At 37.3% G+C, this 72089-nt stretch overlaps 1 protein-coding gene across 1 annotated transcript; it reads left to right on the top strand.

Annotated features, from left to right (window-relative positions):
• Positions 1-50746: 50746 nt before the first annotated feature.
• Positions 50747-54332, top strand: LOC143888959 (uncharacterized). Its single transcript, XM_077393337.1, has 5 exons — positions 50747-50824; positions 51151-51417; positions 51883-52408; positions 52613-52690; positions 54292-54332. Exons 1-5 carry the CDS (start codon positions 50747-50749, stop codon positions 54330-54332), a joined length of 990 nt encoding a protein of 329 aa, XP_077249452.1.
• Positions 54333-72089: the final 17757 nt, after the last annotated feature.

Genomic DNA, 72089 nt, shown 5'->3' with positions numbered 1-72089 from the left:
TTTGGGAAGAAGTTTAGAGCACACGTGGCAAATTGGGATTGGCTTAGTGATAGCACTAGTTCATCATCAAGTAAGAGCTCCAAGAAAGAAAAATCAAACTTCTGTATCTCGGCCCATGTTGAACCTACCGTATGTCTATTGGCCAACATCGAAGAAGATAAAAATGAGGTATGCTCCCATTTATCTTCTAGTTCAAGTTCTAATGATAATGAAATGACTTATAATGAAGTTTGTGAAACCTTGGATTTGCAAATGTCAAAAAATAAAGCTTTAAAGAAAAATCTTTCTTATATTCAAAAAGAACTTGAATCTTTAAATCAAAACTTTTCTTCTAAGTTTCAAGCCCAAGCCAAAATGGAAGGAGATTTAAAGTTTGAAAATGAGACCCTTAAAGGTCGCTTGAGTAAACTTGAGACTCATGTTTTGAGCTTTCAAAACATGGCAAGTTCATCCAAGTCTTTTGAAGATGAAAGATTTGAGTTTTCAAACTATTTAAATCATCTTCAAAATGAAAATGAGAGTCTAAGGATGTGTCTATATGGTTTTATGAATGGAGACAAAATTATAGACATAATCCTTAGAAAGGCTAGTGTAAGATCTAGAAGTGTATATCTTAATGTAACTAGCCTAGCTAATCCCTCAATTCGATGCCATTATTGCGGTTTTCATGGGCATTATCAATTCCAATGTGCATCAAAATTGAGTAGGGATAGCATTGGGACCAAAATTTCTTGGGTTCCCAAAGTCCCAACTTAATTTCATTTTGAAATTGGTTTAGTATTAGGGGCTTTTGCTAAATCTTGAATATCCATTGCATTTAATGATATAAAGCCCAAGGTTCAAATGTATTCTTGGTTATTTGCTTATCTTGGCAGGTTTTGTTTTATAAAAAAAAAAAAATCCCTTTTGTTTTGAGTGTTTGTCTTTAATAGGAAGAGTTATTTTCATAAAAGGGGAGAGATTTAAACTTAGTTTGTATATTTTTTTCCAATCCCTCATTTATTATATTTGTCAATTAAATAGGGGGAGTTATATGTGTGCATGTTTTCCTTGATTTATGGGGAGTTTCCATATTGCATATCTTTTCCCTTGTTATTGTCTCTTGCCCCATCTTTTTGTTGATGCCATAGGGGGAGAGAAATGTATGTGCTTATTAACAAATCTCTTATGATTGTCACCATAAAAAAGGGGTTGAAAGTAAACATAATGGTTCCATCGTTGGCATTACCTTCTTGTTTTGATGATTCCATACACAAGTGATTTTATATCACTAATGTGCTTTTGATTGTCTAAGTTGTAGATCTCATTACTGTGCAATAAAGGAAGCTTGGATCAAGGCATTGAAGCTAAATTGGAATGCATTTGGAGTGCCAAAGCTAGGATGATCCAAGAAGCTTGGTGGACTTGAAGCCTTGAAGACCAAGAGAAGATTGTAGTGCTTTTCAAGTCAATAGAGTTTGTACTCCTCTTCTTGTTTTTAGAGATGTCAAAGGCACTAAATATAGGATAAAATGTATTTGAAATTGTATTTGAAAATGTTGGATTAAATCCCAAAGTCCATGGCCCAAAAGTCCCAAAAGTTTTTAAAGTAAAATAAGAATTTCATATAGGGCCGGTCGACCGGGCGACCGCGAGATGGAACCTGGAATTCCAGGCATCTCGAAACTTATCGGGCCGGTCCACCGAGGTATTCCTGGCCGACCGCGGATGTGTTACTGTTTCATACAGAAACAATCCAGCATGGTTGGGGCGGACGACCGCGTAAAGGTTTTGAGCTGAATTTTTTGAGCGAACAGGTAGTCCTCACCGGACGACCGCCACTGGGTCGGTCGACAGCGATAATAGAGAATTTGAAAATAAAAAAAGTCGTCAGATAAGGGCGAGCGACCGTTGTGGCCCGGTCAACCGCCGCGGCCTGGCAAAAGAGCCGTTGGGGCTTTTTCTCGTTGAATTTTTCAACTCCGTTTTTTTTCAGTTTTACCCCAAAACGGTCATATTTTCAAATGGGCTATATATACACTATCTAAACCTTTCTAAACCATCTTTGAACATTATTTTGAACATTTTAAAGAACAAACCAAAGTGTTCTTAGTGCCTCTCCCATCTCTAACCAAGGAAGTAGATTAGGCTTAAATTTGTACATCTACATCCATCCTTTGTAACCCTTGTAAAGGGATTTTTAGTTTTCTTTCTTTGAAAAACACTGTATTTTTGGCGAGTGCGAAGAGATGCGTAGCCATCTCAAGAGCGAGTGTTGGAGACGCAGAGCTTTCTTCGGTTCGTGCTGAGTCTTGCGAGGCGGAGTTTTGAGTGTGGCAAAAAGGGACACATCCGTCCCAATTGCCCATTATTCAAGAAGGATTTAGATAAAAGGAAAGGAAAAGTTGACAAGAAGAAGAAGAGTGTCAGCGCCAATTGGGATGGCTTAAGCGACACATCACAGAGCAACTCAAGTGGAGATGAAAAATCAAACTTTGTATGTTACATGGCAAGCGGTCCATCTCAACTCAATGTAAGCCAAATTCTATACTCTTTTCTTCCAAATAGTGATAGTGATAGTAATAGTGGTACTGAAAATGATAATGAAAATGAACAACCTACCATAAATGAACTAATTGACACATGTCAAGAAGTCAAGAAAGCATTGCTTCTTGAAGTTTCCAAAAATCAAAAATTGAAGAAATCTCTTGAAATGATATCTAAGGATTTTGGAAACTTGAAGAATGAGCTTGATGGGAAAATCTTCTACAAATGATAAACTTTTCATGGAAAACACCTTGCTCAAAGGAAAATATGAAAATCTAAAGTGTAAGTTTGATCATTTAAAAGAAGAAAATGAAAAATTATATGTTGACAGAAAAATTGTATGTTGAGAACAAAAGACTTACTAGTGAAAATGATAAACTTGTTCTTAGACATGCATGTGGAAAGGACAAACTTGATGAGATTTTGGCAAACAAGGTTTCTATTGGGAAACAAGGTCTTGGTTATCAAGATTCTCAAAAGAAGGTTGCACATAAAACCAAGTTTGTTAAGTCCAAAACCCCTTACAATAATTTTAACACTTGTTCTCCTACATGTTATTATTGTGGAAAACTTGGACATTATAATTATCAATGTAGATTGAGAAAATCATCTAACCTTGTTTGGGTAAGAAATGATAAGTCTTTTGATACTAACAATGGATGACTCAACATAGCTTGGATACCTAAGGGCAAGACTTAAATCCTTTTTGTAGGGGTGCTTGAGCTCAAGAGCCACAACATATAGATGGTATTTGGACAGTGGATACTCAAGGCACATGACGGGAGACCTCACCAAATTCTCAAGCATTGTCATGGGAGACCAAGGACATGTTACTTTTGGAGACAATGGCAAAGGAAAAATCATTGGGGAAGGTACTATTAAATTTAAAGGCCTTAGTATAAAAAATGTTTTTCTTGTTGAAGGCCTATATCAAAACTTGCTAAGTATTAGCCAACTATGTGATGTTGATTGTGAAGTTTTATTTAAAAACAACAAATGCATAGTTAAGAAAGAAAATGAAAGTATAATCAAATTTGTAGCGGCTAGAGACAGAAGTCTATATTCTTTGGTCCTAGAAGAGCTAGATGACCAAGACGTGAAATGTCTTTCCTCCGTGGAAGACAATTCATGGATTTGGCACAAAAGACTAGGCCATGCGAATATGAATTTAATGTCGAGGATTGCTTCAAAGGAGATTGTGAAAGGTTTACGCAAGTTGAAATTTGAAAATGATCTTGTATGTAGAGGTTGTCAACTTGGTAAACAGCATAAAGATTCTTTTAAACCCAAGCATGTCATATCTACTGCTAGACCATTACAATTATTGCATATGGATTTGTTTGGTCCCATGAAAACATGTAGTCTTAATGGTAGAAGATATGCGTTTGTAATTGTTGATGATTTTTCTCGATTTACTTGGGTTTGTTTTCTTGCATCCAAAGACGAAACCTTTGAAAAATTTTGTACTTTATGCAATAGATTACAAGTGGAAAAAGGTTACAAGATTTCAAAAGTTAGGAGTGATCATGGAACTGAATTTGAAAACATCCACTTTAGTTCATACTGCAAAGAGTATGGAATTGATCACAACTTCTCAACACCTACGGGAGTCCTTCGCTGCCCTTGGAAAATGCTTACTACGCTGGATTCTATAAAACTTCCCTCTCCTTTTTCACAGCGTGGAAAATCTCCCATGTCTGGAGGGAGGCAAATAGAGCAGCTGATTTTTTGTCCAAAGTGGATTGTACGTGCAAAGGAACAAATATAGATACCAATCTTATCCCCTCTGCTCTTGCTGATATTCTCACTGATGACTTCTCCGGGAGGGTATACACTCGGTTGTAACATGGGCGCAGATCCTGCTCATTTTCCCAGTTCTTGGGCTCCTTCCCATAGTCCCAATGTCGATTATTTTGAGTCTTCCTGCTGGATCCCTAGTTGGTCGGGAAGGTCCTTTCCCATATCTCAAGGGATCGAATGGATCCAATCCTCAATTCAAATTCTATGGATGTTGGACTGCAGAGAGGATGTTCCCTTCAGAAACTTGGTCACTCCTCCGAATGGCATTTGTTTTTTCTATTATTTTTCTTGGCTGTTGATGTGCTGGGAGCTTGTTCCCTTCTTGTTGGCTTTTGAGCCTCCTTAGTTTGTATTTCTTATTTCCTTTTAATGAATCTGGTAGGGGTCCTGCCTAACCCCAGCTTGCCAACCAAAAAAAAAAAAAAAAACAAAACTTCTCAACACCTAGAACCCCACAACAAAATGGTGTGGAAAGAAAAAATAAGGTTCTTCAAGAAATGACTAGGTCTATGCTTCATGACAAAAATGTGCGTAGAATCTTTTAGGCGGAAGCTGTTAACACGGCTTGCTATGTCATTAATAGAGTCATGATTAGGCCTCACACTCATAAAACACCTTATGAGCTTTGGAATGATAGAAATCCCAATATTAAATATTTTAAGGTGTTTGGATGTAAGTGTTATGTCTTGAATATAAAAGATAACCTTCACAAATTTGATGCTAAATCTGATGAAGGTATTTTCCTTGAATACTCTACTAGAAGTAAATCATATAGAGTATTCAATAGAAGAACACTATGTGTTGGAGAAGTCATTTATGTGAAATTTGATGAACTTAGTGAAGAAATGAAAAGATCACATGATGATGAAGATTATGAAGTTATCCCCTGTAGACACCCCCATTTTGCTACGCTTTAAAAAGCGAAAGATTCGGTAGTATCATCAAGTCTTGAGTCCGTATTCAGCATTAGATTAGGCATCTATGCATTTTAGGGTAGATTTCACCTCATTATGGGAGTTTTGAAGTTGATTCGTGATCCTGAAGGTCTCTAGGGGGTTCCTTTGGCCTCTGGAAGATGAAAGTTTAAGTTTCCAAGCAAATGAAAAAACCTGCTATTTTTAGAATTTTTAGGGTTTCCCTCATTTTTGCCTATTTTGCACTGCAGGGATATTTTGGTCATTCCCGATGTGTCTCGTTTGACCCCCAAGTTATATTTGAGAAATCTTGAGTGATTTTAGAAAATTTAAAAAAGCTGCTATTTTTAGAAACTCATGAGGCTTCCACATTTTCATTATCTTATGGATATTTCAATCATTTTTCATATGTTCAAAACCATCTCGAGGGTACGGCTGATGGATTAGGAGTAATTTCGTAAGATTTGGGAAACCTGCTAAATTTAGATCTCTCAAGATTTTCTCTTAGTCTTGCACTTCGGGGGTATTTTAGACATTTCCAAATATATCATATTTAGTCCCTAAGTTGTGTCTATGAAATCTTGAGTCCGTTCATAAATTTTTGAAAATCTGCTATTTTTAGAATTTCTCAAGGTTTTCCCTAGTCTCGCCAAATTCTAGCACATCGGGTAATTTGGTATTTTCCTGTGTAATTCTTTTGATCCCCGAAATATGTCTGAGAGATTATGAATGATTTCCTGAATTTTGGAAAAACTGCTAAATTTAGAATTTCTCAGGAGTTTTGCTTAATTTGGAAATTCTAAGTGTTGAGGGCATTTTGGGTATTTTCAAGGGATACCAAATGATCCTGTTTAATATTGCTCACCGAAAGGACCAAATTTTAAAAGTTTCTACTTTTGAAGTTTGACCACAAAGACTTTCCATTTTTAATTTTTACCTTTAGGGGTGAACCAATCTGAGAGTATTTTGGTCGCATTTGGATGTCTAACAGTCAAATAGGGGCATTTTGGTCCGAAAAGTTATTTTCCAAAAAAGATGGTCCGGTCATGTGTGAGGGATGCACCATAAATGTCAAATGGGTTGGGTCCATATATAGAATGTTGAATTTAGAAAGATTTTATTGATTTTTTACGGAAAAACCCGAAACCCGTGTGAAATGGCCCATGGGGCTAAAGCCCGCAAAGATGGAGCTCATGTGGGTTCACCCATATGGGTCAACCACCATGGTGGGCGGCCCGCATGGATGACCCACATGAGTTGAGCACCCAACCTTGATGATGTCACAATGGTGACATCATATTTGTTAAAAGAAAAATAAAAAGAATAAAAAATGAAAAGAAGGAAAGAAGGAAAAGAGGAATGATTGCTTAAAAAAGTTTTCTTCCAAAGAAGTAATGTGGAATGAGAATAGCATGTCTTGATTAACAAGAAATTAAGATTTGAATCAAATCCAATTTGGAAATAAGAAAGAAAGAAAGAAAGCAAGAGGGAAAAATTGGAAACAAGCCAAAAAGGGAGCTCTCACATTGGAAATTACTATTTCTCTTTTAACCCTAGTTTTTTTGTATAAAAATCAAAGCAAACAATGCTAGAAAGGATTGGAAAAATCCAAATTCGTCCTTTTTCTCTCTCCTCCCAAGAAAAAAAAAGAAATTTTTTTTTGTCTTTTTAAGTGTGATCTCTCTCTCAAGTGTTCTTCACAAAAGGAATTCTTGAATTCCTTCTTCTTCTCCAAGGCATCACACAATCAAGAATTATTGGAGTGTTCTTTCTACCTTTTTTTAGCGTATAAAAGGGTTGGACAAAACGTATATCTTGGATCACCAACCCTAGAGACAAGGATCGCGATCAACGGTAAGGATTCCTCATCTTTGTGAAGTAGAAAAAGCATGCTAGGGTTTTAATTTTGATGGATCAAATTAACAAGTTTTTCTTTGAAATTCCAGTATGTTATAATATAGATTATGAGTTTTCAAAATCCAAAATTTGATCCAAAAATTAATTTTCCTAAATTTAAAAATGATTTTCTTTTGTTTTTATTCAATATGGATTTAAATTAGATTATCAAAGCAAGTGTTTGAAAACATGGTTCTTTTTAAAAAATGATATTTTCTAAGTTTTATATAAAATACAAAACTACTGGAAACTTAATTTCCAACCGTGGTTCAGCCTTTTTATTTTTCATTCTATTTTTCAAAGAATAACCCCGAAAAGGGTTATTTCTTGATGAATGGAGCCAAAACTATATCAAATCATGTCCAAATTTAGTGAAAGTTTGTTTCCAGTAGTTTTACAAGTTTTTTAGATCACCCAAAAATTTTCATATTTTTTGAAGTTTTTTTAATTGGATTATTAATTATTTTAAATTTTGGCTATTTTTAATAAATACCAAATCATTTTAAAAATTGATGAAACTTTCCAGAATTAAAGCCTGATAATAAATGGAAGTTTCCATTGAAAAATATTTTAAAAAAAATATGGTTTTTACTGTTTTCTAATCGCTTCCCCGTTTTACGTGCCATAATTGTTTTCTTATTAAATTAATATATTTTTAAAACTTTTCTTTACAAACCAGTAACTTTAGTTACTGGAATGTTAGATAAATATTTTTAATTAATTTTGCAAAGATTTGATAAGGTTTTACAATTTATTTTAATAAACGGGTTTTAACGCTTAGGAAACAAATTGATCTCTTATATTTAAAAACCAATTTTATGGAGGAGATTTACGTTTTAAGTTTTGAAATTTTGATAATAAATTCTATAATCTATTATATATCTATTAGAATTTTTCATTTGATTTTAGGATACCATTAGGTTTGCTTTTTCAGTAATTCTTTGGTTTCATCTTATTTTTGTGTGAATTTAAATGGGCATCAAATCATCATAAAAATCCATGAAAGTCATACAGTAGTCTAATTTCATGATTATATTTATACTGTAAGAGTTTAAGTTGATTTGAAATTGATATACTATAGGTTACTGTGTTAATCTATAATCTGATTTGAATTTTGAAAAATCGGACATTGATATCTAATCTTAATGAAAATTCATGCAAATTTTTTAGTAAGTTTTAATCATTTATATATTTATTCTGTAAAAGTTTGGAGTAATTTAAAAGTGATATGATATAGGTTGCTGTGTTAATCTATAATCTGATTTGGATTTTGAAAAATCGAGATTTGATATCAAATCTTAATGATAATTCATGATATTTTTCCAGTAAGCTACAATCATCCATATCTTGTTACTGAAAAGTTTCAACTGATTTAGAGTTTGATTGCTTAGGGTTACTGTGTATTCCTAGCAATCTGGTCTTAATGATATTAAATCACAATTTAATAGCAAATCAATACAAAAGTCAGTAAAAATCTCCAAAAAATCTTAAGTTTTCATCATAAATGCAATCCCTAACTTTTTTGAAACAGAAACCTTAGGGTTCATAGATTGCCTTTGTAAATTGGCTATTTTGTGACAATTTAACTGCCGAGATCACAACCGTAATCGTATACTAATTGCGATTAATCCTGCATAATTGGAGTGCGTAAATTATAGTATGATATTGGCTCCGAGGTCCACTGTCCACGGAAATCCTGAGAAATATACCAGGCCATAAGATACTATAATTTACGTGCTAAATTATACAAGTGTTGAGAGCACGATTCCCTTCCATGGTTGCGATCCGAGGCCGACACTTGCGAACCATAGAGCCTTCGGTATTCCTTAGATGTTTAGGAATAAAAAATCCTCAAAAATTGAAAATCATTAAGTTCAACAAATCGAATTAACTCGATCCGTGTCTTAGGAGCCGTTGGATTACGGTCTACTATCGTATGAACCTTTAAGGCCCCTTAGGAACACTTACGTCACGTTGTGTCCTAAGTTTTAGGGAGTCCTAAAGTTAGGAGTCCAGCCTCATCACGGGCGTTTGCTATGGATAGCAATCGTGCCATAGATCTAGTTACACTAGTCACCTCACTTTTCTTCTAGGACAAACCTAGTTGCCTAGGATGTAGGTTAACCTACATTAGTCTAAGGGACGTCTTGCACTTAGATAGGACCATATATCATCTTAGATGAAGTCCTAGGATAATAAAATCTTCAACTTGAATTAAATAATTTCTCTTAAAACTGTTGAAACAGTCAATCTAGTCTAGATCGGTGTCCTAGATGAGTTAGGCATAAGTAGCTTAGTTCAGGTGCACCGAACTACGATCGACTCTGATCTCAGTGAGGCTTGGGTACGTAGGCAGCTTGGATGCTTGATGGCATACCAATCACGAGTCGGTTCCACACATAAATGGTGGGGTTTTATACATTAATCCTTAAATTAAAAGTAATTAAATCACTTAGGACTTTCCATGAAATTAGAATTTTAAGAGAACTTTCACTTAGATTGAATTCAAACAAATTAAGAAAATCAAGATACACATTTAGGAATTACACTGAAATTAGATCTTATGATGCATGTCATGTAGTTCGCACATTAATATAGAGTTAAATGAGCCATTTAAAAGAAATTCAAAAGAGTTAACTCTTAAAATTGAAGACCGATTATCGGGCAGGAATAGTGCATGTGGTGGTAACTCCCCATACCTTCCATTCTCGTAACCAGGTAACGAGTCTAGATTTCTGGTCAATTATGGGTCCTAGATCCCTCATCTAGGTGGCGACTCTGTCACTCTCTTCTGCGTTGAATTCGGATTGCCTTAGTGATCCCAAGTTCACGGAAAAGATGAATTAAATCACACCTTGCTAGGCTCGACGGCTTACCCCTGCCCTTATGGGTACTGGGTTGCACATTTGATTGCACCCTATGGCTTGGTTGCTGCCTGCTTGGTTGGGTAAGTAAAATCAATAATAAAAAGCAAACGCCATTCGTGTGGGTACGAGAGACCAAGAGAGAGCGTGGCGGCTCACGCCTCATCCCTCTTGCGGGATCGGGTCCCACAGTTTGGCGACTCTGCTGGGGACCACCTAACTTCATTAAAATTTTAAAAGATAATTCATTTGAATTTATTTTAATTGGCTCATGAAAACTCTATGGTTACTAGGTAGTTTGTTTACTTTATTTTTCATCACATTATATTCCAACTTAACCTAACAAAACCTGAAGGCATCATAGATTGCGCAAACATATTGCACACACTTACATCACTTGCATCTAAACTCTTGCATCTCACATGCACACACATCCTATTTTAGGAACACGGAGTGTTATCTAGCATGGTTGACTGGGATTTCATCACCTGGTGCCTCTGTGCTAGAGAAGCATTCCACTCTTAGCCTAGTACCTTTATGGTACGTAAACGGATCTCTTGTTCACGTACTGATACACCGGACACTGGTACAGTATATTGAGCACGGATTCGCACTAAGGGAACTCTTGGCCTTACCCCTAGATTAACCCACACATGCATGTAGTATAGGAACACACGTGTATCACGTGTGTGAGCCTAGTTTAGGATATCCTACCCATTTGTGTCTAGATTAGGCCGTAGTCAATCTTCCAATGGCTACGATCGGTCCTTAGGTACACAAACAAAGTCATGAGTCGAGATTCTCTCTCCACTCCGCTAGATTAGGATTAGGGTTTGATGCCTTCAGGTAACACTGTTAAAATGTACGAAGATTAAAAAACTTTTCCTTTGGGATTAGGATATAAATCCCATCTTTCCTAAGATCTCTTAGGATTAGCCATTCCTGATCTACTCGTTGAAAGCAATCCTATGCAATCTCATCTTTTGATCATGTGTCTATCATTCGCCTCTTGTGGGATTTGATTATGTCTTCATTCCCTTTCTCAATTGGCAGGAATTGTGTCTCAATCATTTGATTGTGCAATCTTGATGATCTGATCGTACTTGTACCCTCAGTCTCTTCTTACTCCAAGGGTAACATTTTCAAGAATATTTTGCTAAGTCCTTCAGAGTTCACTCTCATGATCCTTGAACTAGGGGCATTTTCTTATACGATTTTGTCATCATTGTCATGTCTTGGTCCTTTAGGATTCATTCTATTGTCCCAATTACTTGCTTAAATGTGTAATCTTTTTTTCAGTCATTGAGAATGAACACTCCTTGAATGTCAAGCTCAAATACCGTTCTTATTGTTTCCATGTCAGGACTGTTCAGAACTAAAAATCCAAGAAAGCTTCTTGGGTTTGAATCTATTCGCGGTCAGTGAGGAAGCTAATTCCCCATTTTCTTTGGAAGCGTCTCTAATCCTCTCCTTCCATACTCATGGCAGACTCTATGAAAAATTCACAGCTCTCTTACATCATGGAAGCCTTAACCCAACTCGTCCAACAGACGAAGGAATTGAAGGAAGAAAATCGATTCATCAAAGCTCAACTTACTGAGAAATTTGGTCCAACCACTATTGTTTCTAAGGGCAAAGATCCGAGCCTCTCCATGGTTATGGGTTCGAAAGAACTAATTGTGAATCTCTCTAGACAAATGGTTGCGCTAACAGAAGAAGTTCATCAGATGAAGCAACAAATGCAAACCTGGTATTGTCAGTCCCAAAGTTCTGAACATTTCACTGACAAAAATACCAAAGTCCAGGATGTTGTTACGAGGAACTCTGTCTCTCAGCACCAGCAGGATTCTGTTGGGCCCTTAATTCTTGAATATGACCAAGAACCACCATCTGAGATTCCTAAAAAAGAATTCACTGACTTGCCGATTTCACGACCTGATGCTTTGAAATGGTTGCTCAAGGAAAGAATGATAACACTATTGGGACCAGAGCCTATTCCTAATCCTCTTCCCAGTCCCAGGACCTTCCAAATGAAAGAATTTTGTGATTACCATTTACGTCCTGGTCATGCTACTGATAAATGCCTCAGCTTGAAATATGATATTCAAGACCTTATAGACATGGAGCTCCTCGACCCTCAAAATCTTTTGTCAAGCGGCGAAACTCCATCCTTTCCTGATGACTGCAAACCGTGGTTTGAGCAAATGAAGAGAAAGTCTCACGATAATCACGACCAGCAATGTACAATGATGGGTCGAAATATATTGAGCCCGGTCTCCATAGGTCAGGAAATCAAAGTGGCCACAACACATGGGGCTTATAACAGAGGCAATTTTACTTCAAAAAAAAATCAAGGAGCTACAAAATCCTATGGTATTCAAATACAATCAGTTAACGGCTACACCTAAGCAAGCGCTTAAGAAGGAATTTACCCCTCTCTCATTTCCACCATCAGTCATTTTGCAGCAAGGGTTAGCTTCAGGTCACATTACCCTACCCGGCATTAGGGCTCCTCCTAATCCTTTACCAGCAAATTGGAGAATGGACCAGTATTGTGAATACCATAGAGGCCCTGGCCACCTTACTGACAATTGCATTGCCTTAAAATTTAGGATCCAAAAGTTGATTGATGAAAGAAATTAGCCTACCCGAATCATGCAGTACTGCCGTCAGCCGATCGCAATGCTTAGATAACTGAGGGTTCAAAGAAGCACAGGTCTGGTTACAATGAAAAGAATCAGAAGTTGAAAGTACCATTCATGAGCCAGCCTTCGCTGAGCCTCCAAAGCTAAACAGTTGCAGCAGTTAAAGTTTTAGTCATTTACTATTTTATGTTGAGTCAGTCATCATGGTCAGTACAATTGTTGAGTCCGGCCTTACAGTTCAAGGTCAATGTCTAGTCCAGGCAAGTTATCTTTTGCTTTTCTTTTTACTTAGAGTTGTGAATCCTGAGCATGTTCAGGATAGGTCGTCAGATGTAATAGCTTTCTTTTTAAATAAAATTTCAGTCCCAATAGTTCATTTGTGTCTGTTTCTTAAGTATGCTTCTGATCTTAAAGTAAGACTCCCTCCTCAAATGATGACAAAATTGATGAAACTCCACTTGAGTCACAACAATTACTTGAACAAGAGGAGGAGCGCCAATCCCAGCCTTTCAAAGATGAAATTGAAGTGGTAAACACTGGCACTGAATCTTTGATTCAGTGAATGCCGATTGAAAAGACATTACCCTCTGAAAGAATGTGAGGAATTGATAAACCTATTTCGAGAATAAAGAGATGGTCCAGTAAGCGCTACCATTAATGCCAGGAGAAAGACCCAGATAGAAGGTTCAAGAAAGAATAAAGTTAATATCATATGCTATACAACGGGCATAGAGTGGAAACAACTTTCATATTTCCAATCAATGACCTTGGTTCTCAAATTCATAACATGAAGCCAACAAATTCAAGATAAGAAGTTCAAGAGCAAGCATTGAGAAGTGATCATCAAATATCAAAAGCTACAAATCCATAGATGGAGGATGTCAAAGAACAAGTTTCGCTCTATGAAAGTCGAAAGCACATATTAGAATCTTGAAAGAAGAAGATCCATTATCTCTTACCTGGAAATGCCGTCAAACTCCGAAAAAAAAATAATGATAAAGAGAACTCATCAACCTAGATCAATTCCAAACCTGGACATTGGAAGGCCTCCTTTGGCCGAACAAATCCCAGAATCATAACCCAATGTCAAAAAAAAAATACCGGTTTACAAACCGTTTGAGCCTGAATGAAATTTTCTTGAAAACCCATCAAACTAGGGGCATCCGCCCCGAACTACGCGAGACCTGATCCCTACACTGGGGTACGTAGGCAGCTCGGTTAAACCGAGTTCGGTCGATTCAAAAAAAGAAAAGAAATTCAATCGTTCCAGAAAAAAAAGAGGGACAAGTTCCAAAAGAAGAGAAGTCAATCATTCCAGAAAGAAAGAAAAAAAGAAAAATCAATTAACCTTCAAACAATTTATCTTCAAACTAGGGGCATTCGCCCTGAACTACGCACGACCTGATTCCTGCCCTGGGATACGTAGGCAACCTGTTCACAGGTTCGGTCGAAATCTTTGTTAAACCTTAAGCCATTATTTGAAAAGCCCTATCCTACCTATAAAAGTCCTTCTGGTGTTCAAAATTAATGATCTAGGTCCCGAAACACAAAAAAGTGAAAAAGAAAAAAAAGAAAAAAAGAACGGAGTTTGAAGATCTGCTAGACTGAAAACCTGAAAGGGCGGTCTAGGCAAAATTTAAGATCATTCCCCTGCTAAGTTGAAAAACCCAAAAGGGCGGCTTAGGCAAAAGCTAAGGGGATAGCCTGCTGGATCGAAAACCTAGAAAGGTGGTTCAAGCAAAAGTTAAGGCTAACATGGTCCGCCAAGTTAAAAACTCAGAAGAGGTGACTGTAGACACCCCATTTTGACCCTGCCCTAAACCATTCAATTTTGTACGGAAACTCAACCAAATCAATGAGCGAGCTAGGGTCCCAAACTTCACCCTAAGCTAGCTTAGGGTCCCAGCTAGGTCCCTACAAAATTTCGTCGAAATCCGAGCACGTTTGCCTAGCAAACGAGCCGAGAGAGGGCCATAGTGTAAACCAGAGAAGGGGGGTGCATTTATCCTGAGCGGTGTCTATCCGAATCTGAAAAAGACAAGCGAAACCGCACGATATCATTTTTCGCGCGCTCATCAAAAAATCGCGCGCCCATCATTTTGAAGTGCCGATATCAATTTCACAAAATTTCTATAAATATCGGGTTTTTCTCATTTCTTAAAAAAAAAAAAGATTTTCAGAGAGAGAGAGAAAGCGAGAAAGCTTGAGAGAGAAAACATATCTCGTTTTTCCTTAAACCTATTTTTTTCCGATCGTCTTCTCCGGCCGTTCTTCTGTGAAATTCCGGCCGGATTTCTGCCATTTTACCATCGATCTTGACATTACTACAACACCTTCGGCGAATCACTGCAATTTCTGGCAATATTTGTCTGATTCCGGTCATTTTCTACTTCTAATTCTCAGATCTGCAAAAGAAAAAAAGCCCTAAGTAACGATAATTTTTCATTGAGGTATTTTTTTCATTTATTTATTTTTTATTGTTTCTTTTTGAAGAAAAATCTAATTATCTTTAATTTTGCTACATATATAAATAGCTTGATGTTTGAGTGAGTTATTCCATTCTGTGATTTTGTAATTTTTGAGCTAATCTCTTATTTTAATTTTTATCTTTTGCATTATATACTCAGATTTGTGAATTCATGCATAATATACTTTAAATCTCTTTTATTTTCTTAGCTTTTACACTATTAGATTCATCTCTTTTGTAGACCTAAGCTAAAATTCCTTCTTCTCATTCTTTACATCAAGCAGATTTTACTATTTTCTGAAAATTGCATTATCAGATCTGTTGTCTTTTCATTGTATAAACTCTAACTTGAGCTTTTTTAAAACCATATCTTTCAGATCCTTCCTTTAAAAGTCAGGATCTTTGTATTTTTACCTCCAATTTCAGTATATCTGTGATCGCTCCTCAAAATTTCCTAACATTAGCTAGCAAATCCTGCAAGAATTCATTGATATGTAAAAGAAGAAGTAAAAATGCTCTAAAAAAAGAAAGAAAGGAAAGGCAAAAAAGGATGAGGAGCAGATCAAGGAACTCAATTTCTTTAAGAAAACTCTAATCAGAGACATTTTGGCATAAATCTATATTTTCTAGCATTTTTTTTATTTTATTTTTATCTGATGCCTAATTTGTTTGTGGGAAGTTTCTTCTCGATTTATCACTGATTGATAAGAATTCTGGTTCAGTTAATGTCAGTAGCGCTTGTTTTATTTGTATTGAGTAAAAATTATTTAGGTTTTGCTATTATATGAGTTTAAAATATTTAATCTTTGATGTTTAGCGAAGATGATTTATTTTATAATGATGAGAAAAGGTTTTCAAAGTTCTTGTAATGCCAACGATTTCTCAGGAGATATAATGATTGTGTCAAAAGGACATTTATTCTAATACTTTTTCAATTTATGTACAAGTGTTGCAGCTATCTAGAGAATTTGGGTAGGAGGAAAGATATGTGATGAAAACCTTGATATAATATTTAGTATATACATGATTAGGTAAGATAAAAAAAAATCGGCTTTGTATTGGGTAAGAATGGCTAAAAGACAGTAAGGACAGTAGGTGAAAATGTATGAAAATCTCATAGTTATGGACTATCTTTCATAATTGAGTTTGGAAGGCTTTAATCCTTAAGATTCTGAATCTGGAAGTATTATGATACCTTTGCCATTTTTTTATATTCACATTCTAAGATTTATGTCTGCAGAAATTTAAAGTGTTAGTGTTAATGTGAGGTTAGCGAAGATGACATTTTAGAACAGTTATCTGTTTCATTTTTATAAAAAACTAGGGGAATTGCACATGGGGCAATGTTTGTTGTAGTACCAATCCAAGTACTTTAGGTTTGCTTTATGTCATTTTAATATGCCATTATAAATGGGATGGAAGTCTGAATGTGCAGAGATTTTGCGAGCCAGATTTCTATGACTTTGGCATTTGGTTGGAATTGTGTAGTTGTAGTTGACACTCCTGTAGGGTGTCTTATCAGCTGTAATTTGTAAAGACATGTAACAAGTTTTCGCACTACAACTAGAATTTGTATTTGCTTAAAAGCTCATAGCTGCTGTCCTATCAGTTTCCTTCACCTTATAAATATGATTTGTATTTGCTTAAAAGCTCATAGTTGCTATCCTATTAGTTTCCTGCACCTTATAAATATGATTGGTAATGATCTAAAGGCTCATAGCTGCTGTCTTGAAGTTTTCTACCCCCCCGACAGCTATGATTTGTGTTGGTCTGAAAGTACACATTTGCTTTCCTATAGCTCCTTGTATTTTATAGTTATGAATTGTATTAGTTTAAAAAGCACATAACTGCAGTCCTTTATTGTATATATCAGCTGCCCATTGGTTCTGTCCACAAGCACATAACTGCTGTCCTTTATTGTATATTTCTGCTGCCCATTGGTTCTGTCCACAAGCACATAACTGCTGTCCTTTATTGTATATATCTGCTGCCCATTGGTTCTGTCTACAAACACATAATTGCTGTCCTTTATTGTATATATCTGCTGCCCATTGGTTCTGTCCACAAGCACATAACTGTTGTCCATCATTGCAAGACTACTGTCCATCGCTTCAAAACTGCTGTCCATTCATTGCAAAACTGCTGTCCTACAATTTCTTGCATCTTATAGCTATGATCTATGTTTGATCTAAAAACATATAGCTATTACTTGTATACATGTATACAGTCTTCAGTTCTGATTTTTGTTTGGTCTAAAATGTATGGCTTTTGTCCAACGGATTTCTTCATTCATTAGTTGTGCTTTTTTTGTTCAACTGAGAGTATAGCTAATATCCTATAAGTGTTTAAAAAGTGGGGCTTTGTCCAAATTTCTGGATCAAAATTTCGAAGAAGGTATTGTCATATGTTTAGGTTATGAATATCCAATGATATGAACTTCTTGTCTGTGAAACATCAAACAAGGTGGACTTTAATTTGCTGGATCATCAGGGGTGGGAATCGGTTCCTTGGAGTATCAATTAATGTGATTTTGTGTTATTAATATATATATATATATATATATATCAAATTGAAGAAATATTACTGTGCGTTGATACTTTAATTGGAAGTTGACCTTTGTATGTAATCATTTCCTTTGGTTCTTTTGAGATAAGTATGGGTGCAGTCATACTTTGTTATCTACATGATTTCGGTTCATTTTCTGCGTAAAATCCAATTTAAGTAGAGAGTTGGAGTTTCATTTCATGCAGCTGGTAAGCAGAATAGAGTATTACCCTTCTTCATTTCATCCTAAGCCCATCCTTAAAAGAGACTCACCATGTTATAGTAATACTCTCTTTTGTTCTTCCTCCCTCCTCTTTGGGTAGAGAGTTGTTTAGATCCTTGAACATTAGTAGTCCTATCATCACCAGGGCGATGAAGGCGCTAGCCTAAGTCCATTCATTAGGGAACTTGCTCAGTCCAAGTAGCGTTCCCCTCTTTTGTTTAAAAGACTTGCCTAGTCTTTTAGATGTGCATTCCTTAAACTTTAGATCCCTTTCATTGCAAGGGCGATGAAAGAGACATCTAGAGCCCTCTGTTAGGAGACAAGCTGTGTCTCAGAAAAATCAAACCTCTTTTAGGAGACAAGCTGTGTCTCAGAAAAATCACACCCTTTTAGGGGACAAGCTATGTCCCAGCATTAATGTCAAACCTGTTTAGAGACAAGCTTTGTCTCATTAGAACCCCCCTTTTAAGAGAAAGGCTATGTCTCGCAAAAGCATAATCAAATCCTTTGGAGACAAGCTGTGTCTCAGAAAAATCAAACCCCTTTTGGAAACAGGCTTTGTCTCATCAGCCTTACTTATCCTCTCTTTTAGGAGACTTGTCTAGTCTCATTAGCACCCCTTCCTATCTCCTTTTCTTTTAGGAGACTAGCCTAGTCTCATTGGCACTCCCCTCTTAGGGTTGTGCTCTAGGAGTCAGTCTTTTCGTATATGAGTCAGTCTTTAGCTAGAGAGTTTGTCTTAGTTAGAGAATCCTTCAGTTTTAGGATTCAATCCTATCATCATAGAGGTTAGGGTTTTGTCCAACCTCTTACCAAATCATGTGATTTTATCCGCTCTTGCAAGGTATAGGATACTGTCCAACCCTTGCAGAGTTGTTATTCTGTTCATTCCCCCCGCAAAGCATAGGATGCTGTCCAACCTTTGCGGGATATCAGGAGTCTGTCCTCCTCTTATGATGATAGGATTCAGTCCTCTCGTGTCAAAAACATCAAAAACATCTGAAAAACCAAAAATCTTAAAAATCTTGAGTCATTAAGAGTAGTTAGGAAATCTGTTCCGAACTACGTTGGCTTGATCCCTTTCAACAGGGTACGTAGTGCAGCTTGGGATCCACCAGCCAAACCTTTAAAAATAAATTTTTCAAACCTTCCAAAAATACAAAAACTTCTTCAAAACCTTTTTCAAAGAGATCTTCCTCTAGAGTTAGGAGTATGTCCTAGATATTTGGGGTGTTTTAGAGTTAGGGGGCTGTCTTGATTTGTATTGATATGGTGTGTCCTTTCGTGTGAGTGTCCCTACAGTTAGGAGGCCTCGAGTCGATCGGTTAGACACCTAGTCGAGTCGATCGGTTAGAGGCTAGACTAGGAAGCATATAGCCAGCCCATGGTTTTCTTTAGAATGCACAACCTAGGTACACATAGGATGTAGGGCCCACCTGCATTAGCTTAAGGCTAACCAACTTGCATTAGTTAGGGCATATAGAGTCCTAAAAATTACAACTCACATGAATTTAAGCAATTGTACAAAAAAGCTTTAAAAATCAGTCGAGTCTAGTAGAATCGAGTCTAGGATAGCAGTTCTAGATGGTTAGGCATAGTAGTTTAGAATAGGGCATCGAACTACGTTGACTCCGATTCTTCCTGAGGTCGGGATACGTAGAGCAGCTGGGATGGACGGCCATCTTGGTCCGAGTCAGGTCGCATTAGAGTTAGGACTCATTTTGTCCAGTCATGTATAGAATTGAATTGTGTTGTGTGTTTTGCTGTGTTTTCTTAGTTTCATGTACAGATCCTATACTTTTAGCTGTAGCATGCATGTGTTTGCACATCAGAACTCAGACACCAACTAGGTATGACACTCATAACCTAGCTATTCTTAGGCGACACTTCTTTCATTTATTTTGTGTGTGCTTATTATTCATCTCCGAGACATGTATGATTAGAGAGACGTCTTCTCGGAGATATTAATTCCCATTTCATATGACTTTCGCCCAAAACTCTTCAAAATTATTAAGTAAATGGCATAAGAGACCAGGTGTTTGCACTTGGGCGGATGAGGTGCTCTTTAGACCTTCCGAATTTGTAACCAGGCACGAACCTTCTTTTATATCTCTGGTTATCCGTTGCAATAGAGCATAGTATGGGATCCTTGGCCCACTTCCTTGGATGGCGACTCTTCTTTATTTAAGGTACGCCTCGAATCTGGGCTAGTCCCCGAATTGAGAGGTATCTCACCCTTTTATCGCCACTCATGCTGTGAGGGGCACCATTCTTTCGAGAGTTCCTTGGTAGAGCTCTCCATTCACGTGGATGATCCATAAAGATTGTTAGTGTGGGGGGCTCGTCCCCCGCCTCTCTCTCGGATCGGGGTCCACAGTGACTTGGTCACGGTAAAAGAATCATTATAAGAAGGCTACAGCCGGTATCAAGACTGAGGATCAACAGAAGTTCAGGCAAATTCAAGTGCCATCCTCAAAACTGGGGGCATTGAAACTAAGCAATCTTAGGAGTCGTAATTAAATCCTTGAGGCATTACTGTTTTAAGGAAAAAGTTCAGTGTTTACCAATTGAGAAACTATTCCTCGAAAGGATAGACTTACCAAACTAAATATTAACTAAGTCTGAAGCATCACTCTATCTGTCGGTATAGTCAGTCAATCTTTGTTATTCTAAGTTCACTCCTTCAGAGCTCCTCAATCCTTTGAGTAGTGCCTTTTATCTAAGTTTTCCCTTTAGAAAGAGTCAATCGTCGTCCTTGTGTCCAAATGATGCAACTGTCTCGGTGAAAGAGGCTCAGTGTCGTCAGCTCCTTGCGATTATACCTGCACCAAGTTAATCCTGAAGGAAAGATCTCGAGCATCTAGTCAAAGAGCTTCGTTTTAAAGAATATCAGCTCAGAAGTATTCAGAAGTAGAAACATCGGGAAGTGCAGTTTTCATAAGAGGACCATGCCCCAGAAAGGCACCTGAGGCTTGGAGGATTCCATATGTGATGATGGTTGGGCCAGTTTCTCTGAAGGATGAACCCTTAAAAATTTTAATTTCCTTCCTGGTAGTTGAATACTATCCTGGTCAAGAAATATTTATCTAAACACCTGTCAAAGGAAAAATTCTACTTCCCAATTTTCAGTATCCAAGAGAGCTGTTGTTCTAGATTACCAATCCCAGGTAGTTAGATCAAGGTTTCAGTTATCAAAATCCCCAGAAGACAAGACCAACAGTCTCTTTGTGAAAAATCTTGTTGAAGCTTCATGAAAGTGTTCCTAAACCATTCTCGTTGCTCATGCTTCTTCGTTCCTAAGGTTTGTCGTCTCATCATTCGTCAAAGTCTTAGTTTCCTATATCTTTATCGGGCACGATCTCTATCATCCCTGATTTCATTGAGTTCAAAAAATCTAAAATTCATCAAATCCAATCTTACGTCAAATTCAAATTCATGAAAAATCTCTAAATTCTTCGTTGTTGAATTCATCAATCGAAGCTATCTCGTTTCTTTGAGCCCGTTTGGGAACGGTGTCTCATTTTTCGAGTCCGTTTGGGAATGATCTCTTATCTTCTTCGAACCCGTTTGGGAGCGGTGTCTCATTTTTCGAGTCCGTTTGGGAATGGTCTCTTATCTTCTTCGAACCCGTTTGGGAGCGGTGTCTCATTTTTCGAGTCCGTTTGGGAATGGTCTCTTATCTTCTTCGAACCCGTTTGGGAACGGTGCCTCATCTTCCGAGTCCATTTGGGAATGGTCTGTTATCTTCTCCGAGCCCGTTTAGGAATGGTGTCTTATTTTCCGAGTCCAGTTGGGAATGGTCTCTTAAAATTCTTCGAGCCTGTTTGTGAACGGTATCTCATTTTTCGAATCCATTTGGGAATAGTTTCTTATCTTCTTCGAGCCCGTTTGGGGAACGGTGTCTCATTTTCCGAGTCCATTTGTGAATGGTCTCTTATCTTCTACCCGCCCGTTTGTGAACGGTATCTCATTTTCTGAGTCCATTTGTGAATGGTCTCTTATCCTCTTTCAGCCCGTTTATGAGCGGTGTCTCATTTCTCGAGTCCATTTGTGAGTGGTCTCTTATCCTCTTTGAGCCTGTTTGTGAACGGTGTCTCATCTTCCGAGTCCATTTGAGAATGGTCTGTTATCTTCTCCGAGCCCGTTTAGGAACGGTGTCTCATTTTCCGAGTCCAGTTGGGAATGGTCTCTTAAAATTCTTCGAGCCTGTTTGTGAACGGTATCTCATTTTTCGAATCCATTTGGGAATAGTTTCTTATCTTCTTCGAGCCCGTTTGGGGAACGGTGTCTCATTTCTCGAGTCCATTTGTGAGTGGTCTCTTATCCTCTTTGAGCCCGTTTGTGAACGGTGTCTCATCTTCCGAGTCCATTTGGGAATGGTCTGTTATCTTCTCCGAGCCCGTTTAGGAACGGTGTCTCATTTTTCAAGTCCAGTTAGGAATGGTCTCTTAAAATTCTTTGAGCCTGTTTGTGAACGGTACCACATTTTTCGAATCCATTTGGGAACGGTCTCTTATCTTCGAGCCCGTTTGGGAACGGTGTCTCATTTTTCGAGTCCAATTGGGAATGGTCTCTTATCTTTCACCCGCCCATTTGTGAACGATATCTCATTTTCCGAGTCCATTTATGAATGGCCTCATATCCTTTTTGAGCCCGTTTGTGAACGGTGTCTCATTTTCTGAGTCCATTTGTGAATGGCCTCATATCCTCCTTGAGCCCGTTTGTGAATGGTGTCTCTTTTTTCGAATGCATTTGTGAATGGCCTTATATCCTCCTTGAACCTGTTTGGGAATGGTACCTCATTTTTCGAGTACATTTGTGAATGACCTCGTATCCTCTTTGAGCCCAGTTGTGAACGGTATCTCATTTTATGAGTCCATTTCTGAATGGTCTCATGTTCTCTTTAAGCCCGTTTGTGAACGGTGTCTCATTTTCTGAGTCCATTTGTGAATGGTTTCATGTCCTCCTTGAACCCGTTTGGGAACGGTGCCTCATTTTTCGAGTCCATTTGTGAATGGCCTCATATCCTCTTTGAGCCCGTTTGTGAACGGAATCTCATTTTCTGAGTCCATTTGTGAATGGTCTCATGTTCTCCTTGAGCCCGTTTGTGAACGGTGTCTCATTTTCTGAGTCCATTTGTGAATGGTCTCATGTCCTCCTTGAGCCCGTTTGTGAACGGTGCCTCATTTCTCGAGTCCATTTGTGAATGGTCTCGTGTTCTCCTTGAGCCCGTTTGTGAACGGTGTCTCATTTTCTGAGTCCATTTGTGAATGCTCTCATATCCTCCTTGACTCGGTTTGTGAACGGTGTCTCATTTTCCGAGTCCATCTGTGAATGGTCTCTTATTCTCTTTTAGCCCGTTTGTGAACGATGTCTCATTTTTCGAGTCCATTTGTGAATGGCCTCCTATCCTCCTTGAGCCCGTTTGTCAACGGTGTCTCATTTTCCGAGTCCATTTGTGAATTGTCTCTTATTCTCCTTCAGCCCGTTTGTGAACGGTGTCTCATTTTCTGAGTCCATTTGTGAATGGTCTCCTATCCTCTTTGAGGCCGTTTGTGAACGGTGCCTCATTGTCTGAGTTCATTTGGGAATGCCTCTTATCCTCCTTGAGCCCACTTGTGAACGGTGTCTCATTTTCTTCTAGAAACTATTTGAGAACGATCTTTGTTCCTTCTCTTCAGAATCCATTCGAAAATTATATCTCATTCTCTCATTGCCCGTTTGTGAACGGCGCCGCATCGGGATTTTTTATTACATTCCAATTCTAGGACTTCGTTTAGGGTCTTGCATTAGGTAGTATATGTTTGCGTCTAGGTTCCTTTTTGTCTAGAGTCATTTGTTGATTAAAGCTGCGCAAAATGGCTCTATCACTTTTGCTTTGGTATTCGATGACTACGTCATCTCTACCAAAGAGGGGCATCTGTAGACACCCCCATTTTGCTTCGCTTTAAAAAGCGAAAGATTCGGTAGTATCATCGAGTCTTGAGTCCGTATTCAGCATTAGATTAGGCATCTATGCATTTTAGGGTATATTTCACCTCATTATGGGAGTTTTGAAGTTGATTCGAGATCCTGAAGGTCTCTAGGGGGTTCCTTTGGCCTCTGGAAGATGAAAGTTTAAGTTTCCAAGCAAATGAAAAAACCTGCTATTTTTAGAATTTTCAGGGTTTCCCTCATTTTTGCCTATTTTGCACTGCAGGGGTATTTTGGTCATTCCCGATGTGTCTCGTTTGACTCCCGAGTTATATTTGAGAAATCTTGAGTGATTTTAGAAATTTTGAAAAAGCTGCTATTTTTAGAAACTCATGAGGCTTCCACATTTTCATCATCTTATGGATATTTCAATCATTTCTCATATATCCAAAACCATCTCGATGGTACGGCTGATGAATTACGAGTAATTTCGTAAGATTTAGGAAACCTGCTAATTTTAGATCTCTCAAGATTTTCTCTTAGTCTTGCACTTTGGGGGTATTTTAGACATTTCCAAATATATCATATTTAGTCCCTAAGTTGTGTCTAAGAAATCTTGAGTCCGTTCATAAATTTTTGAAAATCTGCTATTTTTTGAATTTCTCAAGGTTTTCCCTAGTCTCGCCAAATTCTAGCACCTCGGGGTAATTTTGTCTTTTCCTGTGTAATTCTTTTGATCCCAGAAATATGTCTGAGAGATTATGAATGATTTCCTGAATTTTGGAAAAACTGCTAAATTTAGAATTTCTCAGGAGTTCCGCTTAATTTGGAAATTCTAAGTGTTGAGGGCATTTTGGGTATTTTCAGGGGACAACAAATGATCCTGTTTAATATTGCTCACCGAAAGGACCCAATTTTAAAAGTTTCTACTTTTGAAGTTTGACCACAAAGACTTTCCATTTTTAATTTTTCCCTTTAGGGATGAACCAATCTGAGGGTATTTTGGTCGCATTTGGATGTCTAACAGTCAAATAGGGGCATTTTGGTCCGAAAAGTTGTTTTCCAAAAAAGATTGTCCGATCATGTGTGAGGGATGCACCATAAATGTCAAATGAGTTGGGTCCATATATAGAATGTTGAATTTAGAAAGATTTTATTGATTTTTTACGAAAAAACCCGAAACCCGTGTGAAATGGCCCATTGGGCTAAAGCCCGCAAAGATGGAGCTCATGTGGGTTCACCCATATGGGTCAACCACCATGGTGGGCGGCCCACATGGTTGACCCACATGAGTTGAGCACCCAACCTGTCACCATATTTGTTAAAAGAAAAATAAAAAGAATAAAAAATGAAAAGAAGGAAAGAAGGAAAAGAGGAATGATTGCTTAAAAAAGTTTTCTTCCAAAGAAGTAATGTGGAATGAGAATAGCATATCTTGATTGACAAGAAATTAAGATTGGAATCAAATCCAATTTGGAAATAAGAAAGAAAGAAAGCAAGAGGGAAAAATTGGAAACAAGCCAAAAAGGGAGCTCTCACATTGGAAATTACTATTTCTCTCTTAACCCTAGCTTTTTTGTATAAAAATCAAAGCAAACAATGCTAGAAAGGATTGGAAAAAATCCAAATTCGTCATTTTTCTCTCTCCTCCCAAGAAAAAAAAAGAAATTTTTTTTTTCTCTCTTTAAGTGTGATCTCTCTCTCAAGTGTTCTTCACAAAAAGAATTCTTGAATTCCTTCTTCTTCTCCAAGGCATCACACAATCAAGAATTATTGGAGTGTTCTTTCTACCTTTTTTTAGCGTATAAAAGGGTTGGACAAAGCTTATATTTTGGATCACCAACCCTAGAGACAATGATCGCGATCAACTGTAAGGATTCCTAATCTTTGTGAAGTAGAAAAAGCATGCTAGGGTTTTAATTTTGATGGATCAAATCAACGAGTTTTTCTTTGAAATTCCAGTATGTTATAATATAGATTATGAGTTTTCAAAATCCAAAATTTGATCCAAAAATTAATTTTCCTCAATTTAAAAATGGTTTTCTTTTGTTTTTATTCAATATGGATTTAAATTAGATTATCAAAGCAAGTGTTTGAAAACATGGTTCTTTTTAAAAAAATGATATTGTTTGGGTTTTATATAAAATACAAAACTACTGGAAACTTAATTTCCAACCGCGGTTCAGCCGTTTTATTTTTCATTCTATTTTTCAAAGAATAACCCCCAAAAGGGTTATTTCTTGATGAATGGAGCCAAAAGTATACCAAATCATGTCCAAATTTAGTGAAAGTTTGTTTCTAGTAGTTTTACAAGATTTTTAGATCATCCAATAATTTTCATATTTTTTGGAGTTTTTTTAATTGGATTATTATTTATTTTAAATTTCGGCTATTTTTAATAAATACCAAATCATTTTAAAAATTGATGAAACTTTTCAGAATTAAAGCCTAATAATAAATGAAAGTTTCCATTGAAAAATATTTTTAAAAAAATATGGTTTTTACTGTTTTCTAATCGCTTCCCCGTTTTAGGTGCCATAATTCTTTTTCTTATTAAATTAATATATTTTCAAAAATTTTCTTTACAAACCAGTAACTTTGGTTACTGGAATGTTAGAGAAATATTTTCAATTAATTTTGCAAATATTTGATAAGGTTTTACAATTTATTTTAATAAACGGGTTTTAACGCTTAGGAAACAAATTGATCTCTTATATTTAATAACCAATTTTATGTAGGAGATTTAAGTTTTAAGTTTTGAAATTTTGATAATAAATTCTATAATCTATTGTATATCTACTGAAATTTTTAATTTGATTTTAGAATACCATTAGGTTTGCTTTTTAAGTAATTCTTTGGTTTCATCTAATTTTTGTGTGAATTTAAATGGGCATCAAATCATCATAAGAATCCATGAAAGTCATACATTAGTCTAATTTCATGATTATCTTTATACTGTAAGAGTTTAAGTTGATTTGAAACTGATATGTTATAGGTTACTGTGTTAATCTATAATCTGATTTGAATTTTTAAAAATCGGACATTGATATCTAATCTTAATGATAATTCATTCAAATATTTCAGTAAGCTTTAATCATTTATATCTTTATTCTGTAAAAGTTTGGAGTAATTTAAAAGTGATATGATATAGGTTGCTGTGTTAATCTATAATCTGATTTGGATTTTGAAAAATTGGGAATTGATATCAAATCTTAATGATAATACATGAAATTTTTCCAGTAAGCCAAAATCATCCATATCTTATTACTGGAAAAGTTTCAACGGATTTGGAGTTTGATTGCTTAGGGTTACTGTGTATTCCTAGCAATCTGGTCTTAATGATATTAAATCACAATTTAATAGCAAATCAATACAAAAGTCAGTAAAAATCTCCAAAAAACCTTAAGTTTTCATCATAAATGCAATCCCTAACTTTTTTGAAACAGAAACCTTAGGGTTCATAGATTGCCTTTGTAAATTGGCTATTCTGTGACAATTTAACTGCCGAGATCGCAACTGTAATCGTATTCTAATTGCGATTAATCCTGCATAATTGGAGTGCGTAAATTATAGTATGATATTGGCTCCGAGGTCCACTGCCCACGGAAATCCTGAGAAATATGCCAGGCAATAAGATACTATAATTTACGTGCTAAATTATACAAGTGTTGAGAGCACGATTCCCTTCCATGGTTGCGATCCGAGGCCGAAACTTGCGAACCATAGAGCCTTTGGTATTCCTTAGATGTTTAGGAATAAAAAATCCTCAAAAATTAAAAATCATTAAGTTCAACAAATCGAATTAACTCGATCCGTGTCTTAGGAGCCGTTGGATTACGGTTTCCTATCGTAGAAACCTTTATGGCCCCTTAGGAACACTTACGTCACGTTGTGTCTTAAGTTTTAGGGAGTCCTAGAGTTAGGAGTCCAGCCTCATCACGGGTGTCTGCTATGGATAGCAATCGTGCCATCGATCTAGTTACACTAGTCACCTCACTTTTCCCCTAGGACAAACCTAGTTGCCTAGGATGTAGGTTAACCTGCATTAGTCTAAGTGACGTCTTGCACTTAGATAGGACCATATAGCATCTTAGATGAAGTCCTAGGATAATAAAATCTTCAACTTGAATTAAATAATTTCTCTTAAAACTGTTGAAACAGTTAATCCAGTCTAGATCGGTGTCCTAGATGAGTTAGGCATAAGTAGCTTAGTTCAGGTGCACTGAACTACGATCGACTCTGATCCCAGTGGGGCTTGGGTACGTAGGCAGCTTGGATGCTTGATGGCATACCAATCACGAGTCAACTCCACACATAAATGGTGGGGTTTTATACATTAATCCTTAAATTAAAAGTAATTAAATCACTTAGGACTTTCCATGAAATTAGAATTTTAGAAGAACTTTCACTTAGATTGAATTCAAACAAATTAAGAAAATCAAGATACAAATTTAGGAATTACACTGAAATTAGATCTTATGATGCATGTCATGTAGTTCGCACATTAATATAGAGTTAAATGAGCCATTTAAAAGAAATTCAAAAGAGTTAACTCTTGGAATTGAAGACCGATTATCGGGCAGGAATGGTGCATGTGGTGGTAACTCCCCATACCTTCCATTCTCGTAACCAGGTAACGAGTCTAGATTTCTGGTCAATTATGGGTCCTAGATCCCTCATCTAGGTGGCAACTCTGTCACTCTCTTCTGCGTGGAATTCGGATTGCCTTAGTGATCCTAAGTTCACGGAAAAGATGAATTAAATCACACCTTGCTAGGCTCGGCGGCTTACCCCTGCCCTTATGGGTACTGGGTTGCACATTTGATTGCACCCTATGGCTTGGTTGCTGCCTGCTTGGTTGGGTAAGTAAAATCAATAATAAAAAGCATACGCCATTCGCGTGGGTACGAGAGATCAAGAGAGAGCGTGGCGGATCGCGCCTCACCCCTCTTGCGGGATCGGGTCCCACATCCCCCGAATCAGAAACCAAAATGAAATTGTAAATGAAGTGCCTGTTGATAACATTAGAGAAACCTTAGAGGCACTAGAGCTAGATAGTGCCCCTAAAGAGGTTGATGATCAAAGAAAAGGGAAACGGATTCTATCCGGTCGCCCAAGTACCAAAATCATTGATGATAATCTCAAAGAGTCAAAACTAGGTCTCACTATGGAAATGTGTATGAATTTGCTACATTCTTGTCACATATAGAGCCTAAAAGTATAGATGAGGTGGAGAAAGATGATTTTTGGATTATTACCATGCAAGAGGAACTAAATCAAGTATAGGGGTATGATAGGGAGTCTACTATATTTGATTGTTAGCCGACCGGATATTATGTTTAGTGTTTGTTTATGTGCTAGATTTCAATCAGACCCTAAGGAATCCCATTTGCGAGGTGTCAAGAGAATATTCAAACATCTCAAGGGGACTCCTAGCCTAGGTTTATGGTATGAAAATTCCAATAATTTTAACCTAGTTGAGTATTCGGATGCTGACTTTGCCGGATGTAGAGTGGATTGAAAAAATACAAACGGCACTTGTCATTTCCTAGGTAGATCCCTTGTTTCTTGGTTTAATAAGAAGCACAATTCGGTCGCCTTGTCCACTACAGAGGCCGAATATATTGCTCCAGGAGCCTGTTGTGCACAAGTCTTTTGGATGAAGAACACCTTGGAAGACTATAGTCTCAAATTCGATTGTGTTCCAATACATTGTGATAATACTAGTGCGATGAATCTAACCAAGAACCATATTCTACACTCTAGGACAAAGCATATAGAGATAAGACATCATTTTCTTAGAGATCATTCACAGAAAGGTAACATATTAATTGAGTACATTCAGACTGATGCTCAACTTGCAGATATATTCACCAAACCTCTAAGTGAAGAAAGATTTTTCGATCTTAGAAGTGGGTTGAATATGTGGTCACTTCAATAGGTCAAAGAATTTTGAACGAGCATGCATATACATATATTCTATGTACTTAAATGGTTGTGTGCTATTGAATGCATGGTCATGATATCAATTTAACTTTAAAAACCATTCAATTGGTACTCTTAGTCCTCTTAGAAAGTCTTAATATGGTTTTGTAATTTATTTTAATAAACGGGTTTCAATTCCTATGAAGCAAATTCCCCTTTTCTATTTAAAAATCGATTTTATGGAGGAGATTTAATTTTTAAGTTTTGAACTTTTGATAGAAAATTTTATAATCTATTATATATCTACTGGAATTTGATATATGATTTTAGAAAACCATTAGGTTTGCTTTTGAAGTAATTCTTTGGTTTCATCCGATTTTTGTGTGAATTTCAATTGGTATCAAATAGTAATAAAAATCCATGAAAGTCATTCAGTAGTCTAATCTCATGATTAGCTTTATACTGTAAGAGGTTGAGTCGATTTGAAATTGATATGCTATAGGTTGCTGTCTTAATCTATAATCTGATTTGAATTTTTTAAAATCAGAAATTGATATCAAAGCTTAATGATAATTAATGAAAATTTTCCAGTAAGCTATAATCATCTATATCTTTATTCTGTGAAATTTTGGATTAATTTAAAATTGATATGCTATAAGTTACTGTGTTAATCTATGAACTGATTTGAATTTTGAGAAATCAGAAATTGATATCAAATCTTAATGAAAATTCATGTAATTTTTCCAGTAAGCTATAATCGTCTATATCTCTATTCTGTGAAAGTTTCAATTAATTTAAAATTGATATGCTATAAGTTACTGTGTTAACCTATCAACTCATTTGAATTTTAAAAAATCGGAGATTCATATCAAACCTTAATGATAATTCATGAAAGTTTCCCAGTAAGCCACAATCTTCCATATCTTGTTACGAGAAAAGTTTCAACTAATTTGGAGTTTGATTGCTTAAGATTTCTGTGTAATCCTAGCAATCTAGTCTTAATGTTAATAAATCATAATTTAATAGCAAATCAACACAAAAGTAAGTAAAAACCTCCAACAAATCTTAAATTTACATAATGAATTTAATCCCCAACTTGTTTGAAACAGAAACCTTAGGGTTCATAGATCTCCAATATAAATTTGTTATACCGCGATAGTCTAACTGCCGAGATCGCAACCACAATCGTATACTAATTGCAATTAATCCCGCATAATTGGAGTGCGTAAATTATAGTATGGTATTGGCTCCGAGGTCAACCGTGCTAAATTATACAAGGGTTAAGAGCACGATTCCCATCTATGGTTGCGATTCGAGGCCGAAACTCGCAAACCATAGAACCTTTGGTATCCCTTAGATATTTAAGAATCGAAAATCCTTTAAAATAAAAAATCAGTCAATCTAAAAATCACCAATATCAACAAATTGAATTAACTTAATCAAAGTCTTAGGAGCCGTTGGATTGCGGTCTCCTATCATAGAAACCTTTTAGGGCCCCTTAGGAACACTTACGTCACTTTGTGTCCTAGGTTTTAGGGAATCCTAGAGTTAGGAGTCCAGCCTCATCACGGCCGTTTGCTATGGATAGCAACCGTGTCATAGATCTAGTTACACTAGTCACCCAATTTTTTCGTGGGACAAACCTAGTTACCTAGGATGTAGGTTAACCTACATTAGTCTAAGGGACGACTTGCACTTAGATAGAACCATATAGCATCTTAGATGAAGTCCTAGCATAATAAATTCTTGAACTTGAATTAAATAATTTATCTTAAACTGTTAAAACAGTCAATCCAGTCTAGATCGGTGTCCTAGATGAGTTAGGCATAAGTAGCTTAGTTCAGGTGCATCGAACTACGATCGACTCTGATTCCACTGAGGCTAAGATACGTAGGGAACTTGGATACTTGAGTGGCATACCAAGCCCGAGTCGTTTCCACACATAAGTGGTGGGGTTTTGTATATTAATCCTTAAATTAAAAGTAATTAAATCACTTAAAACTTTTCATGAAATTAGAATTTTAGGAGAACTTTCACTTAGATTGAATTCAAACAAATTAAGAAAATCAAGATATACATTTAGAAATTACATTAAAATTAGATTTTAAGATGCATGTCACGTAATTCGCGCTTCAATAGAGTTAAATGAGCTATTTAAAAGAAATTCAAGAGAGTTAACTTTTGGAATCGAAGACCGGATTATCGGGCGAGGATGGTGCATGTGATGGTAACTCCCAATACCTTCCATTCTCATAACCAGGTAACGAGTTCAGATTTCTAGTTATTTATGGGTCCTAGATCCCTCGTCTAGGTGGCGACTCTGTCATTCTTCTTTGTGTGAAATTCAAATTCTTTTAGTGATCTCAAGTTCACGGAAAGGATGAATTAAATCACACCTTGCTAGGCTCAGCGGCTTACCCCTGCCCTTGTGGGTACTGGGTTGCACGTTTGTTTGCACCAATTGGCTTGGTTGTTGGCAGCTTATTTGGGTAATCAATAAAAATAAAGGCACATGCCAATCGCATGAGTACGAGAGACCGAGAGAGAGTATGGCGCCTCGCATACTCGCGACCCTCTCGCGGGATCAGGTCCCACAAGGGGAAGGCCCCTAGTTCAATGATCATGAGAGTGAACTCTCAAGGACTTAGCAAAATAATCTCAAAAAAGGTTGCCCCTAGAATAAGAAGAGACTAAGGGTACAAGTATGATTAGATCATCATGATTGCACAATCAAATGATTGAGACACAATTCCTGCCAATTGAGAAAAGGGAATGGAGACATAATCGAATCACACAAGAGGCGAATGATAGACACATGATCAAAAGATTAAATGAGATCGCACGAGATTTCTTTCAATAAATAGATCAAGAAGAGACTAATCCTATGAGATCTTTGGAAAGATGGGATTTATATCATAATCCCAAAGGGAAAGCTTTTAATCTTCTTACATCTTTTCTGGTGTTACCTGAAGGCATCAATCCTAATCCTAATCTAGCGGCGTGGAGAAAGGATCTCGACTCATGACATTATTAGTGTTCCTAAGGACCGATCGTAGCCATTGGAAGATGGACTACGGCCTAATCTAGACACCAATGAATATGATATCCTAATATAGGCTCACACACGTGATGCACGTGTGTCCGTACTATATACATGTGTGGGATAATCTAGGGGTAAGGCCAAGAGTTCCCTTAGTGTGAATCCGTGTTTGATATATTGTACCAGTGTCCGGTGTATCAGTACGTGAACAAGAGATCCGTATACGCACCATGAAAGTACTAGGCTGAGAGTTGAATGCATCTCTAGCACAGAGGTGATGAAATCCCAGTCAACCATGCTAGATAACACTCCGAGTTCCTAAAATAGGACGTGTGTGCATGTGAGATGCAAGGGTTTTGATGCAAGTGATGTAAGCGTGTGAAATAAGCTTGTGCAATCTATGATGCCTTCAGGTTTTGTTAGATTAAATTTGAGTATGATGTGATGAGAAAATAAAACATACCAACTAATCTATCAAGCATATAAGATATAAGATAGAGTTTTCATGAGCCAATTAAAATCAATTCAAATGGGTTATCCTTTGAAACTTTAATGAAGTTAGGTGGTCCCCAGCAGAGTCGCCAAACTATAGGACCCAATCCCGCGAGAGAGGCGGCGCGACCCGCCTCCCTCTCTCTTGGTCTCTCGTACCCACGCGATTAGCGCGTGCCTTTTATTATTGATTTAATTCATCTTTTTCATGAACTTGGGATCACTGATGCAATCTGAATTCCACGAAAAAGAGAATAACAGAGTCGCCACCTAGATGAGAGTTCTAGGACCCATAAATGACCAGAAATTTAGATTCGTTACCTGATTAAGAGAATGGAAGGTATGGGGAGTTACCACCACATGCACCATTCTTGCCCGATAATCCGGTCTTCAATTTCAAAAGTTAACTCTCTTGAATTCCTTTTAAATAGCTCATTTAACTCTATATTAATGTGCAAACTTTGTGACATGCATCCTAAAATCTAATTTCAATGTAATTCCTAATGTGTATTTTGATTTTCTTAATTTGTTTGGATTCAATCTACGTGAATGTTCGCCTAAAATTCTAATTTGAGGAAAATCCTGTATATTTAGTTAATTTAGTTAAGAATTTAGAAAAAACTAATATACAAAACCCCACCATTTGTGGTCGGCCGACTCGTGCTTGGTATGCCATTCAAAGCATCAAAACTGCCGACGTATCCAAGCCTCACTGGAATCAAAGTTGATCGTAGTTTGGTGCCTGAACTAAGCTACATGCCTAAGACATCTAGGACACCAATCTAGACTGGAATGACTATTTTAACAATTTTCAAGAGATTATTTAATTCAAGTTGAGTAGATTTTATTATCCTATGACTCCATCTAAGATGGTTTTGAAGGGAGTGGAGCTCACTCGACTCCTATGGTTTTGCCTGCTATGGAAGCTTGTCGACTTCTAAGACAAGTTGTGAAGCTTTCTTGGCATCAGTAGTCGAAGTCAATGATCATAATATGAAGATTGAGAATATCCCTATAGTTAGGGAGTTTGTAGATGTGTTTCCTGAAGACCTTCCAAGTCTACCCCCGAATAGAGAAGTTGAATTTACTGTTAACCTAGCTCCTAGAACGGTGCCTCTCTAAGGCCCTGTATCGTATGGCACCTTTAGAAATGAAAGAATTGAAAAATCAGTTGGAAAAACTCTTAGAGAAGGGTTTTGTGCGACCCAGTATTTCACCATGGGGAGCACCAGTGTTGTTCGTTAAGAAGAAAGATGGAAGTATGAGATTATGTATAGATTACAGGGAATTGAACAACGTTACCATAAAGAATAAATATCCTCTTCCGGGAATAGATGATTTGTTTGATCGATTGCAAGGGGCATGTGTATTTTCCAAGATCAATCTTTGATCGGGATATCATCAGTTGAGAATCAAATCAGAAGACATTCCGAAAATGACCTTCCGTACTCGGTATGGCCATTATGAATTTCTTGTTATGCCATTTGGTTTAACCAATACCCCGACAGCTTTTATGAACCTAATGAACAGGATATTCAAACCATTACTAGACCAGTTCGTGGTTGTGTTCATTGACGACATTCTGATATATTCTAGAAGTCAACTGACCACGAGCATCATTTGAGAGTTGTCATAGAAACCTTAGGAAAAGAGAAGCTATGTGGAAAGCTGAAGAAATGTGGTCTCTAAAGACGGTGTCTCAGTAAATTCATGTGGTCTCTATCTCCTTTTTTGGTCATGTGGTCTCTAAAGACGGTGTCTCAGTAGACCTAAAGAAGATTGAGGCAGTAACATTATGGAATAGGCCGAATAATGTTTCTGAAATTCGTAGTTTTCTGGGATTGGCAGAATTCTACCTGTTAGCCCAAGGGTTACCCATGGGTTCATTCAATCACCTTGTTTTGATGATTAACAAACACAAATTGATTAGTATTTTATGGACTAATTGTTTGCCTTGAGTGTTGTGCTATGGACAGAAAATTCACATGTTAATTCATGATAGCACCAACACACACACCAATGATAGCCTATGCTTGAAGATGAACCAAACACATGTCAAAGGAGCTGGAGCATACTTGGATCAATCATGCCTCAGAGGGTCAATTAAGGAGAAGCTCAACATCAACCATCTCAAAGCATTGAATAAACAAAGGAAGATCAATGAAGGCCAAAGCTTATGGATCAACAACTTGCAAATGAGCATGAACCAAATGGTGGCATCATCCTTGGAAGGTGTCAAGCAAAGAAGCTCAAACTTGAAGATCCCAAAGCAAGCCATGCAGTCAAAGAGAAGATTAAGCATTGGCTACCTCAAGAGTTCATTCAAGAGAATACTTAGAATGGTAGTATGTATCTCCTTTCTCTCTTGTGTTTTCTCTTGATCAAGGCACATATTAAACCCTAAAAATATATTTTTCAAAGAGACTAACACACCTTTTAAGGACTTAAATGGATAAGTGAATGGCCATAGTGGTGTACCAACATGTTGGGACCCATATGGCATTCAGCACAACAATGAACAAAACAGAGTTCTGAAGCAACAACCTGGACCAGCAACTAAATCCTATCAAAACATGTTTAACATATTTTCAAATATTTTTGAAAGTATTTTTAACAGATAGCCCTCATTTGTCTCATATCCGTAGAGTACAAAAAAGTCAAAATCCGACAAGAAATGAGGGAGATATGAATTTTACAAGTTGGAAACAGATTGCTGGAAAACCAGTCTCGGAATTCCAAGAATTTTCTCGGAACTCCGAGCTCGGAACTCTGAGACATTTCTTGGAGCCGAGAAAACAACCTGGTCTAAAAAAATAGTCGTTGGAGGTCCAACGGCTAGTAGTCTTTTTTACCCGAACATTACCAGTTTGCCCCTAAAACGGTCATATTGTGTTGGGACTCTATATATACCCGTTGTATGGGTTCAAAACTTTATGATGAACATGCTCCAAGTCTAAAGAACCCAAGAAAACTACTTGCAATCATTTTTGGGTTAATTTTCTCTCACCAACCTCTTGTGCCTTGATTTGGAGAAAATCATTTGAGATTGATTTAGGCATTACTTGTAATCATTTTTTAGAGTGCATTGTGAGCTTTACTTTGTATTAGCCTATCTAGAGGCAAGTGAGCAACAACTTCTTCTCTTCATTGTATTTGGCAACCAAAGGCGTCGTATTGAAGACCCTTGGAGCTTGGACGCTCGGATTGTACAAGGCGAAAGGAATGCCGTATTTAAGTTCCTTAGAAGATAGTGGATACCTCAAGGAGAGCAAACTTAAGAAGAGTGGAGTAGGTCTTAGGTTTAAGACCGAACCACTATAAAAGCCCTTGTGTCAAAGCCTCTTGTCTCTCTACCTCCTTCTCTTGATTGGTGATTGGTACACATCTCTCTTACTCTCTCTTGTAGGTGCTTTAATATTCATATCCCTGCTTGAGTGAGTGATTAACACTTAAGTTGAAATTGCATATTCATCTCTTGCTAATTAAGCCTCTCATCATTCTAATCAAGTTATAAAATCAACTAGGGAATAAAGTTTACATCATTACTATTAAGCTTAATTAATCAAACTAACTTGATTGAGAAAAGTTAAAACTAGGGTAATTTTGGTAAAGAGTTTTTAAAGAGAATAAGTTTTTTAAAGAAACCCAATTGACCCCGTCTTGAGTTTCCTAGTGGGATTTCACTTGGTATCAGAGCTAAAAGCTTTTATATAGATTTTTGAACTTTCAAATTTCTTCAAGAGAAAAGATCTATTTTGGTAACCTAATGGCTTCTAGACTTTCTTGTTTTGATGGAATCGACTATGGATCTTGGTCGATCCGTATGAGGTCTTATCTTAAGAGTCTAGATAGTAAATTATTAAAAGTAATTGAAAATGGCTTTGTATTAAACTCCAAATCTAAGAGTATTTGTGAATATGATAAAAGATTATATTGCTTGAACTCAAAAGCTATGAATGACATATGTTGTGCCTTACCTTCTCATATGTTTGATAAAATAGCTAATTATAAAAATGCCAAAGAAATACGGACCTCACTTGAAAATATGTTTAATGTAAAATATTTTATGGCATTAGAAAACAACAATGAAGAAGATAATGATAAGGATGAGTCTCTTACAATTGATGAACTTCTTGATCGATGTGAGAAACTAAATGATGCCTTAAATCTTGAAGTCTCCAAGAATCAAAAACTTAAAAACTCTCTCAAGTCAATTTCTAAGGAATTTGAAAACCTTGAAAATGACTATCAAAATTTGCTAAAAGAAGAAAGAAAGTTAATTGAAAACAATAAAAAATTAGAAAAGGAAATAGAGGAATTAAAAACAAAGAAGAGAAACTATGGGTAAACACATCTCATGAACTAAAAGAAGAAATTGAAATGATAAAATTAGAAAAAGAAACACTAGAGCTGGAAAATAAATTCCTACAAGAAATGAATGCTAAACATGTTTGTGTACCTATGGATTCTTGTAGTTGTTCATCTAGATCATCATCTACCTATTCTTATGATTCATGTGATTATTGTTGTAGATTAGGTCATCACAAATCTATGTGTAGACTTAGGTTTGTGAAATCTTGCAAGTATGTGTGGATTAGAAAAGATGATTTTCTTCATAGAATAAACTTGCATAGACCCAAGATGGTTTGGGTTCCAAAACCCCATACTTGATCTATTTATGACTTAGTAGATGTAGGGATGTGCTTTAATATTTATATCATATGAAAATGGTTGTTTGAATACAAAAATGTCTATCTTGCATGAATGCCATGTATTTTGTGCTTAAATGTTTATCTTTCTAAAAATCTGAAGTTTATATGTTTAAAACTTGATTTGTATTAGACTTTCACACATTGCACTAAATTGTTATATCTATTGGAAAAGGTTCCCTAGATATCTCACTTGATGTCTAGTTTATGTTTGAGCTAAAATTGTCAAATCCCATGGAATGTATACTTCTAGTTACAATATGCTTGATTCCCATGTATCTAGTTAGTCTTGAGTTTAAATGCCATATCTCTTGAGTTTATTTGGGTGCTAGATGTCATATTATTATTTTCTTGCATCTAGCCTCATATATGTTTTAAAGATCACATTTTTTTAAAGAAACAACTTATAGATACAATAGACTTATATTATTTGATTATTGTGTATCTATATATACTACTCTAAGTGCATTCACTAAGACTTAGATCATTTTGCACTTAGTAATCATCCATATGTAAAACCACAATAGAGCACTTAATGTGAAAATCATGATTGATCTTACATGAATATTAGCATATTCATTGCCCATGAGTTCAAGTTAAACCCATAAGAGTATATCTTTCATATTTGAACTCTAATTTGGATAAAAATGGCATTTGCTAGATTAGTATATACTTGAATTGATTTATTTATTTCTTCTTGCAAAATTATGTGCTTAAATGTCATGTCTAGAAATATTATTTCAAATCATTTCTTAGACAACTTTTTATGCCCTAGGTGAGAAAATATATTTGAAAATCTCTATGCACCTAGTTATCCTTTACACTATCACTAGACTTTCTTATTATACCTAAATGATTATCATTACATGTAAAGTCTTTGATGAGTCGTAAGTATATGTATTTTCGAAGGTTTTAATTGGATATTTTTTCATGACTAATGTGATTCTTGCTCTTTACAATTAATATAAATAATTCGTATAGTCTTGAAAATCCTTTTTGGAATGCATGTGCCCAACGGAGTTTGTTCACATGATATTTATCCTTAGAATCATTGGATCCATCCTTAGATTCTTATAGAATATATTTTGTAAGAAAATTTGAAAATGGTCTAGATTCAATGTATTTAAGTAAAATTGAAAACATCATGTGAATCTAGTATCTTATTTGGGCATATTTCATCTTGTTGGCTGATATCCTATACTTTGTGATGGGAACATGTGTCTCTCACACATTTTGGTTTTCCTATAGGATTATGCACTTTGTGCTTCATGCCTTGTCATTACATGGGTGGTTGTGGATGTAAGATGTAGATGTTTAGACCTTGCACATCATTTGTCATGATTATCTTGTCTAAACATTGTGGACTATCCATGGATGCTTTGATATGCATCATATCTCTCTCATGAGGTTTACTCTCACCTTCATGAGCCATGGATGTCTCTCTTAGACATTAGAACTTATAGTCAATCCTCTTTTTTTTTTTTTTTGGTTGGCAAGCTGGGGTTAGGCAGGACCCCTACCAGATTCATTAAAAGGAAATAAGAAATACAAACTAAGGAGGCTCAAAAGCCAACAAGAAGGGAACAAGCTCCCAGCACATCAACAGCCAAGAAAAATAATAGAAAAAACAAATGCCATTCGGAGGAGTGACCAAGTTTCCGAAGGGAACATCCTCTCTGCAGTCCAACATCCATAGCATTTGAATTGAGGATTGGATCCATTCGATCCCTTGAGATATGGGAAAGGACCTTCCCGACCAACTAGGGATCCAGCAGGAAGACTCAAAATAATCGACATTGGGACTATGGGAAGGAGCCCAAGAACTGGGAAAATGAGCAGGATCTGCGCCCATGTTACAACCGAGTGTATACCCTCCCGGAGAAGTCATCAGTGAGAATATCAGCAAGAGCAGAGGGGATAAGATTGGTATCTATACTTGTTCATTTGCACGTACAATCCACTTGGGACAAAAAATCAGCTGCTCTATTTGCCTCCCTCCAGACATGGGAGATTTTCCACGCTGTGAAAAAGGAGAGGGAGAGTTTTATAGAATCCAGCGTAGTAAGCATTTTCCAAGGGCAGCGAAGGACTCCCGATATAATTTTTTCAGCAATTGAGGAATCAGTTTCGATCCAGATGTGTTGAATGTTCAATTGAAGGGCAGATTTAAGTCCAAATGCAATAGCTTCCATCTCAAGCACATTTATGGATTCGGGCAGCCTATTGACAGAATACATAACATACGGTTCTCCTTTTTCATTTCGAACAATACCTCCAATTGATCCATAATCCCCGGAGAGCGAAGCATCAGAATTCAGCTTGAGGAAGGGAAGGCTTGGGGGAATCCAGCTACAAAACTTTGGAAAGCATGGGCGAGGAAGCAGACATATCCTGAGATTGGCAGCGATATCTTCGTTCCTCTCAGATTTCAAGTCATATAGCAGCAGGTAGGATATTCTATTTTGGATTATGAATAGGATGTTTCGCAGAACAATTTGCTTGTGGGTCGACTTCTGGTTAAATAATCTGGAATTTCTTTCAGCCCAAATGCTATAAATCGCAGCCGAGAACGCAACTTTAATGGCGGTGGATATCTGATTTTTTCCTTGAAATGTGAACCGCATCCATTCTTCTTCCGCTCTCAGGGAGTTTGCTGGTTTTCTTCTCTGCTTGAACCTCCGTAAAACGTTTCTCCAAATCCAGGAAGAGAATGCACAGTTAAAGAATAAGTGATCATGAGATTCTTGTTCTTGGTTACACAAGATGCACCGAGGATCTCTTGAGCTGCCCAGAAATTGGAGACGATCAATAGTGCTGAGTTTACCTTGAATCGCTTGCCAAGCTATCATACAATGCCGAGGGATATATCCATGGAACCAGATGGATCGAAACCAGCAAGATTTTTCATTTTTGTGACGAATTTGCTCCCAAGCACTTCGTATAGAGAATGTACCATTCGTCTCTGGTTTCCAAATAACAGTGTTATCAACAGGGGATAGATGATAAATAGCCGAGTTAAGGATGCTACCCAAATTATACGGGGGTGAGATAAGAGCGGTATCCCAAGTTCCATTCAGCCGAACGTCTTCAATGGTTGCATTGCGAGGGATGTTGTAGATCGTCCTTCCCACTGAAGTTTGAGAATCAATTGGACCATTTGGGTGCCAGGGGTCCTTCCAAAAATTTATGCCTTTTCCAGCTCCCACAGCATAACAAATGAACTTTTGAGCCTCTTTTCTGGAATTGAGGATACTTCGAGCCACCGAGGATGGATTTGAGGGAATGGGCATCTGCCAGAAATTCTTTTTTTGAATATATTTCAGATAGAACCATTGAACCCAGGGAGTATTTCTTTTGTCAACGATATGCCAAAGTAACTTGAGCTGAGCTGCAGAATTTAGATCTCCCAGTTTTCTGATGCCCAGACCTCCTTCATCTTTTGGGCGACAGATAGTTTCCCAAGCGATAGAATGATATTTCTTGTGCATAGAAGAGCCAGCCCATAAAAAGTCCCTAAAAAATTTTTCAATGGAGTTCAGCACCCCCACAGGGATATTGAAAGCAGCAGACCAAAACAGCTGGAAGGAATTAAGGACAGACTTGATGAGCTCAATCCTGCCAGCCCTGGAGAGAAATCGATTAGACCAGAGAGATATTCTTTTCCTGATTTTAGATATCAGGGGGGAGCATTCTTTTGCAGTCATCCGAGAGGAGAAGAGGGGCAATCCCAAATATTTTACTGGTAGGGAGCCTTCAGTAATAGTGAGTGAATTACATATTCTTCTTTTCAGGGAGAGGGGCACTGCGGCGAAAAAAACTTCACATTTGCTTCTATTGACATCCAAGCCAGTACTTTTCTTGAATTCAGAGAGGCAGTTGTTGATCTCCGAGACAGCGGTTAGGGAAGCTTCCGAGAACAGCAGCACATCGTCAGCAAACAGCAAATGGGATATGCGAAGAGGGCCTCTAGAGAATGAGGGGGGATTGCTGGCTTGGAGAGCCGAGGCTTCGATAATGACAGAATACATTTCCATAACTATGCAAAACAAAAGAGGGGAGAGAGGGTCACCTTGTCTGAGGCCATTGGAAGATTTGAAGTACCCTTTCGGCGTACCGTTGACGAGGACAGAAAAGCAGGGGGTCGAAATGCATTGTCTGATCCAATTTCTCCACTTTTCATTAAATCCAATCTTTTTCAGGAAATCAAGGAGGGAATCATGCCTGACATTGTCAAAAGCTTTCCTTAGATCCATTTTAACACACATGGCATTTTTGAATCTTTTACAATGGAATCTGTGGCACAGGTCATGAGCTAGCAAAATGTTATCTTGGATAAGTCTGCCCTTGATGAATGCGGATTGCGCCGGACTGATGATCAGATTCATGCTCCTTTTTAACCGATTGGCCAACAGTTTGGTTATCACTTTATAAATGAAGTTGCATAAGGAAATAGGCCTGTATTGATCAGGTGAAGAAGCTCCAGAACATTTGAGAATAAGAGAGATAAATGTAGCATTCATTTCAGTGAGCAACTTTCCAGATTTGAAAAAATTTTGTATGGCTTCAATGGTGTCATTTCCAACAAGATACCAGAACTTTTTGAAGAAATGACCATTAAATCCGTCAGGCCCAGGGGCTTTGTCCTCCCTTGAAGAGTATACGACTGCTTCAATTTCTTCTGAGGAGAACTCAGCCGTAAGCTCTTCAGCCACAGCAGCAGAGATAGTGCGACTAGGCTCAGGGGTTGAGAGGATCTGGTTGGGAGGCTGAGAATTGAGAATGTTTTTGAAATAGGAAACCAGAATATTGGAGATTTGATCAGGTTCTGTAGTGAATTCACCACTGCCATTTGCAAGACCCTGAATGGTATTTGAGTTCCGGCGGGAGTTTATCACGGTATGAAAGAAATGAGAATTTGAATCTCCAAGATTTAGCCAATCAATCCGGGATTTCTGTCGAAGCAAAGATTCTTCCAACTTTGCAGTGCGGAGGAATTTTTCGTTAGTTTGGCGTTCTTCTTCTTTTAGAGTACTGTTCCCAGGGTCAGCAGCAGCTTTCATTTGAATCTCTTCCAACTCTTTGCGGTACAAAGGGGCCAATACATCGATTCTACCAAAAATGTGAGCATTCCAGTTTTTAATTTCATTCTTCACAAATTTCAGCTTCTGGGTCAAACGATACATTGGGTTGCCGACAATTTTCCTATTCCAGGCTTTCTCAACAATGGGGAAGATGGATATATCTTCAGTCCACATATTATGAAATCTGAAGGGTTTAGCACCCAAACTTTGGTGGTTTTGGAGGTTAACAACGATTGGGGCATGACCAGAAAGACCGGGAGGGAGAAATTGAGCAGTTGAAAGGGGGAAGGAGTTAATCCAATCGTGATTAACTAAGGCTCTATCAAGGGTTCGGAGCTTTAAGTTATTGGATCGGGATTTGTTGTTCCAGGAGAATTGAGAGCCGAGGGCTTTTAAATCTGTTAGGGAGCAGTCATCGATACAGTTGTTAAAATCCTCAAGATCTTTACTGACCGGAAGAGCTCCTCCGAATCGTTCATCGGAGAATCTAGTAGTGTTGAAATCCCCTAAGACAATCCAATTTTCTGAATGCCCGGACGCAATAAGCCTAATATCTTCCCATAAAACTCTTCGGCTAGAGCCAGAATTGTGAGCATACACAGCAGTTAGCAGGAAAGAAAAATTTGATTGCAGAAAAGAAACGTTACCATGAATGAATTGAGGGGAACTTTCCTGGAGCTGAAAGTGGAGCAGATTTGGGTCCCAGATGATCCAGATACGACCATTTTCGGCGTGATCATAATTGTCAACGGAAAGCCAGCCATCTTTTATATCAGAGATATATTCTTCCATTTTTCCTTTAGGAGCTCTGGTTTCAGATACACAGATGAGGGGAATTTTATTTTTGAGAAGGACATTGCCGATATCCTTCCTCTTTATTTGAGACCCGAGACCCCTAACGTTCCAAGCCGCGATCTTCATCATCAATGACAGATTTAGGAGTGGGAGAACGGCCTGTGAGGCTTTGGAAAGTGGTACACACTTGTTCTTTTGGAATACTCTGGGGAGATTCAAATGATTCATCAAGTTCCTCCAAAATGGAGAAAGAATTGTGAACTTTTGGAAAAGAGAGATCAATGGATTGAGAGGGTGATTTAGGCTCAGAACTATTAGGCGGGATTTCTTTGGAGCAAAGAGGGATTGGAGCTGACTGATTGATTTTTTCAGGGAGATGCTGAAAGGAAGGAACGAAAGTGGTTCGGGATTGCTCATCCACAAAAATCTCCTGGCCCTCAACAGCAGGAGGAGTGGAATGAATCGGGTCAGATTTAGCTTTCAGTTTCCATTGTTTTTTCTCAACCTTTTCTTTGGGATTTTCTTTGGGAGTATGAGGGCAAGTTGCCGGGGAGTGACTAAAGGTTTTACAAGCTTGACATGGTGAAGGTTTCCAGTCATATTCGACTGGCTGCTTTATGACTCCAGAAGGAGTTTTTAGAGTAACATGAGTTGGGAAATCAGAGGAAGCATCGACTTCTACGCAAATCCTGGCATAGGTAAGCCGAGTACCATTTAAAGTATAAGGATCCATATACAATGGTTTGCCCACACCACTCGCGACTTTACAGAGGTTTGTGGTTGTCCAGAATTTCAAATGAAGGCCAGGGAGTCTGATCCACACAGGAATAGAAGATAAGCTTAGTTTTTCAAAGGGCATATCATGGAGCCATTTCCTCAGAATTAGGGGGTGGCCTCCGTAAGAATGATGGGATTGGAGAATGGAGTTGCAATCTTCTTCGTTTCTGAATTTGAAAAGAAAGAAACCCCCTGCAAGGGCAAACAGTTCGAAATCTCCTTTTAATTTCCAGGCTTTGAGCAGATGAGATTTAAGGGCAGGGAAATACGGTCTTTTTCCAAGGTAATATCCAATAAGGCAGTTGATCCATCTGCTGGAGGATTCATTGAACTCTGGTTCTTCAAATTCAAAGCATGGAGATCCATCCTCTGCAATCTCTGGTTTTGAATAAGGTAATGGAGGGATTTCAGGGGAAGAAGATGAAGGGTTAGAGAATAGGGTAGACCAAGTTGGGTTTGCATTGGATTCTGAGGTAGACAGAGATTTTGCAGGTTTCTCTTTAGTTGCTGTAGAATTCGAATTGGTTTCAAGGACAGGGAATTCACTTTCCCTCCCAGGGGTAAAGATGCCTTTTCCATTTCCAGCAGAGGAGGCAGAGATCAGACCTGGTCTCTCGTCAGTCAACACTGCTGGGTTGGTGAGTTGAGGAACTCGAGGCAGTGGTTGGTGAATATTGTCCCCTTTAGCAGCTGCAATTAGCTTTTGGTTGAGGATAGGGCTGTGACCTGGGGTTAAAGGATTGGGGACAGATAATATTGGGACAGAGGAGACAGCAGAGGGTAGGTGTTGACTGACAGGGTTCACAGAACAGACTGCTGGACAATACCCTTTTCCCTGAATGGGGTGGTTTGTTCCCTGGTTTTCTGGATCAATGGAGGAACTGCCAAATAAGGAATGTTTCTCTCCATCATTCTCATCTTCTCCATTTTGCCATTCCAAAGGTAGGAAGTTGTTGAGGGTGGGTGAGGGTGGAGCACAAAGGATGGCTTGAGGGGTGTGGGATTTTCGAGGAGAAAGGGTTTTGGAAGATGAACCAGTCGACTTCTTTGATTTATTTTTAGAGAGGGAAGGCTGAGCTGGGTTTTTAGTGAACCTTTTGTGCATTCGAGTACCTCGCTTGAAGTGAGTTGAGGGATCATGATCATTTCCAGGGGGGTCATCAAGAGGAAACAAGTTCTTGAGGTATGCAATACGCTGGGCAGAGTTTGCACCTTTTTCAGAGAGAGAAGAAGCCTTTGGTCCAACATAGATGGGGAGCGTTTCAAACTCATGGGTATCCTCCAGCTCACTAGCTGCTGGAAACACATTTCCATGGGAAGAGGGGGAGCTCTTACCTGGTTCGAATAGAGGTGGTAGCTGGGGTGCAGCAATAGAAGAAAGGCCATCGAAATGGTAGATTTCCTCAAGCTCACGAGCTGTTTTAGGCACAGATCCATGGGATGAAGGAGGGGTGCCATACCCATCAGTTTTGGGACTGGCCCAGAAACGGCCTTCCACAGGGCCTTTGCCTGGGTCAGGAGGAATCTCCATGGCCTGGAAACCCTCCAAACCACCCAAGAAACCGAAAACAAATTAGCTCCCCAGGAGGGAGGAAGGGAAGAGAGAGGTTTGGGTCCTTGGCCTCCAGCTGGAAGGCCGGAGGAAGGAGATGATCTCCTCGAAGAGGAGTTTTCTCTCACTAGAAATCTCAGAGTTTCTCTCACTAGAAATCACTTCCACAGTTTTACAATCTCCATCATTAATCAACTAAATCTTATAGTCAATCCTCTATGTCTAAGTTCTATAGAATTGAGTCTTATTAGTTTTCATATATATATATATATATATATATATATATATATATATATATATATATATTCTATAGTTATCACCCTTTGTTTTGTGTGGCAGCCGCATGTATGAGATGTCAAACCTTAACTTTAAAAGCTACTCAATTGGTACCCTTAGCCTTCTTAGTTCCTAATATAGAGACGGTACCTTCATCTAATTAAAACACATAATCATATGGCCTTTTACCATCATCTCAAACATGGATAGGTATATGTTGTTGTGTGATCTTCCTATCTAGTATATATGATATATACTTAAGGGAAGCAAAAAATTGAACTTATAGAAATAATATCACACTTAGGGGGAGCATGAGCCAAAAATTAAAAATCCTTTGTGCTATACTTGTTTATCAGGATGAGCTAGACTATGGCTATAATTTTATTCATGATAAACCGACACTTAGAGAGTAGAGTGTCTCTGTAGCCCAAAGGTTGAGTCTAACTTGGTATCATTTGAAAAATATATCGAAAATCCCTTGGAGTCTATATGTAACGACAACCCTTTGGATTCATGCATTGCATGATTCTTTCTCAAAGGGGGAGCTTTAAAGTTAATCTTGTCATTTATGTCTAATCATATGATTCTAAATGTGTATATCATTCCTCATATGATAAGTTTACTCACTTAGAGCATTGTTGCTCCATATGGGTTGTTTGGTATTGTCTTGTGCTTGTATGTGTATTTTGAGTTTAAGACAAGTAAGCCCATAGCCTAGATTTTAACGTCATATCCTATTAGACTTACCTTGGATCATCTATTTGATTTTATTTTGTATCATTTTGATATCAATATGTGGTAATTGTCATTCTAAGGATAAGTTTTCATTCTAGTGGTCTACCTTGTGTATTCCCTAGAATCTCCTTCATAGTATCTTTCTTAGAGTTGTTTATCTTAATTCTTATGATTAGACATCCTTATCATGTGTTTCTAAAGTTATTTAGTATATATAATCATGATAAGTTTCTTTGTTGGCCATGTATTCGCTTTCATGCCTTTGGCCTATTGTGTCATGTCATGCCTTGCCATATAGGTTTCACCTAAGGCCAATGACAAAGACAAAGGGGAGAGCTTACTAGAGTTATATTTAGAATCATATGGACCATAATGACTTGTGTGCATTGTCCCTTTTGATATTCCCCACATATTTGTGCTTTAACTTGCATATCTTTAACAAAAAAAAGGGGGTTTCTGATCAACTTTTTGAATTTTGTGCTAAAACCTTAATATCATTATTGATCCTCATTAATATAAGTATATTACACTTGCTCATCCAAATTTCTATGAAGTTGAGTGGTTATCATGTGTGCTTTTACCTTTTCACTCATATACCTATGATATACCTCACTGTCATGTCATGAAATGTGCTAAAAGTTAACCATATGCATGACAATTCAAAAGAGGGAGTTCTTAACTTACATTATATATATTCTTGCTTATCATGATGAGTCTATAACTACACATGACCTGATGATAAGATTCTAATAGGAATTCAAATAATTGGGGGCTTATCATGCTAAACTTCAAATTTTAATTATTTCCTTCAAGATAAGTATATTAGAAGCCTTATAATGCCATATTATTCATGTTTGATTGGTTCTTGGGTGTATGTGAATATTTTTCATATTTTATGTATTATCACACCCAAAATTGTGCTAAAATGTCAAGTCTCTTTGAATTTTTCCAACATAGACCAAATGTATACTTGATATCTTGTTTCTATGTTGTTGTGCTCTTGTCATGTATGATATGCATTGTTTATCTTGTATTCATGATAAGAACCTAGGGGGAGCATCTAGTTTGATTGAAAATCTTTGATGCATTGATATTGTGCTTAATTGTATATACTTCCTTTTTTCTTTTGCCAAAATGGAGAGAAGTATGAAATTGATTAGATTGTCCATAATCCATATGCATGTATACTAAAACTTGTTAAATTTATCTTATGCATATGTTGAGGAGAGTTGTTATGATTATATTGTTTATTAATCCCCATAAGAGAATCCTCCCCACCTCTCTAATCAATTTGGTTTGTCATCAACAAAAAAGGGAAGATTGTTAGCCCAAGGGTTACCCATGGGTTCATTCATTCACCTTGTTTTCATGATTAACAAACACAAATTGATTAGTCTTTTATGGACTAATTGTTTGCCTTGAATGTTGTTCTATGGACAGAAAATTCACAGGTTAATTCATGATAGCACCAACACACACACCATTGATAGCCTATGCTTGAAGATGAACCAAACACATGTCAAAGGAGCTGGAGCATACTTGGATCAATCATGCCTCGGAGGATCAATTAAGGAGAAGCTCAACATCAACCATCTCAAAGTATTGAACAAACAAAGGAAGATCAATGAAGGCCAAAGCATGTGGATCAACAACTTGTAAAGGAGCTTGAACCAAATGGTGGGATCATCCTTGGAAGGTGTCAAGCAAAGAAGCTCAAACTTGAAGATCCCAAACCAAGCCATGCAGTCAAAGAGAAGATCAAGCGATGGCTACCTCAAGAGTTCATTCAAGAGAGTACTTAGAATGGCAGTATGTATCTCATTTCTCTCTTGTGTTTTCTCTTTATCAAGGCACATATTAAACCCTAAAAATATATTTTTCAAAGAGACTAACACATCATTTAAGGACTTAAATGGATAAGTGAATGGCCATAGTGGTGTACCAACATGGTGGGACCCATAGCATTCAGCACAACAATGAACAAAATATAGTTCCGAAGCAACAACCTGGACAAGCAACTAAATCCTATCAAAACTTGTTTAAAATATTTTCAAATATTTTTAAAAGTATTTTTAACAGATAGCCCTCATTGTTCTCATATCCGTAGAGTACAAGAACGTCAAAAGCTGCGGAGAAATGAGGGAGATATGAATTTTACAAGTTCGAAGCAGATTGTTGGAAAACCAGTCTCGGAATTCTGAGAATTTTCTCGGAACTCAGAGACATTTCTCGGAGCTCCAAGAAAATAACCTGGACTAAAAAAAATAGTCGTTGGAGGTCCAACGACTAGTAGTCTTTTTGACCCGAAAATTACCAGTTTGCCCCTGAAACGGTCATATTGTGTTGGGACTCTATATATACCCATTGTATGGGTTCAAAACTTTATGATGAACATGTTCCAACTCTAAAGAACTCTAGAAAACTACTTGCAATCATTTTTGGGTTAATTTTCTCTCACTAACCTCTTGTGCCTTGATTTGGAGAAAATAATTTGAGATTGGTTTAGGCTTTAAAATTGTGATTGATTTTTTAGAGAATCTTGTGGGAGCTTGAGTGTGCATTTTAGCCTACTTAGAGGCAAAGCTAATCTTCTTCTTCGTTCTATCGGTGGCAAGGGCATCCGTGTTTAATTTCCTTGGGTGAAGCGTTTAGAACTCGGCAGAGAAGGAAAGTCATTGTAAAGGTGGAAGGGCATCCTTATTTAATTCCCTTAGATTGTAATAGCCTTGGAGCCGGGCGTCATGGAGGTCTTAATAGTGGAAATCCTCAAGTGCGACCTTGAGAAGAGTGGAGTAGGCCGTTTGCCGAACCACTATAAATCTTTGTGTCACTTGTGTGATTGGTATTTCTCTCACTCCCTCTCACTCTCTTATTTGATTATTTGTTACTTAGAATTGAGTCAGTAGTTAGCATTGATAATCAACCTAAATATCTTAACCTTGCTAACTAGGCTATTAAATCACTTAATGAAGTTTGCTATTCAACAAGGGTTTTTGAACTTACATTAATTTGTTTTAAGTTCAACCATTTTAAACTTAATTAAACAAGGGATAAAACTAGGGTGAAATTGGTAAAAGTTTTTAAAAGGCAAAAGTTTTGTAAACATCCTATTCACCCCCCCTCTAGGTTGCCAAACCAAGTCACTCCTTGGATTTCACTACCGCCGTTTCGTTCAGGACTTTTCACGTTTGGCTGCCCCTTTGACCCGTTTTACACGGAAAGGGACAAAATTTGTTTGGTCTAAAGATTGTGAAAAGAGCTTTCAGGAATTGATAAAGAGGCTAGTTTCTGCCCCCATCCTAACTTTGCCTGATGGAGAATGGGATTTGTGATTTACAGTGATGCCTCGAAGAAAAGCTTAGGATGTGTGTTGATGCAAAGTGGCAAAGTGATTGCGTATGCTTCACGCTAGTCACGCTAATCACGCTAGTTGAAACATTATGAAGAGAATTATCCGACTCATGATTGTGTTTGCCTTAAAAATCTGGAGGCATTATCTGTATGGAGAACCTTGTGAAATCTTCACTGATAATAAGAGTCTGAAGTATATCTTTACTAAAAAAGAATTGAACATGAGACAGAGGCGTTGGCTAGAACTATTGAAGGACTACGACTTAACCATAAGCTATCACCATGGAAAGGCTAATGTGGTGAGTGATGCTCTAAGTCGGAAGTCGTCCGTGAATTTGGCAGCTTTGATCACTTCTCAGAAGTATATCTTAGAAGACCTCCGAAGATCAGAATAGAAATTCGTGGTCCAAACTTTGGGGTACTGATGGCAGCACTCTAAGTACGGTCCACATTGCAAGAAAGAATCAGAATAGCTCAGGAATCCGACCCAGAATTTTGTAAAATAAGAAATAAATTAGAAGATGGATTTGAATATGAATTCCGAACTCACAATGACGATACCTTGATGTTTAGTAACCGCATTTGTGTTCCGAATGACTCTGTTTTGAAAAATAAAATTTTGAAGGAAGCGCACAGTTCGAGTTACTCTGTACACCCTGGAGATACAAAAGTGTATAAGGACTTGAAAGGAAGTTTCTGGTGGAATAATATGAAAAGAGAAATAGCTCAGTATGTAACTCAGTGTCCGACTTGTCAGGTGATTAAGGCAGAACATCAGAGACCACCCGGAACATTGCAGCCACTTCCCATCTCAGAATGGAAGTGGGAGGAGATTACAATGGATTTTGTGTCAGCTCTACCTCGTATTCCCTCAGGCAATGATTCCGCATGGGTAAATTGTGGACAGATTGATAAAGACAGCTCATTTCATACCTATTAGAACTGGCTTGACACCTGAAAGGTTGGCCCGGTTATATGTTGATCAGATAGTGATGTATCATGGTGTGCATAAAACCATAGTATCAGATAGAGACACTCGTTTTGTATCTCAGTTTTGGAATAGCTTACATTCAGCAATGGGTCTTCCCTTAAATTTAGTACAACTTTCCATCCTCAGTCAGATGGATAATCTGAAAGAACTATTCAAATTTTAGAAGATATGCTCAAGGCTTGTGTTATGGATTTGAAAGGATCTTGGGATGACCATCTTCCCTTGATTGAATTCTCCTACAATAACAGTTATCAGGCCAGTATTAAGATGGCACCTTTTGAGGCCCTTTATGGAAGGAGATGTAGATCACCCATATGCTGAGATGATGTGGGTGAAAGAAAACTCTTAGGCCCGGATTTGGTTCAGCAAGCAGTTGACAAAATCCATTTGATTAGAGAGCATCTTCCCACGGCACAGAGCCGACAAAAGAGCTATGCAGATGTCAAACGAAGAGAATTGGAATTTCATATCGGAGATAAGGTACTTCTGAATGTGTCACCCACTAAGGGAGTGATGCGGTTTGGGGTTAGAGGAAAACTCAGCCCAAGATTTGTGGGACCATATGAAATATTAGAAAAGATTGGAAAAGTGGCTTATCGATTGGCCTTACCTCCATCATTGTCTGGAGTGCACAATGTGTTTCATGTGTCTATGTTACGAAAGTACATATCGGATCCGAATCATGTGATTGAATTAGAACCTCTGAATCTGAGAGAAGATCTGTCATTTGAAGAACAACCTATTCGTACTGTGGATTGTAAGGACCAAGTTCTCAGGCGAAGGACTATTCTATATGTGAAAGTTCAATGGCGAAATCACTCAGAACGTGAAGCCACCTGGGAACTGGAAGAGAAAATGAAATTGAAATATATGTTTCTGTTTGAGAACTCAGGTACGTGATAAGTTAATTTTGAGGACAAAATTTTTGTAAGGAGGGTAGAATGTAAATACCCAAAATACCCCACACTTAAATTTCCGTCCCCCTTGATAAAGAGGGGCGTTTTTATCTGTTCACACTTAACTCAGATTAGGGTTTCTAATAAAGCCTATAAATAAATTGCTTTGTGGCTAAAACAAATCCTAAACGGTTGTGCAGCCCTAGAAGGAGAAATCAGAGAAAGAGAAGAAGAATACCAAGGAGATCGCGATTTCAATGTCGAAGCAGCGAACCAAGGTAAGACTTATGAACCATGAACGATTTGGAATATTAGAAACCCTAAAACAAGGGTTTGAAGAGAGAAAAGAAGCAAGAAATTCTAATTATATGAATTAGAAATAAGAATCCTTGGGTTGATCTTGAGTTTCTTGGACCCAATATTGAATTACAATTCCAACGAACTCAAAATCAAAATGTATGAATCTGAATTTAGAAATTAGAACTTTGGAGATTCGACGTAGAATCTTTGGTGATTTCTTTCTTAAATATTACATATGAATTAGGAGCGTGAAATTGGATTTAATGGATTCTTCTCGCCGATACGAATCCATCGGATCTGACCTTGCGCGAATTGAACCCCAAACGAAGGAGTTATGTCTGTTTTAGTGACAAAAAACGGTGGAAACTCGTGTTTGGGAGATATCTGGGTCCGTGCGTGGGACAGACATCCAAAAAATGGCGGACGTCCGTGAGTACCAAGTTTGGCGACAGATGGATCCCCGGACGTCCGTAGTTCTCAGACGTCCGTATTCCCGGACGTCCGTAATTCTCGGACGACCGGCACGACAATTTTCCAAAACTTTGGAAATTCGTAACTTATTCGTTTCTTGTCCGTTTTCAACACTCTTGTACTCTATGGATATGTCGAAAGAGTCATCTTTAGGTTAAAAATAGTTTCAATAAGTTTTGGAAACTTTATAAGAATGATATCACCAAATTACAAGAAATAGCCATATAATGGGTTACCTTTTTGGGCCCTTATTTATTACTTATGTTCTGTTCAGATCAGGATATTGAATCGTAATCAAAATTAAGGAAGGAATCAACCATCTTTGAGGTACGTAATAACGTACTACTTTGGGTATTATAAACCCTGTTTTCCTTTTGAATCAGTATTGACTTTAGAAATTTGTATTGATACCTTTGAACTTCTGAACTAGCCTTGGCCTAGTATGTTTGTTTCTGTTTGGCCTATCTAGTGTTTTACCACTATTATACTGAACCTTAGAAATAACTGTTATGAATATCTGTTCTGAACTCTGAACCATTGAACCTATCAGTTTGAATTCTGAATACTTTGAACTATTTGAATATGAACCTTGGACACTTTTGAACACTTCTGTGGAGGCTTCGATGATTCTGGACCCTGCCATATGGGGGTAAAACATTTGGCAACTCTGGACCCACCGTGGGGGTAGTACACTAGAACTTCTGGCCCGTCAGTGGGATAAAACGCTGGCCCTATCGACTTGTATCTGAACTTCATGAATCGATTTCGAACACCATGGACTGTCGGTGTATAAGCAATAACATGTCTTATGAACCATGCCGATGACTCTGAAGTGTATTTGAACTCCTAACCTTCTGTATATGAACTCTGAAATCTCTGACTTTGATCCGAACTTAGACTTCGAAGTTGCTTTAAGCACCTTTAATTCAGAACCATATTTGACATGCACTTATAACTGTTGTGCCTATGAATCAGCTAAGACTTTTGAACTCAGTTTTGACTTTGACTATCTGATCCTATTAAATCCTGTCATGTTAGACTGTGCTTAGAGTAGTGCTTTATTATGTACTGAGCTTTTCAACTGACTGTGATTATATATCATTTTCAGGTTTTGATCCTCGTGAGGTTAACGGGGAGCAGGACGATTAGTTCTGGAATTTGACTTTGACTCAGAGATTTAGTTTAGTTATTTCAGTTTATTAGAAAGTAAGTACTTGAATAAAATGTAAAGACATTATTATTTATTTGTTTGACTCTTGGGGAGAGATGAGATTTGACTTGACTCTGATGGGTCCGCTTAGATTGAATATATATATATATATATATATATATATATATATTAATTATGAAATGCCATGTTATTTCTGTTATTGCTTTGTAGCCTTTTACAGTTGTGAGATTCGTTTTGCAGGTTTATGGCACTGTCATGTCCTACGCCCAGGGTGGGGTTTAGGGCGTGACAAGGAATGATAGATCTATGAATATAAGGTGTGGGAATAGATCTAAGTTGCTAGGCTACTAGGAAAATAGATCTATACAAGGAATTAGATGCTTGCGCAAGACTAGACTGCTAGTGATGCACAGAAGGATAAATGAAAAGAACAAAGGGAAAAGGAGGTGGATCTTACTCCAAGATCTGATTCTCCTTTACTCCAAGCTATCTTCCATGGAGGAAATCCCAGGGAATCTTTTTCCCTTTCATCAAGAACCACTCTCTCACTAGAGAAAAGAAAATCATTTTATTAATTGTCAGAACTCCCTTAGAAATGACCTCACACGTCTATATAGACTTATGGAAGGGGGCTTATGACCTAGAATCTTCTCTTCCAACTGTAATTCAACTTTGAAGTGATTATGTGGCAGCAAGTGGCAAGAGTTAAGTGATCCCCACTCAATGCCACTTCTCAAGCCCTCATTATTCCAACCAACCTCACTACATGGCCTCACTTCTCTCATGTTTATACATGCAACTACTACATGACTTAAAAGTTAATGATGCATACGTGCAAGGAAGGTAGACAAATCAGCCCCTCAAGTAGCATGTGTGCTGGTAGGCTACACAATATTAGTACCCTGTCAATGTGTAACCCATGTATCTTACCAAGCCATGTACTCGTGGCCTTCAAACTTGTTCTTCTTAAGGCCTCGAGGCATTGCAAAGCTTTCACAAGATCTTGAGAAAGCCCTTCTTTCCACTCCTCTATCCCATGAAAAGAAGAATGAGTAAAAGACATGCTAGCTACTCAAACTACCGTATGCCAAAAATATCCTTGGTGATGCAGTCCAAAAATCTGGACACTCTTCATGGCGCAGCAAAGGATGCAAGATTAATAAAATAAATGAAAAATGAGCCCTACGAACACCGTTGTAGGGAATAGAAAACTTCAATCACCGTTGAAGGGGATGTGATTTACTTTGATCCTGTTGAAGTCGAGTTTCTCAGAGCGAAACTAGAAAATACTCCTACAGGTGCTAATCCAAGCAACCAAAAGTTCTCAAAAGAACTCAAAAGCCAAAGGCAAATTTCATTCAATAATCAAAGTCCCATTACATGTCTCATACACCTCCTTCTATAGATTAGGAGGAATTCTAAAAATGGAACCTCATACAAGCAAAAATAAACATCTAAAATTGCCACCTTCATATTAAAGGCAACCTAAATATAAAAAGTAAACTCAATCTTAAATGACCTTATTTAGCTATGCATGGAATGGACAAATTCCTTATTTGGTCATGCATGGAAATAGAAATAAATCTAGCCAAAATGATACGCAAGAAAATAGAAACAAATCAACCCATAGGATTTGAGTTGCATTTGTCTCCCCGGGTTGGAGAAAATCCGTCATCGGATTTGAATATTCAAACAGCACATGCTTTCAGTGGTCTTCGCCTCCATCATTCTTCCATGGTTTAAAAATACTCGTCCTGTAGTTTTGAAGTAACGAAGAAAGATCATTAACTGAAATTTACCTAACCACATTATATAATTCCCAAGATAAAAATATATTCTTTCCTGATCTTCAATGAGCTTGAAGCCAAGAGTAACCGTTGTAGGCTTCAATATAAGATCTAATAAAAATAGGTCAAGATAAACTGATAAAGAAATCAATGCACAATTTTACCATTCACATATCACTTTAATCTTCACAGGTTCACCAAATGAGATATCCAATCTAATTTTTTTTGTTGCTTCGTTTTGGATACCATAAGACTCATCGATTACAGCTTTGTTTTGGATACCATAAGACTCATCGATTACCTCTTCCAGTGAATTGTTGGTCACTTTGTCACCATCAAACGTTAATAAATCACCATTAGAACTTTTAGGAAAGATTAAATATCCATCCTCTGAATATTCATCATAAATTGGTAGTGACTCCCAATTATGATTTCTTCTTCTAAATAATAATAAAATGATCTCAAATGTGATGTTAGCTCCCAATCTTGGCACTCGGCAACTCTTCTCTGAAGTGATCAAAGATAATCTGTAGCCATCAAGAATCCACGCAAACTTTGCTACCAAACTTTTTCTTCAACCCAAGGAAGGAGTCAGCTCTGATACCAACTGATGCAGTCCAAAAATCTGGACGCTGTTCGTGGCGCAGCAGCGGATGCAAGATTGATAAAATAAATAAAAAAGGGGCCATTCGAACACCATCGTAGGGAATAGAAAACTTTGATCACTGTCGAAGGGGATGTGATTTACTTCGATCCCGTCGAAGTCGAGTTTCTCAGAGCGAAACTAGAAAATACTCCTGCAGGTACTAATCCAAGCAACCAAAAGTTCTCAAAAGCCAAAGGAAAATTTCATTCTATAATTAAAGTCTCATTACATGTCTCATTCACCTCCTTCTATCGATTAGGAGGAATTCTAAAAATGGAACCTCATACAAGCAAAAAGAAACATCTAAAATTGCCACATTCATATTAAAGGCAACCTAAATATAAAAAGTAAACTCAATCCTAAATGACCTTATTTAACTATGCATGGAATGGACAAATTCCTTATTTGGTCATGCATGGAAATAGAAATAAATCTAGCCTAAGTAATATGCAAGAAAATAGAAACAAATCAGCCCGTAGGATTTGGGTTGCATTACTTGGCTAGGACCCACCCCACATTATAATGGTAGGAGAGTTCGTGGTCATGGTTCTGGCTGTGGTGGAGGCCGAGTGACAGAAAGAAGTAGAAGCGCAGGCCATGGACCTAGAGGGTGTCTCTATTGTGGTTATGAAGGTCATATAGTTGACCACTATTAGGATTTGAAGGGCAAACCAATCAGCTATAACCATCATGTTTTGTCTAATGAGGACGATAGTAATCAAACTTCTACTTCTATATGCAATGAGACTTTTAACAATGTTATTGTCATGCCCCAAACCCCACCTTGGGCGTAGGACATGACATCATCGTACACCTACAAAGACAAGTCCCGCAAATGTACAAGGCTACAAAGCGATAACAGAAAAAAAAATCTAACAATCCATAACTAAAATATCAAAGTATTTACATAATGCGGACCCAATAAATTCAAATCAAATCTCAGCTCTCCCCTGAGTCAAAGCAAAATAATAATACGGTCTTTACATCTTATTCAGAATACTCACTTCCTAATAAACTGAAAATAACTAAACTAATCTCCGAGCCAAAGTCCAAATCGAAAGCTAGGAGTCCTGTTCCTCATTAACTTCACGAGGGTCAAGACCTGAAAATATTATATAACTACAGTCAGCTGAAAAGCTCAATACATAATAAAGCACTACTCTAAGTACAATCTAATCATAACAAGGCTCAATAGAGTCAGATAACAAAGTCAAAACTGAATACTAAAGTCTCAACTGAACAGTTGGCACAAAGTAAATGTAGTGCATGTCAAATAAGGATCTAAATTCAAGGTGCAATAAAGAAATTCAATGTCTAGGTTCAGATCAAAATCAAAGGTTTTCAGAATTCAAATACACTTCAGAGTCATCAGCATGGTTCAGAAGACATGTTATTGCTTATACACCAAAAGTTCATTGTAGACACCTTATTTTGACCGAACCCCTTTACATCTTGTTTTGAATAAAAACCTAATAAATGAATGATTTAAAGTCCCAAATTGTATCCTAGGGTAGGTTATGATATCAAGTAGGTCCCTTTAAAATTTCGTCAAAATCCATTAAAAAAAACCCAACAAGACAAGCCGAATTAGAATTGTAGTGCAAAAGGGGAGTGAAATATCCTGTAAGCCAGCCAGTTTTTACACTAGAGCAGAAAGGGGGGTGCATTATCCCTGAAAAGTCACCTATGAAGAATTTTACAAGAAATTACCCAATTTTTAGTCAAAGCACAAAATATACATAAAAGAGGGTTGTTTGGGGAAACTTATGGGGGTAAAAAATTAATGCATTTTTTATATAAATAGGAGATCAAGGGCCCTCGTTTGGGGATCTCTCTCCTAGATCTAGGGTTTGTGCTTAAGAGAGAAAGCTTTCTAGAGTGAGAGAAGATTCTAGAGAAAGAGAGAGAATTCTAGAGTGAGAAAGAGTTTTAGAGAGAGAAAGAAGGAGATCTAGAGAGAGAAAGAAGGATGAGAAGAAGCTTTCAAGGAGAGATCCAAGAGGAGAGCACAAAGATAGTAGATTTTGAGTTTATTTTAAGTTTTCTTTGAATATTTAGCCTAAAATGAGAAATCTGAGTGAAAAATGCTTAAAAAGAGTTAGATCTAGTAACTTAGGGCTAAAATCTACTAAAATATGTTTAAAAACATGACTCATAAAGATCTAAAGCAATTCACCTCAGATTTTGAGTTCTATTTAAATTTCGATGTGAAACTAGCAGAGCTATGTGTTGTCCAGCTTGATTTTTGTCATTTTTCATCAATTTTTGGTTGGAATTTATACACATATTTTGGACGGAGGTGTAGAGCTAGTTGAGATCTTCGATTTGGCATATTGTGGCCTAAAATTGACTAAGAAATGAAGAAGTTATGCTAATTTTAATATTTCAACTGGACATTTAGGCTAAAATGGTGAATTTTTAGAATCTTTTTGTGAAAATCTTTAGATCTGATGTGTTAGGCTTTGGAATTTAAAAATATATGTGTTAATATGTGTGTAATGTGAATATCTAGAGAAATACATGATAGATTTAGGGTTTTGATGTGAAATGCTCTTGCAAGATGTTGAAAAACCTCAAAATTACATGCTGTTCGGATTTGTTTTTCATCATTTTTGGTAATTTTTGGTCAAATCTGAAAGGAATGGATCGCAACAAGTTGTAGAACATTCCAAGATCTTCGATTTCGCATATTATGGCCCTAATTTGGCCAAAGGATGAGAGAGTTACGCTCTTTTGAAGTTTCAGTCATTCAATGTGTTAATTTTTGTAAGTTTTTGGAAAATTTATCGCGTCGAGTAACTTCTAGGCTGCTTTTGGCCGGATTCGGTAGGAGCGATAGAAGACAAAGTTGTTCATCACGAGAGTTCTTAAAACTTTGTCAATATGTACATTTTTCCAGAAACAATGTCTGGTTTGTCAAAAATCACTTTCAAAATTTCAGTTTTCTGGTAAAACTGTATTTGCTGTAATATCAGATTGTCGGCCATTTTTTGGGTACTTCTGGCCGGATCTGGCCGGAGCCGTAGAAGACAAAGTTGTTCCTTGAATGATTTTTTAAAACTGTCCTTGAGAAAAGTTTCCAGAAACGATGTTTTGAATGTCAAAACTGAGCGCGAACTTTCAGCTAAAAGACTAATATCTTTTAATGGTGATGGATCGGAAGCCGCCATTTTTCGGCCACTTCCGGCCAGATCCAAACGAAGTGGTCAACTGAGAGAATGTCACTCATGCTAAGGTCTATAATTTTGACTAGCATGGTGTTTTATGATTTTGATGTTTGAGGGGTCCGAAATTCAATGCAAAGTTGCATTTTTTACACTATATGACATAACTATGCAATTTCTTGAAAATCATGGACAACATGAGCTCTAATCATTTTTAGTGGTTATTTTTATGTTTTGAGCTTGGTAAAAAGTCATGAATCATCTTTTGGATATTTTTCATGATTTACTTGCCATTTTTGGGACATTTTTGTGAAAATTGCATCTTTAGTTGTGGTTTTGCCTTTTATTGCTTTTCAAGACTATTTTGGGCTTAAATCATTTTTAATGCTTATAGTTGGATATGATGATCATGCTAACAAGATATATTGAATAATTTTCAATAATTATTTGGTATTTTTACACTTTTGGTGAAAATTGCATGTTTTGTGGAATTTTTTTTAAGGTAGTTTTGAGCTTAGATTAATTCAAATTGATGTTTTTTAATATGCTGGGCATGTTAGCAGATTATAAATCATATATGGAGTAATTCTTATGATTTATTTAGAATTTTGGGCATTTTTAGTAAAATTTGCATGTTGTGTTGTGTGCTTTCAATATCTTTTCAATGCTAAGTGATTGAAATCAATGATGTATGCAAATAAATGATTTAATCATGATCAAACCTGAATAAAACATGCTGAAAATATCTTTAAAAAATTGAAATTAAGCATTAAAAGATGCTAGGACCTTGCTAGAGACACACCACGAACAAGCTTGCTCCATTCTTCCGGTTCTTGAACTAAATGACAACTTAACATCTAAAACTTTTATAATCACTTCTAAAACATGTTTAAACCTTCCAAATCTTGCAAGCTTCATTCTTGGAGACATGCCATGTCTCATTTCGTCTTTGAGATCCATTGCTTACATCTCTTGCCTCTCGGTTGCATCATTGCCCATTGATTACATCTTCTGCACACATCATCATTTTTTCTTTAATCCTTCCCTCATTGCAAGGGCGGTGAAGGAGTTATCCCAAGCCCATCTTTAGGGGACTTGTTTGGTCCTAGTAGCGCTCTCCTCTTTAGTTAATAGACTAACCCAATCTTTTAGACACTCTCAGATGTTAAATCACCTCTATCATTGCAAGGGTGATGATAAGGATACTTAAAGCCCACCTTTGTGTCTAGAAGACTTGCCCAGTCTCACTAGCACCATTGTTTATCTCTTTTGTGTTAGTATTCATTCTTTGACTCATAGCACCCCCTTTATAGAGTATTTAGAGTCTTTGACTTATTTGCCCCCTCCTTTTAGAGTGTGAGACATTCTTTGACTCATTTGCTCCCACTTTTAGAGTATAAGACATTCTTTGACTCATTTGCATCTACTTTTAGAGTGTTGGTCATTATTTGACTTACTGGCACCCTTTTAGTGTTGTTTGTTTAGGAGTCTATCGTATAGACTAGGAGTTTATCTTTTAGCTAGAGTGTCTGTCTTTCAGTTAAAAGTTTATCCTTTAGTGTCGTTGCCACTCCCCTTTATTAGAGACTATCTCAGTCATACATTAGTTTACTTCTTTGAGATCATTTCATTTTCACTAGTTTACTCGTTTTGGGATTATTTCACTTTTAGTGAGTTTGCTTGTTTCGGGGTTTCCCCTTCAGCCCTAGGGTTTGGCCCTAGTATGCTGTTTGGCTTGTTTTTTAAAAGGTTTAAAACATTTAAAAATTCATAAACAGTGAAAAACTTTAAAATCTACAAACATTAAAAATTTAAAATAAAAAAATATTAGAAATTTTAAAACTCAAAAATATTAGAAATATAAAACACCAAAAATATTTGAAACATCTTAATAATATTGTTTTAAGCGTACTAGGAAAGTTTGTTTCTGAACTACGTTTGATTGATCCTCTTCCACGAGGTATGTAGGCAGCATGGGTTTTTATCCCAAGTCCAGTTAAACTTTGTAAATAAACCATTTAAACTTTTCAAAAATACAAAAATATTTCAAAACTTTTTAATAAACCTGTTTTCGAAAAGCTCTTCCTCTAGAGTTAGGATTTTGTCCTAGATGCGTTGTGTGTTGGTATGTGTTTGTTTTGGTGTTTTGTGTTTATTTTAGAGTTAGGAGTTTGTCCTAGCTAGGAGTTTGACGCCTCTGTCCGGTTAGTTGGCAATACCCTCCTCCGACTGATGACTAGAGTAGGAAGCGTTAGTCAGCCTACGGTTTTCCTTAGGTGTATGCCTAGTTACACATAGGATATAGGAACCACCTGCATTAGTTTAGGGTTTAAAAACTTGCATCTAGTTAGGGCATATAGAGAGTCCTAAAATCCACAATCTACTTTAATATAAATAATCGCTAAAGAAGTTCTAATAACAAGTTGTAGTCCGGTCTTTTAGGTCGAGTCTAGTTTAGTGGTCTAGATGTCTTAGGCATCATAGTTTATAATAGGAACGTAAGAACTACGTTGCCTTGATTCCTGTGAAGCAGGGATACGTAGGCGGCTTTGGATGAACATCGGACCATCCAAAGATTCGGGCGATAACGTTTAGAGTCTTAGGGTTTGTTGTTAGTGTTTTTAGAGTTTGTGTTTGTGGTTATCATTTTTTCTAGTGTGTTTTCTTTCAAATTGAGGTTATTTCTTTATTTGATTATTCACATGCTTAGTTGTAGAGTGTTTATGTCTATATCACTTTGCTTGTTCACATGTTTAGCTATAGTTCTTTACTGCTTATTTGTTCATTATCTCCTGATCATATGCTTAGCTGTAGCTCTTTACTATTGATGATTATTATTTTTGCTTTCATCTACTGACATTTGCTCACTGTGCAGGTTTATCTCTTTAGCTATAGATGTGCATGTGTATGTTTACTACTTTCCTAGATGTGATGAGTTAGGACTAGATGGGATGTATAGAGACCGGAAGCAGGGTTATCTGTTATCAGATTGACTCTAGCTTTCTCCGCTTCTTTGAGAGACGACGGATTCTAGTGTTCATTCTAATGATAGATGATACTGGTTCTAGCTCTCTTTAGGCATGAATGTTAGATGTGATGTGTGGAGATAGGTAGCAGGATTATCTGATATTGGATTAGCTCTAGTTTTCTATGCCTCTTTGAGAGACACTGGACTCTAGTGTTTATTCTAATGTCAGATGATTTTGATATCAATTCTCTTTAGGATTTGGATGTTTTATTTTTCTTTTACCTATCTCCGGGTCATGCATGTTTAGGTAGACGTTTTCTCGGGGATATTCGTGCCATTTCACATGATTTTTGCCCAAAACTCTTCAAAACTAATAAAATACGGCATAAGAGACCGAGTGCTTGCACTTGGGCGGATGGGGTGCTCTTCGGACCTTCCTTATTCGTAATCAGGCATGGACCATATATATTTCTGGTTATCCATTGCACAAATGATTTATTTTTTGGGTTCCATGGCCTATCCATGGATGGCGACTTTTTCTTATTTTAGGTACGTCTTGGTTTCAAGCCTTGGCTCCGGATCAAAAGGTATCCCGTTTGTATCGCCATATGGTGTTTTGTTTTGAGAGTTCCTTGGTAGAGCTCTCCTTCACGTGGAGATCCAAAGGACTGACGGGGACCCGTTCCTCGCCGCCACCTCAAGATCAGGGTCCACAGCTGGCGACTCTGCTGGGGAATTCTTGAAATATTGCCTAACTCTGATAAAATGCCATTTTAATTAATTTTCAATAAATTTAGGCCAAAATCAAGTTAAATGGGAACCTTTTTGTTAGAATTCAGGGGCACTAAATAGGTGCATAATAAAATAAGGGCTCACACACCACTCTCATCCCTGCATATATTATCATGTTTTGTGGTTATTTTCTGCTATGGTTTGTTGTGGATGTGCTATCAGTTTACCTATTTTGGTGGGGTACTATTAGTAGGAGCCACGAGAGCTATATCCGCTCTCACTCAGGCATCACCGCACCCATAGTACACTCAGCGCCTGGACACTACGTGTGTAAAATGGACATAGTTCGTATACTGGACGATAGTCACAGTGTACAAGTAACTATGCACCCGGCCAGGTGGACCTCAGCCTTACCCCCTCTATATATTACATTGTCCATTTGTTTGCATATAGGGACGAACATGTGTTGCTTACTCATGTGGAGCCTAGAGTTAGGGGCCTTGTCCTATTTATCGATTAGGGTAGTTCACCTCGTGTGGCTACAACACGGTCCTAGTACACTCATCAGTCTGTCATGAATCAAGACCTCCTTGACTCCGCTAGATTAGACTAGGGTTGGTGCATCTGGTTAGGATATATATTTGTATATATATATATATATATATATATTGATTATTATATTAGGGCTTACTCCTTAGTGAGTTTTATTTATCTAATCCAATCAAATCTATCCATTATTTCAGATTTAGATCTGGTCAGTGACTTCTATTCAACATCATTATGGCCATAGTCTATTCTTTGATCCTTTGATGATACATTTGACTCATATCATGTATCATTGATCCATATTCTACATTATTAGATTAGGGTTAACTTCTTAGTTAATTTCTCTCTCCTAATCTAATCAATTATTCTCATCCATCTATTTTGTGGATTACAATTAGATTATGGGTTCTTTGTCCATAATCTATTCCTTGATTTTATTGAATATAGAATTGATCTATATTTTTTATCATGGATTTACCTTTCTTATATTGTGATCATTAATGGATTGGTTATATCTTGCCCATCTATCCCATGAGTGCATGATCATTGCTAAGATTGAAACTTATTTTTATTAGGGGTGTTTATCGTTCCTAACTCTTTTGTGCCCAAAAAGAGAACAGCCTTATCCAAAGAAGACCTAAAGGAGTGGATTGAGATTCCTTTCATCTCCATTTGTTCGGAATTTTTATCCCATGATCATAGATCTAGTGTGTGTGCTTCCAATTCAAAAGTCTGAGTTCAACAAATAAATATCTGTCCATAAAACTAACCATTTCCAAACTTATTCGATCCAGACAGTCTATTGCTTCACCCGCACTGTCAACATAGCCTTTTGTTGTCTCATTCAACCTAGACCATATGGAGTTGCCTTTTCTGAGATTCCTACTTCGGGATCGAACTCTATAATTATAATTATCATAGAGGAAGGCCTGCTACTCATGAATTTTCAGTGCCAATTTTTTGCTTATAAAAGAGAGTCATTTTCTTAAAGTCTGTCTTTTGATGAATAAGTGCCAATTCTCATTTCGAAGTTGGCAAGTCAAGTTGTGTCAATATTAGTCTTGTGTGTATTGAGTCCGTTAGTCCTTTTCATTGAGTCAATGTTTAGTCCTTTTGAGGCTTATTAAAAAAATGTCATGTTAATCAGTCTTTCTCGTTTGGAGTCAGTGTTTAGCTCTTTGTTAAAATTCAATGTAGAGCCCATTGAGGCGCGTCAAAAATCATCAATGTACCTACAATTTTCAATTCAATAAAGCATTTGGTTTCGTATCAATGATACTCTAAGATTCACTCTTAGATCTATTGTTTAAATAACTAAAGACACCTTTCTTGGATGAGAATGCAGACGAAATTCTCCTCGAGATCTAAAAAATGGTCAAACGAGAGGAGGAGCGTCGAGAATAGGCACTTGAAGAAGAAATTGAAGCTATAGATAGTGGTATCAAAATTCAAAACTCGGGAAAGATGAATTGGCAAAAATTTATCTCCCGATGAGCGCGAGGAATTGATAAACCTATTTGGAGGGGTTTATGCTTGATCCTATAAGGATAAACCAGGGGAATGCCCTGTGTGGTGCAAGGCAAGACTATATCAGCTTTAGACCTCAAGTAAAAAAGCAAAAATTCTAAAGAGTGAGCATCAGACATCCAGTGGAGCTGATGAGAAGTTGAGAGAAGACTTTCAAAAAATGTAGTCACAGATTTGAGTCTTAAAAAAAACACTTGGGCTACATATTTTCAAAGTAATTCCTAGGTGGAATATTGCAAGATTGAGGGCATTCTCATTGTCCAAAAGAAACAGAACATTTGAAAGAAAGAAAGAGAGTATCCAAAAAAAATAAGAGAATGGAATGTGTCCCAAAGACAACTCCTTAGGAGTATCGAAGACCCAGATGATGGAATCAATGAGTAGAATGAATATGGGAATTGTATTCGGCATTTGGAAACTCATAAGAGTTGTAGAATCTTGAGTACCAATTCAAGATCTCCAAGATTCGAAAGTGGAGTATCATGATTGAAGTCTTACTTGCAAATACCGCCAGACTCCTGGACCAACATTCAAAGTTTTGAACCTTACGCAATAGAGCTTGTACGCCAAATATACCAAGAGGCCATCCTTGGACGTTTGAGCTTTTTTAGACAAAATCCTAACCTTTTAAAATCCTTTTGTGAACCCTTTGGGCCAAAAAATCAAATTAAACTATTTCCTTCTAACCAAATTATAAACCATGGGCATTTTTTTTAAGAAGTTTGAACTATGTTATGACCTGATGCCCAATTCTTCAGGGGTACATAGGCAGTCTGATTAATTCAGATTTGGTCAATTATCCCCTTTCAAAATTTTGAAGCTAAAAGCCAAAGCCTTCTCTGTTAAACCCCAAAGTGAACTATGTGGATCTGATCCTCCATTTTTTAGGTACGTAGGCAATCTGGCTAGACCAGATTTGGTCCAAATCGTTTGAACCAGATAAACTTCCTGCCCTTTTGAACCCAAGCCCACCTAGAAAGTCCTTCTGGTGAAACAAGTAAAGGTTCAAGGCAAATTAGAACAAAAACATAAAGAAAAGAAAAGAACGAGAGTCTGAAGGCCCACTAGGTTGAAAACCTGAAAAGGCGGCCTAGATAAAGTCATGTACTTACTAAGTCGATAACCAAATGAGTCAGCTTATGCAAAATGAGGGTAGCGGTCTGACGGGTTAAAAAATTGAAGAGGCAATCCAGTCAGAGGCAAAGAATTTCACATAAAGAGTGAATTGATGAGATGCAGAAGGAGTTCCTCAGTTATGAAGAACTCAAAAATTCAAGTAGTGCAAGTAATTCAGGAGAAAGTTGAGACGAGTGATCTGCAAGACAGAAAACCTGAAAATACAATAGCTATGGGTTCTCATCAGAGGAGACTCGAAGAGAAGAAGAAACAATCATTACATAGGGCAAGATTCTGGAATCCGGGTAGTGTCAGTGAGACTTACTTTGACACCTTTCTAAACTAGGGGCATTAAGACTGAGCAATCCGAAGGGGTTAGTAACCATGACGGAATCCTGATGGAGAAAATTAGAACCTCTTGACATGGTTTTCGAGATTACTCCGAGGGTGGTTAGCCTTACCATAAAAAAATAATAACACATTTGATCTAAGAGTGAATCAAAATTTAGTCAAGTCCTTTGAATATTGTAAGTCTTCCTTGAAAGAGTCATTAGGAGTCTGTTCCTTGTTCATTCTTGTTTTCTTTTAGAATCCAAAGTGTTTGGCACCGGAGAGAATGGGTGCACACCCTCTAAAATGTGAAGAAAAATCCAGAATAGATCCTGATTTAGGAATCAAAGAAGGGTAAGAAACTTCTTATTCAGACCTGCTTGAGTTATCAAAGCCTCAAACAATGAACAATAAAAGAAAGAATTCTCAAATTCAGCCTTTGTGGAGATTGTTTTACCCATTATACCAAAGAAAGAACCCACGCAAATTCAAATTTCCATTCATTATCCCGATTTTGCTTTCTTAAGACTTTTGTCATGGAAGCACATCACACTAGGGGCATCTTTTATGACTTACGTCATAAAAGATATCAAACACAATGATAACTGGGATATCTATTCTTAGCAAATGGTAACCAGAGAAGCTTGAACATACTCTTTGAGTTGAATCCTTAATCAAATTGTCTCTTTTGGAGTCAAAGTTTCAGAAACTTCAATTCCCACCGGAGTCTAGAATCTACTCCTACAGTCTTCAAACCTCAGCAAAATGCTTCTCACCTGTTAAAAAGAGTCAATATACAAAAATCTCATCAATCTACTTGAGTTTTGCTTTCAGCAAAGATCATGCACTCCTAGTTACTCTCGGCGAGAGATAACTAATCCAATTGTGAAATCAATCAAAGTTGGTAGTTTTTTCTTTAATCTTTTAACAATTTTTTTTTATTAATAAGGATAGAAATTTACAGCTCCGTGCTTCAGAGTTTGCATTTTCTTCCATCTTTTGGAGTTTTAATAAGGATAAAAATTGACAGCTCCGCGCTTCCGAGTTTGCCTTTTCTTCCATCTTTTGAGTTTTTAACAATGATAGAAACGGACAGCTCTGTGTTTCGGAGTCTAGCTTTTTCTTCTATCATTTTTGGAAAGTTTTAATAAAGTGGCAAATTACCAGAGTCTGTGTTGCGCGGTTTGGTGTTTTCCTTCAGTTTTCAAAAAAAAAAAAACTCTTTGAGTGTTTGGTTTTATACTTGTTTTGGCAAAGTCTTGATATAATAATAAAAGGACTCTTTGAGTGTTTGGTATATACGTGTTTTGGCAAAATTTCAAAAAATAAAAACTCTTTGAGTGTTTGGTTTTATACTTGTTTTGGTGAAGTTTTTCATACAACGATAAAAAAAAACTCTTTGAGTGTTTGATTTTGTACTTGTATGGAGCTGGTTTATGCGGCGCCATATAAATCAAGGATGATATGCAATCTGTCGCTACCTAACTGCTTAGGAGTCAGGCATATCTGCGAAGAGGTTCATATGAAACTGGTTTGTGCAGAATCATATGAATCTGGGTTTACATGGAGCTGGTTTATGCTGCACCATATAAATCTAGGGTGATTCGCTACCCTGAAAGAGAGGAGTCAGAGTTACCCAGATAGCTAAACAGATGGATTTTCAACAATGGTCTGTATAGCTATCGCCCTGGTATTATACGAATCTGGATTTACATGGAGCTCGTTTGTGCGGTACCGTATTTGCTTTGGAAAAAAAATGATTATCTCATATATATATATATATATATATATATATATATATATATATATATATATATATATATATAAACTCTTTGAGTGTTTGGTTTTATGCTTGTTCATATGGATCTGGTTTATGCAGAACCATACGAATCTGGATTTACATGGATTTAAATGGAGCTGGTTTGTGCGGCGCCATATTTGTTTTGAAAAAAGTTTGGTTATCTCATATATAAAAAAAAAAAAAAAAAAACTCTCTGAGTGTTTGGTTTTATGCTTGTTCATATGGATCTGGTTTATACAGAACCATACGAATCTGGATTTATATGGAGTTACATGGAGCTGGTTTGGGCGGCGCCATATTTGTTTTGGGAAAAGTTTGGTTATCTCATATATATATATATATATAAAACTCTTCGAGTGTTTGGTTTTATGCTTATTCATATGGATCTGGTTTATGCAGAACCATAAGAATCTGAATTTATATGGATTTACATGGAGCTGGTTTGTGTGGCGCCATATTTGTTTTGAAAAAAGTTTGGTTATCTCATATATAAAAAATGAACTCTTTGAGTTTCGATTTTATGCTTGTTCATATGGATCTGGTTTATGCAGAACCATACGAATCTGGATTTACATGGAATTACATAGAGCTAGTTTGTGCGGCGCCATATTTATTTTGGAAAAAGTTTGGTTATCTCATATATAAAAAGAAAACTCTTTGAGTGTTTGGTTTTATGCTTGTTCATATGGATCTGGTTTATGCAGAACCATACGATATATGGAGCTGGTTTATGCAGCACCTCCAAAAAAAGTATTTGTTTTGGAAAAAGTTTTGATATCTCATATATAAAAAAAAACTCTTTAAGTGTTTGGTTTTGTGCTTGTTTTGGTATATCTGCAAAAGGTTCATATGAAGCTGGTTTATGCGGAACCATACGAATCTGGATTTACATGGAGCTAGTTTATGCGGCACCATATTTGTTTTGGAAAAAAGTTTTAACATCTCATAAGAAAAAAAAATCTTTGAGTGTTTGGTTTTGTAGTTGTTTTGGTGAAGTTTTTCATACAATGATAAAAAAAAACTCTTTGAGTGTTTGGTTTTTGTTTGCTTTGGCAGAGTTTTTAATACAATGATACGTAAAAAAAACTCTTTCAGTGTTTCGGTTTGGACTAGTTTTATTAAAGTGTTAACGTTTCGTACAGTAATGATAAAAAAAAAATGTACTGAGTATTTTGGTTTGTACTTGTTTTGGTGAAGTCTCAGTAAAAAAAAAGAAGAAAAAATTCTTTGAGTGATTGATTTGTACCTGTTTGTGTGATTGGTTTGTACTTGTGTGAGTGAATTGGCATGTACTCTTTACATGTTGGTCTTGTGTTTGCTCTTGTAAGGTCTTGGTTTAGAAATAAAAGGATGTGTTTTTGTTTTGATGTTTGTCTTTTGTATTTGTTTGCTTTAATAAAAGTCCTTGTGAAGTAGTTTAGATAGTTGAGTTGTGATCGTTAGAGAGAGGCTATCTCTTTGAGATGTAATAGTTGTCATGTTAAGAGTCAGTGAGAGGGTATCTCCCTATTGCTTGCATTCTTAGAGTCTAGTTGATGGTCATTTTGTGGCTTTACCTTTGTAAATACCATTTTAGAACCTTTTTAAACTCGAAAATTTGTTTTATTTTATCCCCTTAAGTTTCCATGGGACACCTCCCCTTTATGATGTATTCAGCTTTTGTTTTACTAGCAATGGGTGGTACCAGTAAGAAAGGATAGGGTAAATTTCGTGAAACACACTAACTGGGCCACTCCCGTACAGGATAAATCACTCCCCTGCTGCCCTGGCTAACATGGTAACTGTCTAATGCACCCCCCCTCTGCACTACTACTCTAACTCAATTCATTTTATAGGGCATTTCTCAACGGATTTTTTTGAAAATTTGCGGAAATCTATCTAGGACCCTAACCTACTATAGGGTGAAGTTTGGGGCTCTGAATCATTGATTTGAAAGTGTTTTGCTCAAACAAGGAGTTTTAGGGCCCGGTCAAAATGGGGTGTCTACATGACTCGATGGAGTTAGGCCTCAATCGGCTGTACTAGTAACTGGTATCTTTCTTTGGGTAAGCAGAGAAGGCCTTGCACATTGTGGCATCAGAAGCGTTCCTGATCACCATCACACGGTGGTAAGCTCGAAGGAACTCAAGAGAGTCGGATGACCCGTCATAGAGGTCTAATCGAGGCATGTCAGAATTCGTAGCAACGACAGCATTGGCGATTCTTGGGATGAACGAAGAAGCAATCTCGCTATCCCATTCTACCAGGAGGTTCGGCTCACAGGGTGCCTTCATTTGCTGCTGGAGTTCTCTTATCTGGCGTTGGAGATCAGCCATGATAGTGGGGTTTTCTTCCGCTTGGTCGTTTCTCGTCAGGCTCTCTCTGTGTGGAGGTATCTGATCATCAATTTGATGAGCCAAATTTGTGGGTTCCGCCATTGGGTCATTGCGTCTTCGATGGCGATTATCACGACGATGGTCGGATGGCAGGCTGGTGATTGATGCAGATCCTTGTTGATGTTGGCGGGGTCTTTGATTTCGAGGATTTCGTTCTTTTGAGGATTCTTGCTCCTCTGAAATTTCGGCCGGTGGGATTCTCTCGCCCGGTGGGTTTACAGGCAGGGGTGGTGCCACCGGTTGAGGAGGGATTCTCTGAAGTATTTAATGGAGGGCAGTTGCGATGTCTCCAAGTTGTTGTGTGAACTGCTTGAAGGTGGTCATAGTAACTGGAGCATTGCCGGAGACAACCATTTTTCCCGTCTCCTCCGGCTGTTCCCGGTTTCGTTGACTGGCTTGGCTTCTCGTAACCATTCCACTGTTAGGTTGGGAGGTAGCTTTCGACTTTGGCATAGACGGGTCCCACGAATGCGCCAATCTGATAACGCCCAAAATCTAACTGCACGAACTAGCTTGGCAGAACCTGAAATCCTACGCTCACAGAAAAAGCGTCAGTGGACCCGGAGTTGTAGCTCCGGGAGGCCACTTCGACACTCAAGTCAAAAACAGGCAATCACAGACAATGGACGATGAAAGGGGGGAGGGCCAAGCCAAGTTACCAGACCAAAGAGGAAAAAGGTGAAGGAGAAGGAGAATTGACTTAATGCCTTTGCTTGAGTGTGTAGACCCCTCTTTATAGGGGA

This window comes from Tasmannia lanceolata, unplaced genomic scaffold (assembly GCF_043159265.1).
Source record: "Tasmannia lanceolata isolate RefF3 unplaced genomic scaffold, GAP_Taslan_0.1 ptg000012l, whole genome shotgun sequence".
NCBI classification, from domain to species: domain Eukaryota; kingdom Viridiplantae; phylum Streptophyta; class Magnoliopsida; order Canellales; family Winteraceae; genus Tasmannia; species Tasmannia lanceolata.
This window is presented reverse-complemented; position numbering and strand designations above follow the sequence as displayed.

Bases quoted from the DNA above. Each gene is read 5' to 3' on its own strand.
- LOC143888959 (XM_077393337.1), top strand. From the start codon at position 50,747: ATGAGACAGAGGCGTTGGCTAGAACTATTGAAGGACTACGACTTAACC. The intron at 51,418-51,882 runs GTAAATTGTGGA...GATTTGGTTCAG, and splicing joins CAGGCAATGATTCCGCATGG to CAAGCAGTTGACAAAATCCA. The intron at 52,409-52,612 runs GTACGTGATAAG...ACGGTTGTGCAG, and splicing joins GTTTCTGTTTGAGAACTCAG to CCCTAGAAGGAGAAATCAGA.